Source organism: Lactuca saligna, chromosome 8 (assembly GCF_052625555.1).
Source record: "Lactuca saligna cultivar CGN05327 chromosome 8, ASM5262555v1, whole genome shotgun sequence".
NCBI classification, from domain to species: Eukaryota; Viridiplantae; Streptophyta; class Magnoliopsida; order Asterales; family Asteraceae; genus Lactuca; species Lactuca saligna.
In genome coordinates this window covers 65885892-65956412 of record NC_136424.1, presented here as the reverse complement: position 1 = coordinate 65956412, position 70521 = coordinate 65885892, and the positions used below count along the sequence as shown (strand labels likewise).

The window sequence follows — 70521 nt, the reverse complement described above, 5'->3', positions numbered from 1 at the left end:
AAACAAATCATTTTCCCGTTTCAATCATTACATCTCCTTACAGACTGATATATTACATCAATTCCTTGTAATCATCTGCAAAACCAACTCTGAAACGAGGGAGGAATCTAAACATGGTAGAAACAAGGCGTACCTCATCTTCTTCGAAACGCACACTCTCATCACCATGCTCTTCTCCGCACTCTACAGGCAAAAGATCTAAGGTATTGTTAATGGCCGTTATAATCCAAATCTGAAGACCTAGGGTTAACAAAACCCTTGTTATTGTCGAATTGTGTTTGGAATTGGTTCAATTTTCTTACGATTGGTGGTGGCAGGCTGCGGAAGGGGTATCGTCGTCTACTACAAGCTTACTTGAAGAGCCAATTGATGCAGTGGCGAAGGAATCAGGCGTGTGTGCGTCTCAAGAACATGAGGTCCGGTCGGCTGATCCGACTAAGAAAGAGATCGAGGCCGGTGACGTTGTGCTTGCTAATATTCTAGATGAAAAGTCTCCAGTCATGCAAGTGGATGGCGAACCGTTGGTGTCACCTATGTCTCTAGGTGCTTTGAAGTTTTCATCTTTAAATTCCTCTTTGCATGTCTTATAAAATCTTTGTTACTGCTCCTACCTTTTATTCTATATGCTTTGTAGGGGATTCTGTGATCGATTCAGAGATGACCGAGACCAATGGTGGTTCAACTGTGTTGAATCGCTCCAAGAAAAGACAGTCAAAACCTAATGTTGGGGTTGCATGGGGGAAGCTTCTTTCGCAATCCTCTCAGGTTATATTTCTAAACTTATCTTGCAATTCCGAGTTTCTAACTCCACTCTCAGTATTTTTTATCAAGACAAGAGTAAACGATTAGACATATTAGGGGTTATACAGTGCAAATAAAGATAACGTGGGTCATTGTCTTTATTAGAAGTCTCAATCATTCTTGATCTTCTATAACTTCAGAAAACCCATACCCTTAATCAAGTTCTAGTTTCTACTGCGTTTAGATTTTTCCTTGAACTTGTGAAATAAGATTTTCACCATTATGTCTTTGTGCTAGTATTATGATTTTTGATTTTTTTTCCATGGTACATATCACAATGTTTAGGTCTCTACTTATTCACCTTGTGAAGAAACATGCAAGGTTCGCTTCTTGTCCAAAAGTCGACTTCTTTCATGTCACATGACAATGAAGAGAGTTGATAAGATTTTGCATGGTAGATTAACGAGACATTAGGATTTCATTAGATGTTGCATCTTCTGTTAAAAGAGCCACATTGAAATATTCACATAGCTTGTAATTTTGGGTCATGCTACTCTTTTGCACTTTTCAAGTGAAGTTCATTTTTAATACCATATAATTTGTCCATCTATGACCTTTGTAACACCCTAATTTACAAAGTACACCCAATTTGTTCTTTCTAAAATTTACCGAATCTTATAGCACAAGTTAATAGATATTATAAAAAGTGCTTTTATGATGTCCAGATTCCTCATATCGTTATGAATCGTTCTCTATTCACCGTTGGTCAAGGGCGTCAATGTGACTTATGCATTGGTGATCCATCCATCAGTAAATCATTATGTAGCCTTCGACACATAGAGTCAGAGGTAATCTTACTTTTCTTTCTCGTTTTTTGCAATTAGCTTATATAACATTATTATTCTGTTTGTTTATTCTACACAGCGAGGAGGTTCATCCATTACTTTACTTGAAATCACGGGTGACAAAGGCGCTGTCAAAGTCAATGGCAAAATTTATCCTAAAAAGTCAACCGTTCCACTTAAAGCAGGAGACGAGGTGATCTTCAGCTCATCAGGAAGGCATGCTTATGTATCCTAAACACCATGTTCATACTTCATGGTTTCTTATGCTCTTTTTTTTTCAGTTATATTCTCACTGTGCATCATTACATTGGAAGGAAACAACTTCCTTAACATAGTATCAGATATTTCAGAAGCAATTGGATGATGCTGTGCCTTCAAGTGTGACACCTTCACTGAGTATTCTAGAAGCACACAACAGTTCACTCAAGGGACTGCAGCTTGAGGAAAGATCTAGAGACCCATCTGCTGTTGCAGGAGCATCAGTATTAGCATCTTTGTCAAGCATCCAGAAAGAGGTGTCACATCTCCCGCCACTTGGCAAGGGTTCGCCATCTGGAATGCCACCTGTACCATCTCCTGATGGGAGAGGTAGTGCATTTAGGGAGAAAGCTGTTGTGCATGATCCGGTTGATGCAGAAGTGGGAAAGGTCCCTGAGGCAGGTCATGAGTTAAGGCCATTACTGAGGATGCTTGCAGGATCATCGGGTCGTGAGATTGAAATTTCAAAACTTGTTGATGCGCAAAGGGAAATCAGAGAACTTTTTAAGGATATTCATATTCCAATCTCATTAGCATCACGTCGTCGAGCGTTTAAGGACAGATTAAGACAACGTGTTATTGATCCTAATACGATTGGAGTTTCGTTTGACAATTTTCCGTATTACCTAAGGTGCAAACTCTAAATCAGTTTTGGATAATTCCGTTCCGTCAATTCACCTAATAGCAACAAACTTTGCATTTTTTTTTTACCAAAATAGGCAATCTACTTCACTTTTTAATCATAATATCAACCAATTTGCAATTTTTTTAATGATTTTAATCATAATATCTCTGGCCACCACCTTTATTTTTTCGGATAACAATTAAAACAAAACCAAATCTGAATCTTATTATGTTTCTAAGTTATATATTGTCGAAATGGTTAGAAAAATAAAAGTTGGTTGCTATTATGGGTACAAAATAAAGCATGTTGCCTATTTTGATAAAAAAGTGTAAAGTTTTGTTGCTATATGTCTTATTTTGCGCTATATTTTGTACTGCGTGTCCAACATTTTTTAAAAAAAAAATATTGCTTGATCTTTCTTTAGAGCTAGATTTTTCGGTTATAATTTCATTATCCACAAATAAATTAGATATCAGAAAACAGTCACTTCTTTATTTTATTTTTTATTTTCAACTTTGGTGGGCATTTTTGTAACATAGTGTCTTCCTTCAATGTTTTAGTTTGCATATATTTCATTTCATTCATCCTTTGTTCAATCTGATCATACTAATCTTTTTGTCTAAACTCTCTTGCTGACAAACTGGAAGTTTCATACTTGATGGTAGTTTGTTATGTAAAAATGAAAAGTTTCTTTGTTTTATGTGCATGGTGTCCTGATTATTATGTATAGACATTGCTAGTAATGTTGCTATTTGATTAAATTCTACAGTGAAACTACAAAAAGTGTGTTGATTGCTTCAACATATATACATTTGAAGTGTAATCAGTTTGTGAAGTACGCCTCAAATTTGCCTACTGTATGCCCCAGAATACTATTATCTGGCCCAGCTGGTACTCCTTCAACCGTTTGTTCAAATTATCATTTCTTGTTTTTTTTTTACTTGAAATTATAATTTGTATGGTTTTACACAGGTTCAGAGATATACCAAGAAACATTAACAAAGGCTCTAGCCAAACATTTTGGTGCTAGATTGCTCTTAGTTGATTCTCTTTCATTACCTGGTGTAAGCTCTTCATAAAATTTGCAGTTTACTCTTTGATATTACTTAACCATCCTTAATGGACTTGTATTGTTTTATTATATCAGGGATTATCAGCAGCTAAGGAAACTGACACGCCAATGAAAGAGAGCACAAGGGCAGAAAGGGCAAGTTTTTTCACAAAAAGAGTTACACGTGCAGGTGCTATGCATTCTAAAAAACAAACATCAAGTGTTGAAGGTGATATGCTAGGTGGATCCACTACAGGTTCTCTTGCTCTGCCAAAGCAAGAGGCATCCACTGCAACATCAAAAAGTTACACTTTTAAAGAAGGTATATATATAATCCTTGTGTTCTAAATGGTCTATGCTGCTGATGTCACTATATAATCTGGACAGCTATACATGGTTGTTCTTTTTTGACTTAATCTGGACACCATGACTTAATGACATAAGCTAAAAAACATGGCTTAATGTATTCAGACACTGACCCTTTACTTATTTGCCTTTCTTTTTCTTCCTAACTCATCTCACAATTGATAAAATTGATGAGTGTTCTGAATTTTTTTTTTCTTTTTGGAATGTAAGGATAGAGTTATCATTTAGCTTATTTAAGGTGCTTATTAGCTCCCTAAAAACCATATGTATTGTACCCTTGTTTTCTTTTTTCATGACCGGCGATAGATACCAATTTTACCCTTTTACCCCTAATCCCTTTTGGTCATTTTACATGTATAAGCAGAACTTGCCAACCACTAAAAACCAACTTATCTGTTTTAAATAAGCAATCCTAATTCCTAAACAACCCCTTAATAGGAGAAAAAACAACAACCTGTATGTAATGGAAAATTTCATTTTACATTTGGCAGGTGATAGAGTTAAATATGTGGGGCCCTTGGCATCTGGATTTTCTCCTCTACAAGCTCCCATGAGGTACATCTTCACTTCTACATCCTATGAGTTCTTTGTTTTTGTTTAAACTCAAGAAGAAATGCATTGGTTTCTTAAAAAGTATTGCTTGTTAAATGTGTGTATATATATATTTACTTATTTATTTATTTCATAGGGGTCCTGCATATGGTTATAAGGGAAAAGTGCTGCTTGCATTTATTGAAAATGGGCATTCCAAGATTGGTGTTAGATTTGATAAAAAAATTCCAGAAGGCAATGATCTTGGAGGTGTTTGTGAAGAAGATCATGGTTTTTTCTGTGCTGGTAATAATCCAAACATTTAAGCAATCCATACTTTTTTAATACCTTTCGTTGTTAGTTACAGTGTGGATTAATAAATAAATAAAAAAACTTCTTTTTTGGTATCATATGCAGCTGAATTTCTTCGCCTTGATTCTGCAAGTTCAGATGACATTGAGAGGCTTGCAATTAATGAACTTATTGAGGTAGTTTTGAACCTGCTTTTCTTTAAAAAAAAAAGTATACTGTATTCATTGAAACAATTACAGAAAATGTTGTATTTACTATTTATCTATGCAGGTTGCTACAAAAGAAAGTAGAATCAGTCCATTCATAATATTTGTAAAAGATATAGAAAAGTCAATGCTTGGAAACCCTGATGTCTATGCTTCTTTTAAAAGTAAGCTTGAGAAATTGCCTGGGAATGTGGTTATCATTGCTTCACATGTTCAAATGGACACCCTGAAAGAGAAAGTAAGAATTTAAATCATAACATCAAATTTTATATGCCAATCATTTACACTTATATTAAACTAATTTAATTTTTTAGCAGTCTCATTCTGGTGGATTAGTGTTTACAAAATTTGGGAACAATCAGACTACATTACTTGACCTGGCTTTCCCGGTAATTTCTACTAATTTTTATTTTTGAAACAAATGTACTTCAAATAAACATCAATTAAAGATGTGATGTGATGTGATTAATTTCAGGATAGTTTTGGTAGACTAAATGATAAAAGCAAAGAAAGCCCTAAAGCCATGAAGCAAGTCACTCGTCTTTTTCCAAACAAAGTCACCATACAGACGCCTCAGGTAAAATAAATCCCATTTTAGGATTTTGTATGTGTTTGAGGATATTAATTAATGTTTTTAAATTTTATAACCATGTCCATGGCAGGATGAAACATTACTTTCAGACTGGAAGCAACAGTTAGACCGAGATATAGAGACCTTGAAATCACAGTCAAATATTATCAGCATTCAAACAGTGAGTATACTGTTATGATTTTTTTAATCACAATTTTAAATTTGTAGCATTATTTTTTTAATCACTCAATGTCATGATTTCAGGTTCTGAATCGAGTAGGTCTTGGTTGCTCAGATCTTCAAGCAACCTGCATAAAAGATCAAGCCTTGACAAATGAAAGTTAGTTCCATTTTTTCTTCAATTATTTTCATTTTATTTTATAGTTTCTAAGTAATTGCTCTTATTATTTGTTATAATAGATGCTGAAAAGGTTGTTGGATGGGCGCTTAGTCATCACTGTATGACAAGTTTTAAATCTTTTGCTAAAGACACCGAACTTGTGATTTCTAGTGAAAGGTATCAGTAAAAAAGAATAAAAAACAAGAGCAATCCATTATTCTTCATGCTTACTTTGTGTTTTATGGTATATATTGTAGCATCAAGTATGGGCTTGACATATTGCAAGGTACTCTTAACGAGAGTAAAAGTTCAAAGAAGACACTAAAGGTAAAAAAAAAAAAGTAAAAGCTGTTTCTTTCCATTATGACACCAAGTAAACGAGACACATGTTCATATACAAGTAGAAAAATTAAATTATGAGATAATGAGATAATGAGTTGAGATTGATTGCAGGATGTGGCTACTGAAAATGAATTTGAGAAGAGACTCCTATCTGAAGTTATTCCTCCAAATGATATTGGTGTTAGTTTTGATGATATTGGAGCTTTAGAAACAGTGAAGGATACTTTAAAAGAATTGGTGATGCTACCTCTCCAAAGGCCTGAATTATTTTGTAAAGGACAATTAACAAAGGTAAAAAATTATATAAATATTTTTTCTTTTTTGTAACGGGTGTAAGTAAAGTTTTTGTTGAATTCCAGCCTTGCAAAGGAATTTTGCTTTTTGGGCCACCTGGCACTGGTAAAACAATGCTAGCAAAAGCTATTGCAACTGAGGCAGGTGCAAATTTTATCAACATATCAATGTCGAGCATTTCTTCAAAGGTATTCTCACCGAAAATAAAAAATATGATTTTTGATTGGTAGAAGAAATGAATATAATTAACATGTTGATGTTGATGGTTGTTTGTTTGTAGTGGTTTGGTGAAGGAGAGAAGTATGTGAAAGCAGTTTTCAGTCTTGCAAGTAAAATAGCTCCCAGTATTGTGTTTGTGGATGAGGTTGGTACAATTACAAAGCTTGTATCAATTAATTATTTATCAAATTTTCTTAATAGATTTTTTGTGATTTAAAAAAAAAATGTAATAGGTGGATAGCATGTTGGGTAGACGTGAAAATCCAGGCGAACATGAAGCAATGCGGAAAATGAAAAATGAGTTTATGATGAATTGGGATGGATTGCGTACAAAGGATAGAGAGCGTGTACTTGTACTTGGTGCCACCAACAGGCCTTTTGATCTTGATGAGGCTGTAATTAGGAGACTACCTAGGAGGTTTTGCTAATTCTTTTTTCTTTTTCCTTTTTTCTTCTTTTTCGGTAATAATATAATATAAGAAAATATGGTGTGTTATTTGCAGGTTGATGGTGAATTTACCGGATGCCACAAACAGAGAGAAGATTCTGAGAGTGATTTTGGCAAAAGAGGAATTGGGACCAGATGTTGATCTTCAAGCTGTGGCAAATATGACAGATGGCTACTCGGGGAGTGATTTGAAGGTTTTTATCGTCTTTTTCTCTCTCTCTCTCTCTCTCTCTCTCTCTCTGTGTGTGTGTGTAGATTTGGGGTATTTTTTTTTTTTACTTTGTGTGTAGTGTTTGGTTACTGATAGAGTTGTGTTGGAATTTCAGAATCTTTGTGTGGCGGCTGCACATTATCCAATAAGAGAAATTTTGGAAAAGGAAAAGAAGGTTTGTCTAGCTTTTTAGTTTTTAAAAAGATGTTGGCATCCAATTAATTATATATGCAGCTTGACAGACTATTGTTATTTAAATGTTTATGTTGATTTATGAGATTGTTTGTGTGCACAGGAGAAGGCTGCGGCATTGGCAGAAAACAGAATGCTACCTCCTTTGCATGGTAGTGCAGATGTTCGGCCTATAAATTTGGATGATTTTAAAAGTGCTCATCAACAGGTCCGTAACACAAAATATATGTGCATCATTTTTTTGACTTGGTGTTGCTCTTTCATTTATAATGAGAAAAAACATGTCGTAAATAGAATGTTGTTATGTGCAGGTATGTGCAAGTGTATCCTCGGAGTCGGCAAATATGAATGAGCTGCTACAATGGAACGAACTGTATGGGGAAGGTGGATCCAGGAAGAAGAAACTCCTCAGCTATTTCATGTGAAGCCAAACCCAAACGAGTGTATAGCAACCGAATCGTCTTTACTTTGTTTGACCAAGAGTTTTTTTTTTTTTTTTTTTTTTTTTAATAACCAGTGTTAGGCAAACTGTATAGAGTAAGACTCGTTAATTCGACTCATCCCATCTCCTCATGTTTTCAGATTATCAAGTACCATTAACTTTAACTTTGTAGGTCAATTTCAATTTGTGTTGTGTTTCGGGAGTATGTACCATTAATACTTGTTAAGGTTATGTGTGGATTGAAAGCTGAAAAATGTCGGTAAGGATTTTGAAATTCTAACAAATCAAAAACTCAGCGAACGTAATTAATTTTATTAAAAAATATTCTGCGAGTTGAAAGGCTTCGTACTGGTCTAGTTGAATGCATCTTTTTGTACCTCTATTTCACAGTTTGAATGATGGGTTGAATCATTAACAAAAGTAATTAATTTTCTAAAACTTTTTGATTTCAAAGATTTGCATAAAATAACGAAAGTACACTTCGGACAATCGATCTTCCATCGAATTAGTATACTTCTTTAGATCAACATGTTCCAAACTGGATGTGGATGTAGAGAAATTAGGTGAAAAAAAGTTGGCAGTAATTCTTTAGTTTTAAAAAAAAGTAACTTTGGCTTCGCCCGGGTTCGAACCGGAGACCTTCAGTGTGTTAGACTGACGTGATAACCAACTACACCACGAAACCTTGTTGATATCTTTCCCAGAAGACTAATAATTTAATGATGTGATGCCGGTTAGTGTTTCAAGTATGCACCTTCTTATGTAATGTTATTTACTTATATCAATCTGTATTTATCCACCCTTTGTTACGAACAAATAAAACAATTATATTTTACTAAAACAAACACTAATTTGTTAGAATAATCTAAAATGAGCATATTCATAATAGTTACAAGTATCAATTTCCAATTCACGAATTTGGTTGCTATTATAGAGCCAAGCTAGTAAAAGTCAATAAATTCATCTAAAATCTACATATGAAACATATCTTCCACATTGAACAAAACAAAAAAACATCATAATTCGTAACATCCTCCTAGACATTTACTCCTAGACATTTACTGGTATTTGTTTCTATGGTTTCCCAAAATCTGAGATATAATCTCTAACTTTAAAAAAACTCATAGAAGGTATGTGGTTTTTAATTTCTATTGTGGTTGGTCTATCACCCATTTAAAATGTACTTTGCCAAATACACCTTCAGATGCTCCAAGTACTCTTCAAATCCTAACTTTGTTGTCACCGTTGATTGTCTTCCTCTTCTCCCTTCTATGAGTTAAAGTTAGGGACTATATCCAAAATTTTGGAAAACCACAGGACCATTTATGAAGTTTTGTTTAATATTAAATTACTAACATAGTAATATACCTTTGCAATATATTAAACAAATCAATCATTTTTAAACTGTTAATAATTCTACCTGCTCATTAACAAGACTAAGACGTGATGGAAAAAAGCATTGATACACGTTTTCAACAAGAATGAACTGATTTTTTGTTACACAACGAGAGAGTAAACAACTCCACACTACAAATCATAGAACTTGACATGGTAGTGAAAAGAAATTATAAAAAAAAAAGTAAATAAAGAAAAGCAAAACAGGAAGTATTGCACAACATCAAAATACACATCACTTGCAGTCACTCTAATAAGGTTGATGCCTCTTTTTCTTGCGATTTTTGGGGTGTTTTTCAACCAATGAAGTCGATATCCAAGATTGATTTATGTCAGACGAATTGTCAGACAACCAGCAACACAATCGTCCGTCTTCGCCACCTGTCCACCCAAATATCCCCTCTGTTTGGTTCTGGTTCTGGTTCTGCTTTTTGTTGTTCATCACACTTCTCATGGTGGGGGAAGGCAGCACACTCCTAACAACAACACCATGACCACCATGGAGAACCGCTTCTGGTGACAAAATTGATCTCATACCTTCTGCATACCCTACCGGGAAGTATCCCAAACTGCCGCCATTTGTGCCGCCTATAACCCATAATCGCTCATCCACCGCCGAGTAGTGACAGTCAACAAAATAGTCAACCTGAAAATGGGAACGTACAACCAAGTTTAATGAAAGTAGAAGGTGGTTGTAAATTGTAATACACAAATAAATAATTTAGAAAAAGCAAATAACCCACATGATCTAGAGACCAGCTATTAGAGGCCAAGGAGCGAGCATCCTCAAAATTGGCATCAACTCTAGACTCTTTCAAATCCCAAATACTGAATCAAGACACATAAACCAACAACAAGGTATTTATTTATTTGATTAAAAGTTCTTTTAGCATACATTCATATTCAAATGAATTTATAAGTACCTTAAAGTTTCAATGTGAGTCAAACACCATAGCTTCTCATATGTCCCTCCAAAAAGCCCCACTTTTCCGATAGATGTCCCCACATTAATCACCTCCATTACATCGATCATGTCAGTAAAATCATATCAAAAAAACAAATAAAAAATCTGGTGATTCCACACTTACTGATTCCAGATGATCATCATCATTGATTTCTCCACTGGTGTCATAAGTACAAATTAGTCCATCAATAGAGGCAGATATAAGCTTATTTTTCTCATTCGGTACAAAATGAACCTGTCACCAATCGTAATTTATCAATAAGTTGTTTTCTTTATATGATCAAGTTGTAAATCAAAATTGAAAAAATAACATAAACATGATAAGAAACATAGCATAAGAACAAACCTGTGTCACATCATCCATATGAGACTCCTCCAAGCAGGCAACCTGCTTCTTGTTTCTCCAATCCCAGAAAAGTATCTACTTGCAATATTATATCAGGAACATTAATGTTATATCAACTCATAATTGTTTGGGATGAATGAACATCAATGTGAAGAAACCAGCTGTGCTAATTGAATATGTTTTTAATCATCCAAGATACATCTTATGCACATGGAATGTCACATATAGAACTGGAATCGTGCACAAAAGTGAAAAAAATAAGATGTAAAGAATAAAGATGCAACTGCATTACCTGAGATTTACAACCTGCAGCAAGAAGATTATCACCAGATCCGCCGAATGAAAAACTAAATATTTCTTGAGAAGGACCAGCATTTAGGCAAGACACCTGCATTTCATGTGCAATTTATACACATAGTGAACATCATAGCTTCATCCAATAACCTATGCATATAATTGCACTGTAGACTGAGATAAAAATGCTACCACTTCACAAAGTTGGAATTCGAAATATCAAAATCAGGAATCAAATTGTTTGAAACACAGGAAGGGAGAAACCTGTTGGTAAGAGCGAGTATCCCAAGCCCTGAGAGTGCCATCTGACGAGCAAGAGTGCAATATATTACCCGAAAATAAAATGTGGTTAATACTATCAGAATGCTGTCCTCTGCAGCATTCTCCGACGAACTGACCGGTAACCGGTGAATACAGCTTCACGGAATTGGACGACAGAGACACAGCCATCGTTGTCCAGTCTTCCCTAAAATCGAATTCACACAAACACACGAATCAATCAATTATATTCTAATTCTACAAGTAAAGCCGACATGTTAGAGATTATGGATAGGGTTAACATACTTGGGGACGATTTGGAAAACGTAATCATCACCGAAGTTGGTTTGAATGGAATTTTTTAATGCAAATCGCTTCGATGAGCTGCTGGTATCGGGAATGATGCGGTTGTGTTGTTCATTTACTTCTACGTCCATATCTGTCGCGTCCATTTGTGGCGACTGGCGAGGCAACTGGCAACCAAGCAATTGGGAGGCGGAAGGTATACAACTCCCGGTGTGCCGCCGAGGGCCGAGGGTTTAGGCTCTTTCTTTTTCCCTTAGGAAGCCATATTATTTAAATATTTCTTATTAATTTTGACAAAATTGAAAAAAATATGGGTAAATAACACAAAAAAAATATTTTTTTATACAGAAATTCGATTTTGATACTGTATTTTTTTTTTGTCAATTTTGACACTGTGTTTTTCTATTTGTTACAATTCTGAACACTTAACTGATTAACCAGGTTACATGCTGACGTGACATGATTATGTGTCAGTTTTGATGACGTGACATGCTGACATGATATGCTGATGTGTCAAATTGATTTTTTTCCACAAAAAACACTAAGTTTTCACATTTTTTCGATTTTAACACTATGTTTAATTTTTTATTTTAATTTTGACACTATTTTAATTTTTTATTCCAATCGAACATCATTTATCAAATTTTATTCAATTTTGTCTATTTTCCATTTGAAACCGTATAAATATATTTTTTTATTACATTTTAAATTGTATAAACATATTTTTTCGTTTAAAAACCACATTTTTATTTAAATACAAGGTATTTTTTTTCTTACATATCTATTTAACAAACAAGCTTAATATAATAAAAATTACTTTTATTAGAACATTGAATTAAATGTAAGAAAAAAAAAAAACACCTTGTATTTAAATAAAAATGTGGTTTTTAAACGAAAAAATATGTTTATACGGTTTAAAATGTAATTATATATATATATATATATATATATATATATATATATATATTATATGGTTTCAAATGGAAAATAGATAAAATTGAACAAAATTTGATAAATGATGTTTGATTGGAACAAAAAAAAACATAGTATCAAAATTGAAATAAAAAATTAAACTTAGTGTCAAAATCGAAAAAATGTGAAAATTTAGTGTTTTTTGTGGAAAAAAAATCAATTATGACACGTCAGCATATCATGTCAGCATCTCACGTCATTAAAACTGACAAGTTATCATGCCACGTCAGCATGTAACCTGGTTAACCGATCAAGTGGTCAGAATTGTAACAAATTAGAAAAGCACAATGTCAAAATTGACACAAAAGAAAACACGGTGTCAAAATCGAATTTCTGTGTAAAAAGAGTGTTTTTTGTGCCATTTACCCATAAAATATCCTTAAAATGATGTATTTTTTCTAAAAAAAATATTTGGTGGTTTATTAGTGATCTAATTTTAAAAATATTGTGTCTTTATTAAAAATACTAGTTGTGAGAACTTTGAAAATTAATTTAAATGTCTAAATATAAATGGATTAATTTAAAAATAAAAATAAATATAATTGTCTAAATATTTGAGAGCTTTGAATTTATAAGAAAATAATAAAAATAATATATTATTATAATGGAAATATTTTTTTATATTTTAAATTTAAATAAATAAATAAAACTAATAAGCTTTAATTTTGAAAAATTTGAAATTAAGTTCATTAATGACAGTGATATCCATTTATTATTACATTTATTGTAATTAATACATTAAATGTTATGTGGAATTTAAAAAATTATAAAAACTTATAAAATGACATGTGGAAAAAAAAAATTCAAATTATCCACAAAATAACAATTGACGAGTTAAAATGTGACAAGTGGCAAAAAAAATATTTATTTATAAGAGTAGATTAATTAATTTTAACAGTTTCATTGTTAACATTTTAAAAATAATCTTTATGGACAACTTCTACAAACAAACTATAATGATTATTTATGTATATATATTTTTAAATTTTATTCAATTAAAATACCCTATTTAGATTTTTAATTTTTTATTCGATCAATTTTTTAATTGTATTATTATTTATTAATAAATATTATTTTTAATATATTTTATTTATATATTGATAAATATTATTTATTGGATTATTAATTTTTTTAAATAGTTTTTTTAATTTATTTTTTATTTGATTGATTCTTTATTATTGGATTATTATATATTAATAAATATTATTGTTAATATATTATATTTACATATTAATAAAATATTAATTTTATTGGATTACTATAAGGAGTAAGTGTATCTCAAGAAGAAGACTGGCATAGATGAAAATTGACACGCATTCAAAGTAAAACTTGTTGCTAAGGGATTCACTAAATTCCAAGGGGTTGATTATGATGAAACCTTTTCACCAGTTGTTATGATTAAATCTATTAAGATACTACTTGTCATAGTTACATATTATGACTATGAGATATGACAAATGGATGTCAAAACTACTTTTCTAAATGGACACTTTGAAGAAGATGTCTATATGGTTTAGCATGAAGGTTTTGTCGACCAAAAGCATCATAATAAAGTGTGTAAACTCAAGAGATGCATTTACGGGTTAAAGCAAGCATCTCAAAATTGGAGTCATCCTTTTAATCATGAAATCAAAAAGCATGGTTTTGTTAGAAACAAAGATGAATCTTATGTTTACCTAAAAACTATCAGGAGCTCAGTGACCTTCTTGGTCATGTATGTGGATGACATACTTATTTACAAGGTGTAAAGGCTTGCTAGGAAAGTCCTTCTCAATGGAGGATCTTGGTGAGGATCAATATATTCTTGGAATCAAAATCTATATAGATAGATCAAAACGATTAATAAGTTTAAGCCAAATTACATATATTGATAAAGTCTTGAAACGGTTTAATATGGAAAACTTTAAGAGAGGATCTGTACCTATGACATATGGCACTATGTTGAGTTCATCTCAATGTCCTAGTACAAAGGCCGAGCTAGAGAAAATGAAGGATGTTTCATATGCTCTGGCAGTTGGATCCATCATATATGCCATGAATTATAATATACTTGATATTGCTTATGCTATGAGCATAACGAGCAAATACCAACAAAATCCAGGGAAGAGTCATTAGATAGTTGTGAAGAACATCCTTAAGTATCTTCAAGAAGAAGACTGACATAGATGAAAATTGACACGCATTCAAAGTAAAACTTGTTGCTAAGGGATTCACTAAATTCCAAGGGGTTGATTATGATGAAACCTTTTCACCAGTTGTTATGATTAAATCTATTAAGATACTACTTGTCATAGTTACATATTATGACTATGAGATATGACAAATGGATGTCAAAACTACTTTTCTAAATGGACACTTTGAAGAAGATGTCTATATGGTTTAGCATGAAGGTTTTGTCGACCAAAAGCATCATAATAAAGTGTGTAAACTCAAGAGATGCATTTACGGGTTAAAGCAAGCATCTCAAAATTGGAGTCATCCTTTTAATCATGAAATCAAAAAGCATGGTTTTGTTAGAAACAAAGATGAATCTTATGTTTACCTAAAAACTATCAGGAGCTCAGTGACCTTCTTGGTCATGTATGTGGATGACATACTTATTTACAAGGTGTAAAGGCTTGCTAGGAAAGTGCTTCTCAATGGAGGATCTTGGTGAGGATCACTATATTCTTGGAATCAAAATCTATATAGATAGATCAAAATGATTAATAAGTTTGAGCCAAATTACATATATTGATAAACTCTTGAAACGGTTTAAGATGGAAAACTTTAAGAGATTATTTGTACCTATGACATATGACACTATGTTGAGTTCATCTCAATGTCCTAGTACAAAGGCCGAGCTAGACAAAATGAAGGATGTTTCATATGCTCTAGCAGTTGGATCCATCATGTATGTCATGAATTGTAAAATACATGATACTACTTATGATATGAGCATAGTGAGCAAATACCAACAAAATCCAAGGAAGAGTCATTAGATAGTTGTGAAGAACACCCTTAAGTATCTTCAAGAAGAAGACTGACATAAATGAAAATTAACACACATTCAAAGTAAAAATTGTTGCTAAAGGATTCACTCAAATCCAATGGGTTGATTATGATGAAATCTTTTCACTGGTTGTTATGATTAAATCTATTAGGATACTACTTGTCATAGTTACATATTATGACTATGAGATATGAAAAATGGATGTCAAAACTGATTTTCTAAACGGGCACTTTGAAGAAGATGTCTATATGGTTTAACATGAAGGTTTTGTCGACCAAAAGCATCCTAATAAAGTGTGTAAACTCAAGAGATGCATTTACGGGTTAAAGCAAGCATCTCAAAATTGGAGTCATCCTTTTAATCATGAAATCAAAAAGCATGGTTTTGTTAGAAACAAAGATGAATCTTATGTTTACCTAAAAACTATCAGGAGCTCAGTGACCTTCTTGGTCATGTATGTGGATGACATACTTATTTACAAGGTGTAAAGGTTTGCTTGGAAAGTCCTTCTCAATGGAGGATCTTGGTGAGGATCAATATATTCTTGGAATCAAAATCTATATAGATAGATCAAAACGATTAATAAGTTTAAGCCAAATTACATATATTGATAAAGTCTTGAAACGGTTTAAGATGGAAAACTTTAAGAGAGGATTTGTACCTATGACATATGGCACTATGTTGAGTTCATCTCAATGTCCTAGTACAAAGGCTGAGCTAGAGAAAATGAAGGATGCTTCATATGCTCTGGCAGTTGGATCCATCATATATGCCATGAATTATAATATACTTGATATTGCTTATGCTATGAGCATAACGAGAAAATACCAACAAAATCCAGGGAAGAGTCATTAGATAGTTGTGAAGAACATCCTTAAGTATCTTCAAGAAGAAGACTGACATAGATGAAAATTGACACACATTCAAAGTAAAACTTGTTGCTAAGGGATTCACTCAAATCCAAGGGGTTGATTATTTTAAAACCTTTTCACTGGTTGTTATGATTAAATCTATTAGGATACAACTTGTCATAGTTACATATTATGATTATGAGATATGACAAATGGATGCTGAAACTGCATTTCTAAACGGACACTTTGAAGAAGATGTCTATATGGTTTAGCCTGAAGGTTTTTTCGACCAAAAACATCCTAATAAACTGTGTAAACTCAAGAGATGCATTTACGGGTTAAAGCAAGAATCTCAAAATTAGAGTCATCGTTTTAATCATGAAATCACAAAATGTGGTTTTGTTTAGAAACGAAGATGAATCTTATGTTTACCTGAAAACTATCAGGAGTTTAGTAACCTTCTTGGTCATGTATGTGGATGACATACTTATTTACAAGGTGTAAAGGCTTGCTAGGAAAGTACTTCTCAATGGAGGATCTTGGTGAGGATCACTATATTCTTGGAATCAAAATCTATATAGATAGATCAAAACGATTAATAAGTTTGAGCCAAATTACATATATTGATAAACTCTTGAAACGGTTCAAGATGGAAAACTTTAAGAGATTATTTGTACCTATGACATATGACACTATGTTGAGTTCATCTCAATGTCCTCGTACAAAGTTCGAGCTAGACAAAATGAAGGATGTTTCATATGCTCTGGCAGTTGGATCCATCGTGTATGTCATTAATTGTAAAATACATGATACTACTTATGATATGAGCATAGTGAGCAAATACCAACAAAATCCAAGGAAGAGTCATTAGATAGTTGTGAAGAACATCCTTAAGTATCTTCAAGAAGAAGAATGACATAAATGAAAATTGACACACATTCAAAGTAAAAATTGTTGCTAAAGGATTCACTCAAATCCAATGGGTTGATTATGATGAAATCTTTTCACTGGTTGTTATGATTAAATCTATTAGGATACTACTTGTCATAGTTACATATTATGACTATGAGATATGAAAAATGGATGTCAAAACTGATTTTCTAAATGGGCACTTTGAAGAAGATGTCTATATGGTTTAACATGAAGGTTTTGTCGACCAAAAGCATCCTAATAAAGTGTGTAAACTCAAGAGATGCATTTACGGGTTAAAGCAAGCATCTCAAAATTGGAGTCATCCTTTTAATCATGAAATCAAAAAGCATGGTTTTGTTAGAAACAAAGATGAATCTTATGTTTACCTAAAAACTATCAGGAGCTTAGTGACCTTCTTGGTCATGTATGTGGATGACATACTTATTTACAAGGTGTAAAGGCTTGCTAGGAAAGTCCTTCTCAATGGAGGATCTTGGTGAGGATCAATATATTCTTGGAATCAAAATCTATATAGATAGATCAAAACGATTAATAAGTTTAAGCCAAATTACATATATTGATAAAGTCTTGAAACGGTTTAAGATGGAAAACTTTAAGAGAGGATCCGTACCTATGACATATGGCACTATGTTGAGTTCATCTCAATGTCCTAGTACAAAGGTTGTGCTAGACAAAATGAAGGATGTTTCATATGCTCTGGCAGTTGGATCCATCATGTATGCAATGAATTGTAATATACATGATCTTGCTTATGCTATGAGCATAGAGAGAAAATACCAACAAAATCCAAGGAAGAGTCATTAGATAGTTGTGAAGAACATCCTTAAGTAATTACGTAGAGGTAAGGATATATTAATTGTCTATGGAGGCATTGAAGAAAGCTTAAATGTAAATTGCTACACTGATGCTTATTGCACAAAATATCGAGATGATTTCAAGTCGCAAACATGATATGTGTTCATTGTAAATGAGGGTGCAATGTCTTGAAAAAGCTCCAAGCAAAGTGTTGTTGCACAATCCACTACAAAGTCAGAATAAATCGCTGCTTCGAAACCTGCACAAGAGGCTGCTTGGATGAAGAAATTCATTGGAGATCTGTGTGTGATTGCTTCCATTTAGGATCCCCTCGTCATCTTATGTGACAACGAGAGTGCTATTACATTGACAAAAGAATCCAAATCACATAAGAAGACTAGGAACATAAACCGGAGATTCAACTTCATTCGGTATAAAGTTAAAGAAGATGAAATTAGTATTCACAAAGTGCACATTGTTCGAAATTTGGCGGACCTTTTCACAAAGCCCCTTCATCAAGCAAAGTTTGAAGGTCATGCTTAATGAACTGAAATTCAATATTCTATTGATTTGCTGTATTAGTATTGAGTATTAAAACATTATGTAACATCATCTACTGTAATGACTATGATATAATCATTGAGTAAATTTATTCACTCTAAAATCCATAGTGAATTATTATTATGGGAACAATAATGAAACGAGACTAATATGAATTGAAATGGTTGACAAAACGTTGTAACCTGTTTCATAGGTACTTGCTAGAGAGCAAATACCGGATTGACCCATTCAAGATCACTTCATGGATCGCTGTCATGAATGATACTTGATAAAAAGGTAATATTTGTATATCCTTAACACTTGTATGGTACTTGAGTGTAGGGAGGGTTATGCTTTGATGTAGTAAAATGATGTTTATCTTATTCGTTGAGAGTTAAATATCTAAGGCCTGATGTAAATTTGAACACTTATATGAGATTGATTGTAATCCATATCTCGTGTCCAACATGATGTCTGTAGCAAATGGATAATTGATAAACTTACCGTATACACCAACTTCAACTTTGAGCTTTTGGGGAATTTGACGCTGATAGAATGACACAAAGTCGTATGTTTTTCTTTGGGAGGGGGGGGGGGGGAGGTGAAATGTTGCTAGACGTTCGCCAATATTTATATCAATCTAATATGAGTCTTGTGTAAGTAGTAGATTGAAATATCTAGTATGCTTAATAATCATATTAAAATGATATTGCTAGATAACATATGTAACATATGCAGAGCCGGCCCAATACCCGGGCGAGATGGGCAGAGGCCCAAGGCATCAAATAGGAGGGGGCATGAGTTTAGTCCAACTTATCAATGTTATAGGTATTATTCTAGCCCAAAATGAGTTCATCATCGATCTGCCCTTGCCGGTTGTGTTGCTTCGATTATTCAAGTATGGTTATCTTCCTTATTGTAGTCTAGAACGACGGAATGTCGATTCGTTTTCCCAATCATCGATTGGTCAAGTGGCTCTTACTCGGATACGTAATAATTATATAGCCTCTCCCAGTCTCCCGGTTTCTTTCAAGAACACAAGATGAACTGTGATTTTTCTAAACTCTCCTTTCTTGTCTCTCAATTTTTCGATATCCCTTCTCTTTGATTTCTGTGGCTATGTCAATATCTCTATGCGGTTTAAACTCAATAGTAATCGTCTCTCCTAATCTGATTTCTAATTGCTCTAATTTTAGTAGTCTTTATTTTCTGATTTCTCTAAACTCCTGATTTATAGATACATGATTTGTGTTCTGAATTAGGACTCGGGAGGTATTTTTTATTGAATATTTGGAGTTGTTTGATATTAAAAATTTTCATTGTTGCTTGTAGACTGTAGTTTTTAGAAAACTGGATTTTGATTTCTAATTCATTTTTTGATTCAATTTCCAGATCACTTTATTATTTCATGTCAAAATAGAAACATAAAGTTTGGCCAGATTGTAAATCATTCCTTATGTTTTTGCTTAATTGTTTTCTTTACTTTCATCCTTGCCCAAATTCTTGGAGTTCTTGGTCAGCTTAATAAATGGTGTTTTAAGGACTAAGCGATTTTGAAACTTGGAGTTCGTATATTGATAACATGTGGTGATTTTGAAATCTGCAGTACAGTTGGGAACCTGGATATTTGAATTGGAGAATTTTAGCTCATTATTGTTTTGTTTTAGATAAATAAAATAGTGTACCTACAAATCACTTTTCTTATGTAGTGTTAAATGGACTTTTATTAACACATATCACCATGTATATGTAGTGCGGCACTTTAATACTTATTAAGGATTTACATTTGCTTAAGTAATTATTAAAATCATATTTTAGTGTTGGATGAAGGTGCATTGGTAATTTATTTAACTATGAAGGGTATAAATATAAAGCTGTATACGAGTTTAATTAATTAAAATTTTTACTGTATTTTTTTCATAAACATGTTTGTTGTATTTTTTTCATAAACATGTTTGTTGTATTGTTCGGTACAAACACATAAACATATGGGCATCATTTCTTCATCTTGCCCTGGGTATGGAAAACCAATGGCACGACCCTGAACATATGATCATAAGCGTCACACCAACAACAACTTGATACAATTGATTATTTATTAGAAATTGATTTTAATAAATCTTCATAAACTCTGATAATACAATGAGAAAATGTTTATTTCATGGAAATAATTATTTTACAGTAACAAGTAACATATTATTTCATATGGTATGAATTAATACGTCATGTATAACTCTGTGTCTTTTACCTAAAAGTTAGAGTTAATATTTTATAAACTTGGTTTATAAAATATAAGACTTTTGTTTTTCCTCATTAATTCTCCTGCAAGGGGTCGCGATCCCTTTAACACTCTTAGTTTGTCGTATCGAGTTATCATCTGATATTATATATGTGTGCACTCTGCACTCACCAGACATAAAATATAGATTACAAATTAAAAGGACATTAGCTTACATATTATTTCCAATTGCACAAAATGTATGATAATACTAAAATTACCAACACCATAAGTGTCATTGATAATTTATAAAATATGCTTGAAACAAAGATATCAATATAAAGATAAAAAGATGATTTGTCTAAGCGACCAAAATACCTTTATGCGTAAGATATGAGGGATCTTGACAGCAAGGCTAAGGAGAGTAGTAAAACTCCTAGCACTTTGTCACGATAGCTTTTTGAATACAACTTCTTTTTTCTCCCTTTAACACCTAAACTTAATATTAGGTATGGAGTGGTAACACTCCCAACAAATATTAAAGAATCATTTTTTTATTTAATATTAAACAAAATATATATTTTTAATTAAATTACTTTTTTTATATATACAAACATTTTTGTGTAATATTAAACAAAGTTTATATTTTTAACCACAAATAATTAATATAATATAAATTATATTGGGGTAAAAATCATATTTATTAATAAAAAAAAGTTAGTAAAAAGTTGATTTTTTAATTAAATTGTGGTAAAAATTGGATTTATTCCACTTGAATGTTTTTTCACCAATCAGAAACAAGCTCTCTCTCTCTCTTTTTTCACCAATCAGAAACAAGCTCTCTCTCTCTCTCTCTCTCTCTCTCTCTCTCTCTCTCTCTCTCTCTCTCTCTCTCTCTCTCTCTCTCTCTCTCTCTCTCCGAATTGGTCTTAGCATCCCCATGGAATGGTGAGCATTTAGGCTTAGCGTGTTTAGCGAAGGTTCTTAACACGCCACTTCCTTTAGCCTAATAACCAAATGACAATCAATGTGATTGACAAATGATGAAACAAAACTAATAATTACGAAAATTAGGGATCAAAAGTGCAACAAAGAGTGCATTTGCCAAAGATGTAATTTATTCATAAAATCCTCTATAAGAAATGAAGTTTTTTTTTTTTGCCATATATCAATTTCTAATGAGTTTTAACACTTGTTGTTTTATGATATTTTTTAAATAAATAATATCCACATCAATTTATGTTTTTTTTTAAAATTTTTAAAATTAAAAAATCACATAATCTTATACTTTTATATATATATATATATATATATATATATAAAATATCAAATGTAATAAATATTATAATACATTAATATGTTTTCATTCTTTATTTTAATTTTTTTTTTGAAAAAATATTTATTATTTATATTTTAATACTTTATTTTTTTTAATCAATCGTATAATACTAAGCACCTCAAGACTTTCAGCCCCGATTATAAACCCTAGTAAACCCTGCGTACCTCTACCCTATTTGTTCATCTACGCCCTTCACATTCAGCACAACAAAGATGGGGGGTTCAAGAAGAAAGTACAAGAGATCCAGAACCAAGGTACGTGTAGGGTTGCCGAAGAAGAACCCTAACGTTTTCAAACCAGCCTTCTCTATCCCACCAAAGTTTCAATCCATTGTCGATTTGTCGAAAACCAAATGGGACGACCAAGGCAGTGTTCTTGAGAACTACAAGTCTTTCGGTGTTGTTTCGAACCCCAATCTGCTCGGTGTTCGTTCTCGCACTTCGAAAATCATAGAGAGTGAATCGCTTCAACTCCCTCCTCCCAAATTAGATGGCCCAATCTCTGAATTTGAGCCAATGGATTCTGGCAGCGAACTCGAAGAAGACGGTCAGTTGCTTATGTTACTTAGAATGCACTGCATACTTTATGTTTCGTATCTTTTGATTGATTTAGCTCGCAGAGACGTATATCGCATGAAGTTTGATTCCTTTTTTGTTGATATAAAATTATCATCGAATAGGTTTTCGTTTAAGAGTTCATTGAACCAGATGATACGTTTGGTTTTGCAGATGTAAAATCAGCACTTGGGAAAAAGCGCGTAGACGGGAAAAAAGCCCCTTTGCAACCATTAACGACTATGCAAAGGCTTCATATAGGAGCACTAGTAGAGAAATATGGCGATGATTATCAGGTGAGAAACATAGTTTTATGATTTAATTTTTATTTTCTTGTGTTGACTGGCTTCCTGTTTGCAGAGCATGTTCATGGATACCAAGCTTAACAAGCTGCAGCACTCAGTAGCCACTCTTGAGAAGCTGTGCCAGAGATACCACATATGTAAAGATAAGAATCCAATGCTTGTTCCCCTTTAATTTATTACATGTTAGTCCCCGGAATTTGCATTTTACAGCAAACTCACATCTCTTGATCCTAGTTTTGACATTTGTATTGTAATCCTATATGTTTTTCGGGTAATATATGCCAACTATTATGAACTTTTTTAATCTTATGATGTCAAAATTACAAAATACATATACATGTCTGAAAAAGTTAAAATGAAAAAACATCTGTGCACAATGATTAGTACTGAGGCTAGTTATTCAAGGGGTTGTGATGAAAATCCTGCACTTAAATTCCAAGAAATGCACGTGATTGGGATTCCCAGTGCTCCTTTGCTTGGCGGATTCTTTCTACTCTTTCGTTCTTTAGTCTTTCTTCCCAATATTCAGGACAACTGTTACAGTATATAAAAACCCACCCCATAAGTATCTTTTTTTTTTTTTTTTTTTTTACAACCATGGTAAATATTAGCTTAGGGAGAATGGTTAATAAAACACACCTTCTACTTAGTAGAATGTTCAGCTCATCTAAATGAAGAGCTCCTTCATAAACTCCTGTCTGGAAATCAACAAAAACAGCCACGAAAGATCATCAGGGGAATAATGATTTGTAGAAAAAAGAAAAAAGATTGAAAAAATTAGACAAGAAAGACATGCCTCTCGACAAAGAGGACATTTTGATGTTGGCTCTGCTGCTTTTAATCCGTCTACAATTGTTACTGAGCCAGACTTGCAAGCACACATGTAGCAGAAGATGTGCCCACAAGTAAGAGCTACTGAATCAAATACGGTATCCTGTTTAGTTTTCAAATTAAAGGATCAATAAATATGTCAAGAATTTAGATCATATGGAGTAAGATTTAGTAAGTTAAAGCTCTATAATGCAAAATATGTTGGGTTTGTTTTATCAAAGGGATGGTTTTTATATGAAGTCTGGTAGATAAAGGTTTCCCAAAAAGGAGGTATGGTTTGAAATTTGACCTTCTAAGTCAACGTATTCGTTTGTATGTTAATGTTGCTTTTATAACTTATTTAAATCTTCGACGGCTCTTGTTTACTACTAAATCTGTTTTTCTTGAATTTTGGAAAGAATTTTTATATTAGATATGATTGTTGAAAAATAGTTTATTAGGATAAAAGACACTAAAATAACCGAAAGGACATCTTTTGAATGAAGTTGTCTAAAAAGACATCATATTTTTTTCGTATAGACACCTTATTTTCCAAATGGGTGTTTGGAAAACTAAGGTGTTTTTTAGCCAACCTATTTTAAAGCTATATTTGACGTACTAGTTGAAAAATCTAATTGTTAGCTGTTAAATAAAAAAATAGCTGATAGTTGAAATAGTAGTTGATGAAAAATAATGTTTTGTAAAAGGTGTTGCTAAATTGAGATCCTTTAGACATCCTATAAACACTTTTATTAAAAGTCAACATATAATAAACTATTTACAATTTACTTTTTCAAAAAACAATGCAAATTTAACCAATAAAAAAACCTTAAAAATCAAATAGTATGTCCAAATGGAAAATTGGGATGTCTTTTTAGCCAACCTCTTTGTAAAACTAGTTGAAAAGTTTGTTAAAACATATAAAATTACTCAAAAGAGCATATAAAAGAATGTGTTTCTATAATTAATTAATGGTGTATTTGGAAAAAATTTAAAAAGCTTTTAAAAAGTTAATCTAAATTGTTTTTAAAAAACTAGTTTATAAGTAATTTTTTGGCATGACAACACAATAACATAAAAGAACTTGAAAAATAAGCTAACTTATTAGTTAGTTTAGGTGCGTTAAATACAACCTTTTAAAATGATTTATTAGCTTATTGATTTTTTAAAAAATCAATAAGTTAAAAAAATATTTGGTAAACACTAACTTTATTGACAAAAAAATGTTTTTGAAAGTTTTGGTTTTTCCAAAAAATCAATAAAAACTTTGCAAAATCCCAAACAGGCCTTAAGGCTAGTATCAAAAGTGAGCAGAGCAACTAGAAAATGATGTTAAATGTGCTTGATAAGCTATTTGAAACATATATGCAGAAGATTGTTTTTATTATGATTAATAAATAATATATTTGAGTTATTACAACATTTTTAAAAATTTAGCTTATAAGTTATTTATTTATTATTATTATTATCTTTTTTTTATATTTTATTTTATTTACAAACATACACTATAAATAATCATCCATGGTGCAAAATGGATTTCATCAGATACTTTTTGGTTTAATGAGTGCCATTTACATTACAAAAACGTTTTGTTTGCTATTTATTTTTGCATAACATAGGAATTTTCACCAAATAATTGAAAATAGTAGTATTATTTTCATAGAGGGCAATAATTTTGCAAAATTAAAACATTTTCACAAAGATTATTTTACGAGATATATGGTTATTTCGCGGTAGTTGAACCAAAAAAAAAATCATGGTACGGTAGATTCCATATCGGTCAATTTAGTGATTATTTCTTAAAACTGAATATATATTTCTAATAAAACAATTCAAAATGTTTGAAGAGACGTTTTCATAGTAATTATTCCTTAAAACAAATCTATTTTCAATAAGAGCATTAAAAATGTGGTAAGCGACTTTTCTTAATCCATTTGATTTAATTAAAGAACAAAACACGAATGTAAGTGGTGGAAATTGGCATCTGAATTAGCACTAGACAAGTGTCAACCCATCCTTCGTTTTGAGTCGATGAAAAGGAAATACAAGGAGTAGAGTATCCAGCAATTAGAATTTAGAATTTGGTCAATGTTTAGCCTGATTAACAAACAACAAGTGGAACATAAACAATGCACTTCCATTTCCACTAAAGAATGCATGCGTATTGAATAGTGATAGATGAATAAAAGAAGAATGAAAACTTACCAAGCATATAGAACAAGTCAAACCAATCTCAAGTTTCAAGGTATCAGAGAGCTCACATGAAAGTGATGGCTTTCCCTCATTGAACACAAGAGAACAGCCTTCGAATAACTCAGAAGAACGAATACCCTTTCCCTTTCTTTCCCTCAAATTAATATGAAACGCAATAAGTTCACACAACCATGGAGACTGTAAGATATCCATGTGCATGCTTTGTACTTGTGACCTAAACGCTTGTCCATGCTTTGAGTAATGTATCTACATACACATAAAATACAACATTGTATAAATCATGTTTAAAAATATATATATTTGAGAATGGAAAAAATAAATAAACGAGCGCTTAGCAACCTTGTCATATTTCTTGAGAATTTTGCGCATAGCAATGGCATTGATAATTGCGTAACTGACGAGGTCTTTGCCTTCTTTGACCAAAGCACCATGTTTACCCTGCAACTTATCTTTGCACCAAACATAGTACTTGCGAAACCCTGTTGCTAGATGCACATCAAGCAGTTTCTGTGCACGCTTGTTAAAGCATCCAACCACTTCTGACATTTCTTTGAAAAGGGAAGGAAAGAAAGTTCCATCGCACACTAGACAAAGTTGTAAAATCAAATTCAATTTAGATAAGATTGTATCAACCTCATTCCATAGAAAAATCGTAACATCGATCCATATGAATCATTCAAATATGAAAACTAAAAATGATAACATCAGCTGATATAAGCATAGGAAAATCGTTATCTTTCCGGCTTGGAGATTAATAAACTAAGGGGGTTTCGATTTTTGTTCTAAAATTGATCATGAAATTATTGTGGTTTTAGGTTGTGAATCAATTTCCTTGTTGACATTTAATCAAACACCTTCAGGACAGACTCAACGAAATGTGATGATGAAAGTAAAACGCATCCTCTGCACTTGGTTTAAATGTCGAATCAATAAGGATCGATATCTCACATACAATTACAAAACATTTATAGAAAAATGCATAATAAATGGTACCAGCGCAATGATGAGGACAAATTGCAGAGCTGCCGTGAGGAGAATCGTTAAGAGGCGATGGCGATTGTGATCGACGAGAATTCTGTGAAAGAATTGTATCAGTACGGCAGCGCTTCAAGATCTTCTTGAGATTTTTAAAACCCACAGCAGGTAATTTCTTCTGATCTTGCGTTTGCATGTATTCCTGGTATTTCTTGCAGAATTTCATCGTGTTTTTGCAAATTAAATTGGGAATGATCTGCTGCTTCTTATACGTTCCTCTGAATAAATAATTGAAATTTGGCACTTTTCAGGGTCATATGAAGATGATGTCCTGGATAATTCTAAAACATTAAAATTTCATTATATACAATTCCATACCCTTTACTTTGAAAGGTAATTGTTGAATGAATATATAATAACAAATGATTTTTTTAAAATAATGATGTAACTTCTTATACGTTCCTCTAAATAAATATATATATGTTTGAAACGTTTGTCGACTTATTATGGATTAATTTATAGTCTATAAATACATATAGGTAAACAACAACATTTTAGGAATCTCATTGGAATGGGCTAGGGGTGATAGTCTTGTCTCCATCATGGTAGAATGATTTTTTCACATAAAAGACCTCCAACATGTGCAAAATGTAAACCTATAACGAGGAAAACAAAAAGAGAGTAAGTCAGCGTAAGTAATAATGCATAAATAAGTAAATCGTAATACAAGCAAATGAATTTGATAACTTGCAATGGAAGCAAACATAAGGAAGTAAGTCGATGTAAGGACTAATACATAGTGAATAAAATAGAAATACAAGCATATAAACGTAAAGCATGTATCAACAAAAGATATCAAAAAATAAAACATGCAAGACGTAAGCAAGTAACAAAACAAGATTTACAAATGACAAACAAATAAGACATTTAAATAGACCTAGCCTACTCAACTATCAAATATTAAACCTCGACACCCTCATATAGGATGTTGTTTGTGTTCTAGGAATGAGTTAGGTCTTCTATGTTTAGTCATACAATCGATACATCATCCTTCTAGGATTTCCTCTCCCCCTCTTACCATCAACCACCATTGACACAATACTTCTAACCATCCATGATGGTAGTCTCGTTCAGACATGTTTATACCATATAAATTCCATCCTTTAAATTTGGTTGGTCCGTACCGCTCGTCACTCTTAATGAATTTTTGATACCAAAATTCAATATCCCTATCCACTAGCTAGCCCATCATTATCTATGCTACTTCTATATTACTCACACCCCTTCTTGCTTGACTAACCTTAAAATCAATACATATTGTCAAGCGTAACATTTTCTTGAAACGAAAAACATTAATTGAATCCTAACATATTCATAAAAACCACTTATGTCCACAATGAGACTTGAACCCTTAACTTTATGGAGGGATGAAATCACACTATACTGTGACAATCACCAAAATTATCACCAATCGTCGATCGCAAACCCTACGAAGGTCAATATAATAGACTAAATATATAATATTTATCAATCTATGATGAAAATACAAGACTTCGTATTCCGATAAATAAGAAAAATCAGCTAAATCATCCGAAAACTAAAAATATAGGTGACTTGATTTACTTGTTGTACAAATCAAACTTCTAAACCACAATAACATCTTCTGAACAGGTGAGTATACATTTTGTTTAATTTGAAATGAGTTTGAACCACTGTATCAACTTTCAGATGCCATTTGTAAACAAATACGTTGACGAGAATAAGAGAAAGAGAAGAATATATGTGAAATTAGATTCGATCCACACCCTATATTTGAAACTCAATCATGCTATATAAGATTTGACGTGACTTCCACATCACAATATTATAATATCATTTATTTGGTAATCAACTTTATTGATTGTAACTTGTCAATTTTCTAACATTGCAACAAAATTATAAATGTAATAACATAATTGAAAAAAACAAAACACAATGTCAAAATCGAAATTTTACAAAATTTACTGACTTTATTGTAGTTTGGGAAGACTGGTTACTTGGAGAACAAAGAACAAATCATTTGGTTAATATTGCAACAAAATTATAAATATAATGATTTAATTGTGTGTGTGTGAGTGAGAGACAAAATACGATGTCAAAATCAAAATTTTCAGTTAACTTAGTGATTTTGTTATAATTTAACCTTATAGAAATGGCTAAATGCTCAAAGTTTGGAATAAAATCTGCTAGACAAACCAACTTTTATCAAGACCGTTCTCTCTTTCTTCTTACATGAATTTATTGTCATAGGGATGGCAAAAATCCCCATACCCAATGGGGAACCAGAAACCCGCACCCGTTTTGACTAGGGAATCCCCAGGTTGACCGGGGACGGGGACGGGGACGGGGATGGGGAATACTCGAATAAAAAAAGTGGGGATGGGGATGGGGATGGGGATGGGAATACCCTTAATCCCCGACCCTGGACCCGCCCCTGACATATATGTGACAATCGTCAATCTTGAGTCAAGTCAAGTCATCAAGTCAAGCCGGTCAACTCGATTAAACCTTGTGTATTAGGGTTTGTGTTATGTTCATACTGTATAACTTGCTATATTAATGGGAAAACATCACTTGAGAAAAGTCTTGTGTTTAAAAAAAAAAAAAAAATTTCCTAAACCCTAGTGCTAATCAATGAACTAGACTGATAAAAACCATGTTGCATACTCATTGGGAGTGTGTGGGACCCTTAACCATGACTTAACGGGGCTCAAGAAACTTGCTTAGCGGAGCCAAACACTCACAAATGCCACACTTGAAATCTCTCTCAAATATCTCTTTGTATGAGGAATCTCTTCAAGAATGTTAAATCTCTCCCAAATCTCTCCAAGTATGTGAAATCTCTCTCAAATATCTCTCTGTATGAGAAATCTCTCCAAGAATGTCAAATCTCTCCCAAGTCTCTCCAAGTATGTAAAATCTCTCCCAAATCTCTCTCCAAAGTTTCCCGTAACTTTTTAGAATCATTCGGGTCATTCCGACGCTTAACCGTGTAAAAAACGGCTTAAAACGGGGTAAAAACGAGAAAAATAAACATTAGGAACCGAAACCTCTCGAGAAGAGAAAAGCTTCTTAGGACCCGAAGGTCCTCTTAGGGACTGAGAGCAAGGAGGAGCCGAACCCTCCTGAGCCGAACCGAACCCGAAGGTACTGTTCACCACTAACCGAAACCGAACCCTGCTCAAGAGGAACCGAACCGAACCTCGCCCTAGAAGAACCGAACCCGAAGGTACTGTTCACCACTGTTCATTCGGCACCTTTCGGTCGGACGTGTCGCCTCTTATCTCCGGACCGAACCCCCTCTCTCGCCTTCACCTCTCGCTTCCTCGCCCCTTTTCGCTTCCCTCTGTTCGTTTCGTTTCCGGCTACAGCCCCCAGCAAGGACCGAACCTCGGCCTAGGGACCGAGAGGTCTCGCTGGGAATGCCTTTCTTCCCGGTTTTCGCGTAGTTTTGCATTTAAGGCCCGTTTTTAATTATTTTAACGCGGGATTGTCACCCAAAATCATATTTTAACATAATAAACTCTAAATATTCATAAATTAAACATATTTTTTATGAAAATCATTATCTAAATAATAAAGATCTAATGGGGAATTTATTTAAGGTGGAGTGTTGACTTTGCTTTACTTTATGACACAAGCAACCACTCCCACACCCACTCTATGACCAGCCACACCTCCCCACCTTACCTAGGTCACATCAATGTCCTTTCCACTCAATCATCACTCCTCCCCACGTTTTTGGAGAGCTGAATATTCACCCTCTCTCCTCATTTCTCTCATTTCCTCTCTTTTCACCAAAAAGAGCAAACTCTTTTCTCTCTCATTTTCCCTCTCTAGAACTCGAGATTTGAGGGCTGATCTTTGGATTTTCCTCCACATTTGGTAAGAATAATCCATTCTCTTTATGATTATCTCAATTATTTCCACTCGAATCATGGATATCTTAAACAAACTCTCTTATAATTGTGTTAGATCTTCGAATCTTCAAGTGATTCTTCAAGTGTTCTTGGGTTGAACACTTCTCTTCTTCAACACTTACCTACTGAAATCACTTAAGGTGAGTTCATACTCCTACATTTTCATGTTTTCTCAAGTTTTCAGGGGGGGGGGGGGGGGAATACAAGTTAAAACACTAAGAACATAACTAAATTTTTCTAACAGCCTTCATCAGAAAAGTTCAACTCCATTCACAGACTGTTTTGGGCATCTTAAACACTTCTGTTTTCAAAACTGTACAAGGTGCAAATAGTTCAAGTTTGTAGCTTTAAAATGACTACTTGCACATCTCCATACGATTTTTCTACAATTTATAGTGATTTTTACAAAACTGCCTGTCATTTCAAACAACAATCCGGACCAGTCTGTGATTATGGACATTTTCACCCAAGTTGGAGGTCATTAAAAATCGTGATAAAAATTATGAGTAAACTAGACACATTTTGTGAACTCTCAGAATTTACGGATCTAGTTTTTGACTTCGTATGATTTTTCTATGATTTTTCCAAAACAGGGAAGAATTGCTAAAATTAGCCAACAGCATGTAAATATCATAACACTTTGTAATATGCTGAGCAAAGTGTATAATCATAAGTTCTAATATTTGAATGTGTTTCCTTGTTAGTTTATCATTATGAACTGAAACTAAATCATTCATATTAAATATTATTCATTCATTTAGAACACGTATTATGTAACTATAAAAAGTATAGTTGGATAAATTCACAACACTAATACATTTCCATAAAAGAATTCATACATATTATATACATTTTAGATAAACTATAATAGGTATACTTTATGATACATCACTCAACACACTCGTACAAAAAGGGTACATTCATACAAGAAAGATTTATATCCACACACATTTCACGTAAACTTGTTAACCTATGTTGTGAGACTCTCTCTCTCTCCCCGTACGTCCGAGTGCGGGATATAATTCCTGGTAGTTATAATCAGAATCTCCTTGAGGGAGAACGTGATACTTGTATATAGATCTATATTGGGTTTGACACCCCACACCTTGCTGCTAGCTACAGTGGGACCTGCAGGTCTACGGGTGACAAATGTCATTTCATTTTCGCGACGCCTGAGAAACGTTGTGGTAGGTTCACATAGTCATAGTATGATTATAGCGACTCGCCTAGGGAGATAACAATTCATAAAGTTTACGGGGTTTCATAAAACCTAAGTAGGTTTTAGGTTGATAAAGAAATTTACTTTCCATATCATTTTAAACTCACGACATTTCTACTAAGAAATGATGATTTCTTATACATTTTAGTCTTTGGTTATAAGGCTACATTTTTCAGATTTCAAGGAAAATATCGGATTTTTCTGAAACAAACGCGACATTTACATGTGAAAGACTTCTACTAAGTTTATTAATAAAAGTTTATGAACTCACCAACCTTTGTGTTGACACTTTCCGAACAACTTGTATTCTCAGGATAATACTAAACAGGTAAACAAGTGCTTTTGAGGATGGGACGTTAAGGCGTCAAACTTTTCATATTTTGTCAACATATTGTAATTGATTTTGAAACACGTAATTCATACAAGTGATGTAACTTTTTCAATTATATATATGTTGGTTGTGTTTGCTTAAATTACTATTGAAATTGTGGTTATGATACTATACATGAAGTCCTCCACCCCCGGACGTTTCCGCCATCCTTGGTTTGGGGGTGTGACAATATATTAATATATAAAAATTATACAGAACATATATTTATAGTATAGTTTATAATACATAAAATTTGATCTAAGTAACCTAACTTATTAGTAATTACTTGGTTGAAATTATACTTTTTGATTTTTCTTTTATCTAATTTAAACTCATGTATATATATATTTTTCTCTTTTGTTGATCTATTTTACCTTAAATATCAATCTGATAATTTTTTTACTTGATTTTTGATGTATGTATTTAAATTTGGTAGAAAATTTATTTATATTTTTTCTGCAATTTATGGGTACTTATATATTTTATAAAATCTTAAAACTTATGCTGCTAAAATTGAAATATAGAGTTTTTTCGTACGTAAAAGTTTGCATGTTAAAAGAGAAAAAAATCTCCGTTTCCCCGTTGGAGATCCCCAGTCCCCGTTGGGGGTGGGGATGGGGGTTTGTTTATATTCCCCGATGGGGATGGGGATGGGGATGGGGATTGGAATGAGGATTCGGGGATGGGGATGGGGATTGGGGTCCCCTGTGTTCCCCGCCCCCGTTGCCATCTCTATTTATTGACCACAAAAGAAAGAAAGACTTCGGGTGGCGCCTATAGGGAGAGGAGGAAATAGGAATGACAATGGGGCGGGTTCGGGGCGGGGCATGGATTCCCAAACCCGCTCCGATAACTTTCGGGTATCTTATCGGGGCGTCCCATTGGGTTTCGGGTTTCCCCGTCGGGTTTCGGGTATCTTATCGGGTTTACAACAACTGATAACGAAATCTTTATTCTCTTTTAGGGTACCCTAATGTCTTATAAAATATACATGTTCTAGCAACTCTTTTAAATTAAAAACATGATGCATCACTTTAATAAAATAAACTGGACGTTATATAAAAAATTATTTGATTTAAGTTTTGTTTAATACGTTAAAACACATAAAAATGATCATTAACACCAGATTGTTAATAACTAAAAAAATTATCCACGATAAGTATTTTATATTTGAACGTGTACAATTAACAGCAAAATTTTTTGAACATATTATATATATATATATATATATATATATATATATATATATATATATATATATATATATATATAATCGGGGCGGGGCGGGGCGGGGCGAAGATAACCCACTCCCTGCCCCGAACCCGATAAAAAACCCGATAACGACCCGTTACCCGACCCGAAATGATTGGGTTTCGGGTTTCCCCTTCGGGTTCGGGTTTTTTTACCATCCCTAGGAGGAAAGTTGATTAGGTGTTTTTTTGTTATTATTTTTTTATTTTATTTCTAAAATGATGTATCAAACTCCCTTTCTATTAAGAATTGTGTGATTTCCTTAAACCTTTCTTTATCAAGTAACTCAATTAAGCCCAAACCCATAAATTCTTCATTTGTCGATTAATTAAAATTTTAACTATATAAACTATTTTATTTCATTTATAACACATGAACTTCTTTATTTATCTCAAAATCAAATAAAACACTACCATTTTCTTAGGATTGTTTACTTGTGTGTCTATAAAAATATGATGTGGCATAGCTTAGCATGCACTGCCTTTTCCTCTGGCTTTAATCTTATCGTAAAAATATTCTACATATATTTTATATTCAATTTTTTCCCAAACACATTGACCAAAATATATTTACTTTATAAAATTAAATTTATAAAAAAAAAAAAAACCGAGAACCGGAGTATACATGTTGTAATAAATCCGTGGCCGTCGTAATCGGTTCCATTGGCCACGTAATCTGACAGGCCGGATTGAATGAGAAACTTTAGTACAAATCAGATTGTATAATCCGAAATATTTTCCATATTTTCCTCTATTTTTCCCCGAATTTCGTCTCAGATAATCTCCTTATCTCAACGTGTTTTCCGCTGATTCGATTCAATGTAAGAGTTTCGATTTACATCAACAGAAAATTTGTGATAAAGTCATGGTTGCTTCAAAAATCACTGACGTCATCAATGCCGATGTTGCCGATAATGCATCGCCGGCGTTAGGTTGCTCTTCATCGGTTCCTTGCTCGATTTGTTTCGATTTAGTCATCGATGAAGGGGAGAGGTCCACAGCCAAGCTTCAATGCGGCCACAAATTTCATCTTGGTGAGAACCATTTCGATCTTTTATTTCGATTCAAATTGTGAATCGATCGTTCGCAGATTTCAAAACTCGACGTTGGTTCATTAGTTGCTAATTTTGTTTTACTTATTAAGGCAACAACAATCGCTGATTGTACCCAAACTTTGTGACTTGACATTTTGTCGATTCTAAGCGCAGTGACCAAATTTATGTATGCAATGTCGTTTTTTCACTTTGAGAATTGAACTTGTTCAATATATTTCAAACTGCAATCTGGACTCAAAGTGTTGAGGATGCTATAGAAATGTATATTGGCGCATAGGTAATTATAGAACTACTTTAGAATTTATCATCACATCATTCTGGACTACTTGTGGTCACAATTTGGGAGGAAAACAAGATAAGAGTCGGAGAAAGTAGTAGTAGGTTTGGTTTCTTGTTTGAGATGAAGGGTAAAGATTGCTAGAACAGGGTATAACGACACTGAAACTAGATATTATCTCATCATAACCTAATCCCTATCTATGAATGTGTTGCATTCTTTTCTTACTACAGAATGCATGATTTAAGTTATAACCTGATTGTGATATACAGATTGCATAGGATCGGCTTTTAATTCCAAGGGAACAATGCAATGTCCAAATTGTCGAAAGGTTGAGAGTGGCAGATGGCTGTTTGCAGATGCAATTTCTGAGACTAGTGCAAGAGACTGGATGCCAAATGAGGGCCCACATGACTTAAGCTATTCCAGAAGGGTGAGTTACTTAACACTTAACACTTAACATATTCTTTCATCATATTTAATAACTGTTGCTTATGTGTTGTAAACTTTTTTTTCAGCCATTTGGTTTTCACTGGTGTCCTTTCAGTGGATTTACAGTTCATTCATCAATCGAGTAAGCCAAGTCTCCTCTTTATACTTTCAGTTAATCAGATATGGAAATAATGAATTTGATCCTACTATGCAATCTTTAACTGACCTTTATGTATCTGTATTTCAGGGAATCCGAATCTTCATTAAATACATGTAAGCTTTTTCAACATTGATGCTATAAAATAAATAATACTACACCAGTAAATAAAATAATGTTGTGTATGCAGTTTCTAACTTCCAGGGAAACCATCCTATGATTATTGACCACACAGCTTCAGCTCCCTCTTATATTTCATATTTTCAACCAAGTGAACATTCTAATAATTTCCATCATCCCTTGAATTCCATATCTACCCCTCGTGCGACTAACATCCAACACCCAACTTGGGGGTGGAACTGTCATTTCCTTCCTTACAATGCGGACAGAGACCATGGTATTCCTGCCACATTGAGATCCACCTCTTTTCTTCATCCGTTGCACTATAATACCCAACAGTAAGCTCTCCCATTTCTTTTTTCAGTTTCATAAATAATACAACAGAATGGAATGGAGTATTACATTCGATTATCAATATTTTAAAACTTTTTCGTAGCTAAAATTCAACATTTTTAGGAGATTGCGTATGGTGTTGCCAGCTGTCAGCAATCGAGGTGATCATGGTGGTAGGCGTGGGTTCTACATACATGAACATGAACATGAACAAAGTTCCTACAATTCTTATTATCGTACACATGAAAGAGAGTATGACTCATCACATGTTCCCATCATGAACAACCCCCGGGGATCATTTTATCATCGCTTTTCTAGCAACCCGACTCACTGGTCTTAAAAAAAAAAAAATACTTTCACAAATTTTACAAACAAAACCAGTCAACCATTACATATCATTCAGAATATTTTATAAAAGAGATTCCACTTAGATTGAGTCTGGGGAATGGAATCGGGGTGTTTGCCTATTTCTTCTTGGATGACAATATGAACATTTCTATATATACACACACAATTGGTAACCAGTGAGAACTTTGTAATTTTGTATATTTCTATCAGGATATATATAATTTCCTTATATCACAATCACATACATACAAAATTATAAACGAATCTTTGTTGGATGGGTGGCAAAATGATTATTTTGGGCATGATTGGTGACCAGTCAAAACACGCAATTTTTTAGGACTGAACTTTTTTGTCTTGTTTCTTAATTTAATTATATATATAAAGTATGATTACAAAAGCTATTATTAAAATAAGGATTTAAATTTTTTTAATAAAGTTACGTAATAGGTTGTAAACAAACTTTTAAATGTATTTTAGATCACTTTTAGACTGCTCGCTTATAGATAATTTGTCATTTTTTGTTGAAAAAATATAAGGAAAGTTTTGTTAGTTTAGGTAAAATATTAAATAATCAGGATTTTTCTATTTAAAAAAAAAATTGGGATTAAACCGTAAACAGACCCAATATATTTAGATTTCATCGGAGTTTTCCCAATAAAGTAATGACTCAAATTCAACTCTATTTTACACTCTATGAATAAATAAATGAATGTCCCAATTGCATGTTATGCATGATAAAAAAAAAATAAAGAGGAAGTTGGAACAAACTCCCCTGGGATAGTAGGGGCGAGGTTGATCTTCTTCATTAAAAGTTCCGTCTTCAATTGACTTTAGGTATGAGAACAGCTCATCCATGCTTTGGGTGTCAAATCTTGTGTGGTAAGGCTCCAAAATTGCAGGACACTCTCGGAAAAACTTTAGGAATTAATCTTTAAGAATGCAGTCAATTGTCGTGTAAAATATCATCAAATCAGCAGTTTTAGAGGTGGGATGAACAACTCGTCGAGTTAGTAAATCGACTCGTCGAGTTGTGTCGCGAAAACGGCAGAATTCAAGAAATTGCCTTATGACTCGTCGAGTTCAGGATTCGCACTCGGCGAGTTTCACGCTGTTACACTCTAAATTTGGAGTGTAAGTTATACCATCTCTATTTTTACACTTTATTTTTAGAGTGTAAAATAGATTTTAGAGTGGTGGTTGGAGATGATCGACTCTAAACACTATTTTACATTCTAAAAATAGTGAGCTTAAAAATCAAACCGCTCTTACATAATGACCTTTTGACTACGAAAATTGCAAAATAACCGTGGTATTTGAAATTTGACAATTTCGAAGATAAATTTTGGAACTAAACAGATTTCCAAATTGTTTCTACCGACATAAACTACTTTGTAATTAGCCAAATTATAAAAGTTTGAGACATTGACCTTAGTGACCTTAAAAATCAAATTGGTCTTACATAATAACCACTTGACTTCGAAAATCGCAAAATAAGCGCGGTATTTAAATTTTGACTATTTCGAAGTTAATTTTTCGAACCAAACAAATTTCCAAATTGCTTCAATTGACATAAACTACTTTGTAATTTTTGGACATGTGTAAAATTGTCTGAAACTATAAAGGTGACACGATCTTTTCAAATAAGCATATCTACTTCGAAATTTCGAAATTCTGGAACATTTCAATAACCTTACGCTAAGACAACATTTTAGAAAACACTAGCTTAGGAACCAAAAAGACCATAGTGGATCCATCATGCCAAATGTTTAGAGGTCCTCTACATACTTGAAGAACATGGTAAAGAAGAAATGACAGTTATGAAATACACCACATCGGCATGAAGTGAGTATAGTATACATTTGCCAAAAAACATTAATTATGTAGATTGGATTCGAGTTGTTGTTAGCAAAGTTTATGTAACTGAATCACATATAAGGTTATATTCTCAACCTCTTGAATGCATAATGTAATCAAAATAATTTGTTGATCTATATGATTATGTTGATGATATAGACCTAAGTACAAGAAAAACCGTCATTTTTTAGATGTTGCCTTACCCACTGCAACTTTCAAATCCCGTTTTCATAGAGGAACCATCGATCGCTCTCAAACCGACACTTAATATTATAAATATGGTGTTATTGAAAACAAATAAAATCTGAAGATATAGTTGGGTTTGAAATGTGTTCAAGAGGGGTTTGATATAAAAGTGACGAAATCTACGACATACGGGTTTGAGTTAAAATGTTATGAAAACAAAAACCAACCCTTAAGTATTAGGCTATATTAGCTAAAGATGTTAATTTGTTACGAATTTCATATATTACATAATACACACATGCATACAACCCCAACGCATCGTCAAGCAAACAAAAATGTGTTGGACCATTATTAAAGGTGTAACAACTAAAAATAGTAATGAGAGTATTTCGTATCATACGTTATATAAATGTTCAATTCAAAAAAGATATTTTATAGGCTCAAGTTTGTGGTGTGAAATGCGAGTCATTGCAACTACACAAGACTCAATTTTTTTCATTATATATCTTCATTTAAAAATTAAAAATTATAATAAAGATAAGAGTCTTTTTCTTCTTGTTCGTCATGAGCCTCTAAGAATATTTAATTTTTCAGGACCGGCCTTGCCCACTTGAAATGGAATTACGAGTGAATGTTGCTTCTAATGGTAGTCATGGATGGGTAAAACCAAACATTGGTATTGGCCTATGAGGTGGGGAAGGTAGAGGATGGGGAACCGAGTTGTTTTTTTTTTTTTATCAAAATTCCACAGAGTTGTCACATGTCAGTTATTTGGAGGCTTAGTCATCATATCAGATAAAGCTAAATCTATTATTGTAGTCGGACCTTTCGGTGATTATGGCGATCAAGATTCTTCTTCATGAGAGAGAGAGAGAGAGAGAGAGAGAGAGAGACTGATCTGTAGGATTAGGGGTTTCCGTTTGGATTGATCGGTTCGATCCGATCCAATTAAGTATATCCAAATTAATTTCGGTTTTTAAAATATAGATTCAAATGGTCCAGACTAAATTCAAATCCAATTAGATCCGATCAAATTACACTTCGATTGGATCGATTTTTATAATGAGATTTAAAAAAAAAAAAAAAAACAATTTAAAAAACAATATATAATTATAATATTATCTAATTTTTTTAGAAGAAGCAAAAACAAATTATTTAGCTGTGAATTAAAAATTATAAACAATTACTATGAATGTATATTATAGTTTAATATTTAATAGATAAAAGCTTTTGAGAGAAATGCATATTAATTTTTTTTATTAAGTGAAACTTTTTGAACTTACTTGAAAAACTAAATTACAACATTAGTAAATAATTATAGATATATTAAAAATAAATAAACAATATATTCATATTCGGTTTTTTTTGGGACTATTTTGTTCTTATTTTATTAACCAAAACCAATCCAAAATAATAATTTGTTTTTATTGAAAATCAATCCAAAAATCCGTATATTCAAACCAAATAGTTCAATCCAAATTGTTCAATTCAGTATTATCCAAATATTGAGATAGATAGAGAGTGGGTTGGAGTGGGGCCCAATTCTTTTTGAAAATTATAAATAATAATAAATAATATTAGATTAATTGAAAAATAAATATATTAGAGTATTATGGTCATTCAGATATAGCATAGACTAAAACCGTAATAAAATCGGCTTTTAGGGATGAAACGTGAAAGTTTGAACCAAACGAGGTGAGCCAAACTAGATCCTCCTATAACCACGCAGTATATACAAGTTGTATATAACCAATATCAAATAGACATTCAAACAAGTAATCTTACTCCAAAACCACAACCAAACAAGGAACAAGTAGTAGAGTAAAGATCACAAATTTTAAGTCTATAAGATCCAATTATATATAACTCTAGAAGCATACACTTCACAATTATAGACCTGACAACAAGAATTGTCACCTAGTCGAGTAATGGACTCATCGTCTCAAACTGTCAAATGGTCCACCAAAAAAAAACAGCTTGAATAGCTGACGACCCATATAATAAACAGCTGTATTTTTTTTTTTTTTTTCTCAAATTTGAAAAAGTAGCTATTCTGAATGAACCTAGTCGTACAAGGAACCAAAACGAGATCCGTTACATCAACTTTTTTTGTGATATCAAATTGTCGAATTTATTGGGCCATGGGTCGTATTCATATTTTTTCTTCTTAATCGATAAATTATAGATGTGTCAACTTTGTGGACATATATATCTTACTTTGTAATATGAAAAGGTTTAAATGTCATTGCAATGGGGTTTTAAGATGGTATGTCAAGATCAAAAATGGACCGTTTTAGGTGATTGTTTTCATTTTTATTTAAGTTTGAAAACAACAGGAGTGGTTGGGTCTTGATTGAAACAACTATTAAAGCAAGGCATTTAAACAACTATACAATATTGTTGATGGGAGTAACAGTTTTTTGCCATACACAACTATACAATATGTAAAAAAAAAAAGTATGTCATTGTTGTGTATGTTGATAGGAAACTGGATCATGCAATCAATAATGTGTTTCACTAATCAATAAATGAGTTCCAGATCTTCTAAAAAAATAGAGATCATCACCTCCTAGCAAAATTATATCAAGGTTTTGTTATTTTGATTAAAAAAAACATAGTTGATCTTAAGGAATATATCATAGGTGCAATTACAGACTAGAAGTAATTATCAGATAACATAGAATCGAATACATAAAGGAAGAGATATAAGCATGGGATGCTTGAAGCAATTAACAATCTAATTAACAGAGATGAAGTTAAAGAAAATAAAGGCGATACTTATCTTCAAGTGTACAATGGCCAATCTGTCCAGGCACCAGACACATGTCCATTCTCACAGACATAAGCTCGAACAACAGGCTCCCCATCATCATGGAATCCATATGCAGGCCTCAAACAGAAAGCCGACTGCAAATCCCACACCTCATTGCTAGGACAAAATGCACAATTCAGATCAATCTTGCTGCGATTCCCATCGTTAATGGTCCTCCAAACCCTAGATTTCTTGAAGTTCTTAAAAACACCCCTAAACAGCATGTAATTTCGCTTCTCCTCTGTATGAACACAACCAGGCCAATCACAAATGTATAAACAATCGCCTCTAAACCTACTAGCTAACAGCTTGTTCCCTTGCTCCCGGCTGAAATTCCAACCCTCAGATGCTAAATGAGACGTAAAAGATCTACACATCTTTCTCCTCTTACAAACAGAAAAATCACAAGCTGTGTTAACAACAGCCGAAGCTTTTGTGTCTTCTTCTTCGCATACCTCAGTCTCACCTTGATCTTTGGATTTGGAAGCGGTGTTATAAACAGTATCCAAGTAGAGATCATCGTACAACGACCACGAACAATCAGATGTAGGAACAGAAACATTAGCCTCTTTCATCTTATCATCATCAACAGTGCTAGAACAGCAAGGATTTGACTGAGACTTACCTATCTGAAACAATTTCGTTTCCTGAAAGTTTTCGTCGGGACCTAGTTCACGCTCCAGTCCGAAATCGGAATTCTCGAGGAGGACACCGGAATGCATGAGTCCAGGACAGCAGACGGCGAGCTTGTGCAGCGACGCCCAGCCGCCTGGAGGAGATACCGTTGAATTGACGGAGGCGTCCGGTGGGAGAAGATTGAAGACGACCGCGGGGATCATTTGATGGCATTTGTTCTTCCAGCAAATCGTGCGCATCAGAAATGAGAATTTGGTGCAAACGCAAGCGAGACGCGACCAGTTACGCGGATCATCAACAAGCTTGAGAAATATGTTAAGAACTACATCATCGGGGAGATACGAAAACACATTTTCAGCTACAGTTTCAGACATTTTCTTATCAAATCACCAGTAAAAACACATCGAACTGGTGTCCGATTCGTTTGCTCTGGATTAACGAATCGGAAAGAAGAAGCGTCAGGTTAGAATTCTCAAGTCTAGGGCTCAAGGTAAAATTGATGATCCGAATTTGGGATTTGATTCGGGTGAGAGGGTTTTGAGTGGGCAAAGCTTTTTAGGGGAATTGACAGCAGAATAAGACGGTGTCAGCCTTAACGGCATCTTGTACGACATAATCTCCATCAACCAATTGTTTGGGAGGACGTGTGTCATATATTTGTTTACCATATAACGTTTAATTCCATGGCTGTAGATGAGCCTCAGTTATTCGAGCTCTTTAAGTAGCATCTTTATCGAATTCAGGCTAGGATATCAATATATAATAATAATAATAATAATAATAATAATAAATTGAAACATACAACCAGTCAACTCAAGATTGTAAGGACTAGATTTGATCTTATCGAGGCTTTGGAATTCATATAATACGTAAGTTGTAAATAAGGCAATGAGCTGGTTAAATACTTAATTGAGAATGGTTAATAATAGTAAATACGGCATTTGGCATATTTTCATACTATGATAAAGAAGGGATAAAACCAATCGAGTCTTATTGGGTGTTTGGGAATTGCTTATTCAACATAATTTAAGTTTTTTTGGTATGTATTAACTTTTATTTTGTGTAAGAAATGTTTGGATTAATTATGTGGTACCCAAAATGTAGCAAATTAATAAGCTGTTTTTGTTTTATTATGTTTGAAATTTTTTATTTATACATATATGAACAAAATAACTTAATAAAAACTTTTTATTTAAGCAATAATCAACGGTGAATTCACTTATCAAAAATACTCTTATATCCAAACACCTAAAATATTTATTACCAATACCAACTTAAGACTCTAAATAAACAAAATATTCTTATATCCAAACACTTAAAATATTTTATTATCAATTCCAACTTAAGACTTTAAATAAACAAACCCCGTAAATCACCTGTCATTACAAAATCTGTTAGATATCTAATACGTACTTTTTTTTAAACTTATATTTTATGATTGAAACTTGTTGCTATAGCGAGATTTTAGGTAATCGTCTTTAGATAAAGAAATTGTCTTTTATTATTTATATATTAGTCAAGTAATCAATTTCGTATCTATTGCAATAAACTTGTTATCAAATAGCAAATAAAATTACCTATTTAGACATTATTTTATTTAACCTAGTGCTTTTTTGGTTTCCGCGTGTGTTCTGTCATGTGATGCATAACAAACAAAGCCTTTGTTACAAAACTTACAGACAAGACAACACCATAAAAGATTATCATAAACGATGCAAAGTTTTTTAAGTACCAAGTGACACATGAAAAACAAAACAAATTGTTTCAAATTAGAGCAGAAACTAACACCAAACCCAGTCACATAACCAAAACAAAGTCACAAATCCATTCTTTCCGAATCTCATGAATAATCATAAAATCATAATCCACCACTATTAATAACTGAAATAGTAAGCAACATCACCATATCACTCATGCTCCTTTTCCACTCCATCCATAATCATCAACCCGCTAACTTATTACCTGGATACATATCATACCCTATATATATTAGAGAGAGAGAGAGAGAGAGAGAGAGAGAGAATGGGGCTAAAAAATTATACCGAGATAAACTGTTGCTCCTGCTTCTGCTTCTGCTGGGGCTCTTGCTAGGGGTGCGTCTTTTTGGGCTTTTACTTATCCGCTTAGGGCGCTGAACTCCAATGTCACACACAACCGTTAACAAATAAATCAAAATCTGTGTTTAGCTGACTATAGCAACAATAAGACCAAACTACAAAAAAAAAGGTTAAAAATTATCAGATTAGATGAAAGTATGGTTTGAGTCTGACTTACAGAAGGTAGGGGAGATCTGGATCTTGAAGGAGATCTGCAAAAGTTCCAGAAACAAGCGAGTTTAATATCCACATGTTCCTCTGATCCAAGAGAGAGAGAAGAGATAGAGTGGGAGAGAGCCTTGATGCCCACTTCCATAATCAATAGTAATAATCAACGCAAAATCCACACATGTTTAGCAGCCCAACAGAGACCAATATACCACATGCAGGATCTAATCAATTAAAAAATAAATTATAATAAATTTTGTTAAGCGCTGTGGCAATCAGATGGTCCAAATTGTTTTTGTACCGTATAGTCCCCTACTTCACATCCCAGCTTTACCATTGCAAATCCATTTCCATCATTCTTCTCCTTTCCCAATATGCTTATTTAAGAACACCACAAGGAATTCCAAAATTCGCATCTACAAACCAAAATACCTCAACAACCAAAACTGTTATAGGCAATTGCACCATATCCCATCATAATCCCCCAAAAAAAAATCTTCCAACTCCCCAGAATTTTCTCAAGTATTTTTTAAACATCATTTATCCAGGCAAGAAAAAGCATCGAAAATGAGATAAGCAACATAGTAACCAAACAGTACTTGTTCATGTCATCATAAAAAAAAATAGAATCTCAACTCAAAATAAGCAAAACAAAAAATATCACAAGGGAGAAAAGAAGCATGCCTTGATTTTGATCCAGAACGAGGTGACACAGATCTTGAAGCTTTAGGTTTTGCTTTTGGGGACTTGCTGCATCAGAATTTGAACTTATGTTTGTTAATTTCAATTTTCATGACATTTCAGATAAACGATGCAATAAGAAAATGTTTCAACCTTATGCTCCTGCTGCGACTCCTGCTGTAGCTCCTGCTTTTGCTTCGACTGCGACTCCGGCTCCTTGAATGGCTTGAATCATATTCCTTCACCTACAAGTCGATTAAACACATACTTTATAACCCATGACTATATATATGCATAGTTTCCATATTAATTAATTGAAACCATACACGAATGTATCCACGAGAGAAGGCGTTTCGAAACTCAGAGTCATCCAATTTCCGTATCTGTAAACAAAATTAAAAAATATAAGCTTCAAATTTTAAACATAGCACTGAAGAGGTGAAAAAGAAAAATGTTTACAGCATATTTCATGTCATCATAGTTTGTGTAGTCCACAATCCCTGTAGTGCCACCACCCTCCCTAAAAACTTGGGAGAAACAAACATCTCCAGCTCTGCGCATGTGATCCTTTAGGTCTTGCCATGATGCAGAAGAGGGTAAGCCAGTCACCATAACTGCATCAAATATAAATCAAAATTATATTTCAGAAATTAGTATTCTTATGTAAACCATGGAATAAAAAGACAGACCTCTGTAATCAGAGCGTCTAGATACTCCACCACTGCGACCACCACCACCACCACCACCACCGCGACCACTGCCATAACTGCCATGACGGTCTGTAGAAGATGAGTTGCCACGACCACCATGGGCGAGTTCCACCTGTTCAAAGTAAGCAAATGTTAATCATACCGATATGATATTAAATGTTTTGACTAATAGAAACATGGTGTATGTGGGACCCACCCTTAATCTGTGCCCATCAAAATCATAGCCATCGCGACCACGGATAGCATCTTCAGCATCACGAGCCTCTTCAAACTAAAAGAAACAATATTACCATGTATCGGGAAAACAATGATAAAAAGGAAAACAGAAGATGTTGAAGCTTACCTCAACAAAAGCATAACCTGGAGGCCTTGGTGGAATTTTCAAATCAATATGGGCTATGCGACCATACTGCAACCAAATAAATAAACATATATAAACTTTATTACTACAACCTTTTGATTAATCTAGCAAATGCACTTAAATGGCTACTTAAAACCCTAGAAAAATGTTTGGAACCAAGTTTTGGAATGCAGAGTTCAATTTGAAACCATGTTGTGATGTGTAAGGAATCGATTTTGAAAACCAAAATTAGAGACCAATGTGAAACTCAGTTTGAAACCAGGCGTTGTAAAATACGAGTTCAAATTTGGATGCGAATCTGAAACCGGATGTAATTACCTTGTAAAACAAATCTTCCACTTCTCGCTCGCGAATATCCCCAGGGAGATTGCCAACGTATAGAGTTCTGCTAGAGCGACTCATGTTCCTGGTGGCACGAAAACTTAGAAAGGTTAAAAAAAAGAAAAACATAACAATATCAGAAAAATAAAGAGACACAATGTTCCTGGTGACATGAAAACTGCGAGAATTTAAAACTCAATTTACTCAGAGAAATTAAATAATTCAATAAATAAGAAGCGCAACCCAAAACATTCTAAAATAACATAAATTATAAATCAAATTACTGATTTACACAAAGAACTGCAAAAATCGACTGCATAACCTTGCGAATGACCAGCCCGATTGAATAATAAAAAAAATCGAACATTAAAGCTAACCAATTTTGAATTCAGGGATGAACACGTGCATGCATATGCGAGAGTAAGCGGAATCTGAGTACGGAAAAACGAAAAAATGATCTACTGAAGGTGGATGTTGGTGTACCTTGATGATGAGAAAATCTGACAGTGAGGGCGATTTAGTAGAAGAGAATTTCGACAATTAGGGTTTTGAGAGAGGGACGATCACTATAGCCGTTGAAAGAGATCCATTATCACATGTGGTATCGCGTAGGTAGGATCTTTGATAAAATATCAAATCTAGCGGTGGATATTTGCCTGCCGAATCCGGTCATAAAAAACTTAGGCTGGCCCAATGCTAATGGACTTTTTAAACTTTCTTACCTAAAACAAAAATGTAATCATGCAAAATACAAGGGCCCGTTTGCTGAGGAGAACAAAGTGGGACAGAACACAACTACAACTTTCAAAAGGGTGTTTGGCATGCCTAGAACCAAAACAAAGTAAAAGTTTGATAAGTCCAATGAAACAATTCACTGGAAAAATAGTCTCACCTAAAAAGGCGGAACTCAACAGAATGTGGTTTAATTCGATACAACGCGGTCTCATACTGCCTCTTAAGGTTAGTTCTATAGTTCGACTTCAAGTTCAAGGCTGTACGAAGGTAGGAGACCATCCTGGCAAGCTCCTCCAGTTCGATTATGATTCTTGACTTGACTTGAAACTTCCCACTTTTTATGTCCTGCGATTCTGCTAGTTTAGAAACTAAGGAGAAGGACAGGGGGCGCGGGATTAGCACGCTTTCGGGAAGAACATAGAATAGTAGAGGATCCAGCATGTGACCAACAGCCATCAGCTGTCGGCTCGTTGGTAAGGTGAGAGCTTCAAGCCCGATTTCTGGTGGCGCACCCCCCACACAAGCACCGCCCACGAATGCGTGAGTTATACCGAGTACTCAGTAAATTATACGCGTATTCTTTTTTTCTCAATCTAACGAAAATATCCCTGGAACGGTTCTCACCTTGCGTCTCCGACTCTCTCGTTATCCACAATTCTTATGAAATTATCCTCTTCTTCAATATCATCGTCTTCCTATATCAATTGCACACATAAATTGATTTTTTCATATTACGGATTTCCGATTTTTTTTCAATATCATCGTCTTCAATTTCATCTCTTTCTTCCAGAATATCTGCACCTTCGACTGTATTATCCCATGTACAATTTTTTTTGTTAAACTTCATATTTTTACTTACCTGATTGACTTTGATTTTTCTTCTACATTTCTTGATTTCTTGATCTGCTCTTTAGTTATCAGTTGATTTCTTGATAATCAATTAACCGAGTTCTGGCGACTTCCTGTTTAAGTGTATAGTTTCTTGATTTCTTAACAAATGATTATGCAACTTCTTCTTTTCTCATTCCCTTATAATTAAATATGAGTAGTTTTGATTTTTAAAAAAATATATTTTTTTCCTCTGATGCTACTCATGTTATCAATCTTAGTAATTTCCATGCAAATGGAATGGTATAATTTGTACCAATGATCACAAGGTAAATTTTAGACGAAAATACCCCTGAATCTTTTACCTCATTGGAAGATAAGACTGTCATATTCATACTTGATGAACTCCTGCAATGGGTTTATTTCAAATCTCCTACCCAATTCATTTTTAGATACTAAATTGTAGAAGAAAATGCCCCTAAATCTATGTACCCGCCACCGAATATTTGTAGATGAAAATGCCCCTGAATATTTGTAGATATTAAATTTTAGTGTTAGTTGACCTCCTTCCTAAATAATTAAAACAAAAATATGAAAAGAAAAAACATAAAGAATTTTATATTATCAACAATAAAAAATAATGCATTATACACCTCAAGTATTTGAATAGAACCATTCTAGCAACTGTAAATCCAATGATAAAAAGAATAGCTCTTAGCTCTTTCGCAAGAATTTATATTGTAAACATTACATTTATAAAATTATATATATATATATATATATATATATATATATATATATATATATATATATATATATATATATATGTCACACCCCAAAACCGGAACGGCGGAAACGTTCTGGGGTGGATGACGTCATGTCAAATATCACAACACATGCATTATAGTAATCAAAGTACAACAAAACATTGCATTAATAGTAATAGTTTTACAAGGTTACATTACAACAATTTAAAGTAATACAAGTAATATAATAAATACAACATGGTACAAAGTTATCTTCATCAACAGCTCCGGGGATGTACCTGTCTAATGCTAACCTGAGAATACAAGTTATTTGAAAAGCGAGTATCAGCATTTTTACAAATGTTGGTGGGTTCATAAGCATTTAGTGACATTTCATTCAAATAACTTAATAAAGTGATAGTTTAAGAGATTTCAGTGTATTAGAGTTCCTTCCAGAAAATCCTATATTTTCTTTAATAAAAGCAGCCTTCTACCAAGACTGGTCAGTGTAATGTGGTAAGAAGAAGTTTCCCTTAATTGCTAATAATATCAAAATACTGAATTTGATTATTAAAGAAAGCAGAGGCATCAGGGAATAACATATGCCTCAGCAGTGAGGACTGCTGACTAAGGCAAAAGAGTCATAGACTCCAGGAAAGTATCGAACTAACGACACGCCTGGTTTAGTCTAACAAATGGAGAAACAGACCCCCGAAGGTACCAAATGAAAGGTACAACTGGTAAGGTCTAAAACAGTGAACGCAGACCGAAGACGATACCAAATGGAAGGTACATCCTGCAAGGTCATAACAATGAAGACAGACCGCAGACGTTACCAAATGAAAGGTACATCTTGTAAGGTCAAACAGAGATAACAGACCCCAGACGGTATCAAATGAAAGATACATCTTGTAAGGTCAAACAGAGATAACAGACCCCAGACGGTATCAAATGAAAGATACATCTTGTAAGGTCAAACAGTGTGACTCTCAAAAACAGTGATATCAGCATACAGTGTAAATCGCTGATGAAATACCGTTACCTTAAAGCCATGAATTATAAGGCAACCCAGGATACTCGTAACCATACTGACTAGAGTACTAGACGCCCTACAAGCATCTATATAATGTGACATTTGTCACCCCTTGGCTTGGTAGGCCGTGGACTGTAGCTAGCAGTCAGGGTGCGGGGTTGTCAATCCCGTATAGGCCTATACACACAATGTCCGCTAGAATTTTCTTATGAAGTTTGATGCTATTTTGGGTGATTAAAACCAACATTTGAGGGGGTTTTGGGGAGTTTACGGCCTAGATATATGCTTGGGCCGTAAACTCCAAGAAATCCCTCATTTTCCTTGTGTTTAAGCCCTTAAATACCATAGGGGTATTTAGAAGATTCACACTAATCCCAGAATGACATTCAGAAGATGAGAAAACAAACAAAAATTAAAATACCATAGGGGTATTTAGAATACATAGATAACCTGGTGTGAGAACTAAAAGATCCTTATTGATATACCTACAGCTACAGAGGGTACACTTCCAAGGTTATATATAATAAGGATCCCATAGGCTAAGAATGTGTGGTTTCGCTCTATTTCCTTTTCCTTGTTAGGATGTGGTTCTAGAGTAGTATCACATATTCGAAGGCCTATCGGATCTAAGCTATATATGATTTGTATACCCTGTGTAATCGTAGCAGGACTCGATGTGGATCATCCAGCGAAATGTTAATAATCTATTAGGATTCTTTAGACATTTCCATTCTCGCACGAACCCTGTAGAAAACCCTACCCACTTCAGTGCATAACATAAGAGTTGATTCCGACCCCGAAGAAGTTCATTCAGAAGATTTCCGTTCGGAAATAAGTGAACTGGGTCGAGACTATTGAAAGCACCAAGTGCCCATATTCTTTTAGGGACTTCGGTGGGGAATTCTCCTAAACTTCGGAGATTCCCAGTCATCCATCGTGAAGTGATGACACCCATAGTCGGAGTCAGAAGGAAAGCGGAGTAGAAATTCAATATGTCCATACGAGAAGAGAACCCTAGGAAACTACCCGAAGGAAACCAACGCCGATTCCAGTCAAAGGTACGAGGCAGACCGAGGGAGCCAGTACGTGGAACCCGAAAAGTGTCTTTTCCTCGTGTTCCTCACGCTAATACACCCATAAAATAATACAATTTAGTGAGTTAGTGATTACACTGCTCACGCTATGTGTTAGGTAAATCACCTTGTTCCCGTTGCCAGTAATGCGCTTAGAGCGGATCCTCACACTTCTGTGAGGTTGTTTAGCCATAAGCCCTCATGAGCCTCTCTTCCCGCAGCTTCGTTCCGAACTATTCTCAAATCTCTCCAGGCCGGAGAGTGAAACCTTTCTCAGTATAAAGGTAACTTAGTAGGAACGACTCGCATCTTATGGCGTTTTAATAGATACTCATACACCCACTTCGATTTCCAGGACTACATCATAGGGATGTAGGTCGACACTCAGACAACCAATACCCGAGGCATGGGAAAAATATTATGCCTAATACGTTCAGGACAGAAACGTCCAGGGTTAACCATCGTCTCTCATTACCTTGTATTCCTTTCCGTGTAGGAAAAACCATGCCACCGAAGAAGCGTAACCAATCCACAAGCAAGAAACCTACTCTCCTATTTGATGAAGCTACGTTCCAAGCTGCAGTTTCAGCAGCCGTAGCAGCTGTCATGGCTCACCTGAATGCTAACACCGCCGATGTTAGCAAGGGTCCTGTCGGGATTTCCCATCCTGGCGATGGACAGCATCAACCCACACTTCCATACTCAGTCACCCAAGAACCTCAACCGAACCCACTAAAGAGGAAACTCAAGATAGAAAAGGGAAGTACCTCGGCTCAAGGACCTTCCGATGGACAACGAGCTGAGGCAGTCTATACCCCTGCCAACCCTTCCCTCCCGACTCCAAGAAGACCGTATCTAGGAGACTTTCCCCACTGCAGCAGGTGCAGCTACCATCATCATGGTGCTTGCCGAGAACTCTATTGTGCTAGGTGCCGCATGAAGGGGCATACTGCTCGTGTATGCAGAACTCCGGTGGAACGTATTGCATCAATCGCCAATGCGGCGGCCACACAGGTTTGCCGCCTATGTGGCGAGTTCGGACACTTCAAGAAGGATTGCCCAACCGAAGGAAAAGACAAAGACACAGAAGGAGCCTGACACTACTGCTTAGGGAGAAACGTCAAGGAACTCGGTAGATTTTTGGTACGACTCTCGATCTCAGATAACAAAGCTAAATACATTAAAAGACTAATTCAATGTAAATTCTTTCCAGCAAGGCGAAAGTCGCAGCACTGTTATAAAATTTAAAAATTTATTAGGTAAAATTATAGTGGCTAAACATATACGTTACGACCATGTATATTTAAGATGGACAAACCTAGAGTGAGCGAATGCCGCCTCATCTCCTGTTCCTCATTTGGTTGTGGATTTAGGGCGGGGTCGCTCAGTCAATAGTCCTCCCCACCTTAAATATACATGACTAGTATATGTGAGGCGATTATAAAAAAATGCCTCGTGAGAATCCGTTCATGAAAAGATACTCTATTCGGAAACACTTAGAACTCTCTATAGTTCCGCGTCGAATCTATCGGTCCAAGTATCCGTGGTAGTGATACGTAGGATGAAACCCGAGACGCCTCGAACTTGTGTGCCTGTTCGGCACATGACTCTATCGATCTTCACTTTATATCATGTCGGAGTGTGCCAACTTCGACGACTCTATTAATTATGGTTTGATTTCGTGCAACCATGTGTACCTTCTTAGTGCTGTGAGCTTTCTCCATAGCCATATCGGCAAATGAAGGTTCTTTCGAACCTGAACCTAACATAAATGATCAAACTTAATGCGATCCGTCAATCGTCCCTCTTATCTCAAAACTTCTGAAGTACCCAAGGGAGGGTACCCTGCACTGTGGACTGACCCCTCGTAACCGAAGCGAAACACACTACAAGATACTCCAGAAGACAACAACCGACCGAAGCATACTCCGTATAATTTCCCCGAGAGACCCTTCGCACCTTGCACATTAGGTTCATGAACCTAGAGAATAGAACTCATGAGACTGACCGCTATAACCAGGTATATGCATAAGGGTGGCATATAAATGAGATCAAAAAGATTTAAGGTGTGTGTTTCCTCCCTATTCCCTGTTCCTCGTTGGGTTGTGGGTTTGGGGTGGAGTCGCACAGCTGAACGTCCCACCGACCTCAATTGTATGTTGCTCGCATACACGCGGTATTTGCGGTTAGGCTTAGTATGAGCTCTACCACGGACCTCTTAGCAAAACACCTTCACCATATTCCATAACATAGGAGCCGAAGTCAAGAAAATCACTACGGGTTGAACTCTTAAAAGTTCCTAGTGAGAAGACTCTATACTCACTAGATTTAACCTAGACCGAGAAAACCCAGAATCTCCGGATGAGTAGTTGCAGTATATGCCCGCACTACTCCGGCACTTCGTCCACCTCGTTATAGACAAGTGGTGCCTATCATCCTCTACCCTATTGCATGGAGGAAATCGTCGTCGCCCTGTAGACGATGGAATACATTCTCCGAAGAGGACACTAGAATGCCGAGAACCACAGGATAACCTTCGCAGCCAAGAATACTTGGTAAAGTGCGAACGTAATTGCGTTAAGCCTCGTGACCCTGATCCCGAAGAGATTATAGACTTGACACCAGCCCTGGTGTTAGTCGAAGGGTTATGCAAGAGCACGCACTTTCCACGCTAGAATAAACCACAATCTTGGAGATTCATTGGATTGTTAGGTGTTCCACGAATACTATCTCACGCAGGGATAGTAGAACCACCTCCCGAGATAGTCCAACGTTCATCTAGTGAAACCCTAACTCCTCGATCCTCAGGGTTTCCGTATCTCAAGCTTCGTTGGTGCAGGTTCATTTTGCACAAGCGCGAGATAGACACTCTATAGCAAACCGATAACCATAGTCACGCAACCCACTCGAGGATCTAGAAAGCCTCTATCATCCAGTTGAAAGAAAACACGAAACCGAAGATCACCTGAGCTTCCAAAGAACTAACCTGAAGGACTACACATCCAGTACAAGCGAGAACGTTAGGAACTTCGTAATGGCGATCACGCCAGTGTTGATCTTGCCATAGAAGTACACTATGTTCTTAGTACTGAAAAGCTCTACTCCTTTCCGAGAACTTAGGACCATCCGAGAATCCTCATGGAAATATGGTCCAACCCTTTTCAGGCCGCTACTACTTTTGGATATACCACAAAGTTCACATTCGATCAACTCACTTCTTAGACTTGATACGTGAATTCCCGACAGCACTCTTCGTGCTTCACTCATCTAGATAGAATCCATCGAGAACCCTAACCTTGTAGATACACCAGTTGGAACCCACTAGCTACACGAGAAGGAATCCGCATCCCGTACGCGAGAGTCTGTTGAAATGACAAACACATACCAGAGATCACTTGGGGATGCAAGGACAACCACATAGGAAGTACTCTCTTACCTCTACTTGGCCATTCATACCTACTTCCTTGCCTAGATTTGAATTTCGGGACGAAATTCCCTCTAACGGGGGGATGATGTGACAACCCAAGTTGTCCCGTTACATTTCTCTGTTACCGTTAACGGAATTTTCCACTGTTCAAAAGTTCCGTTAATAAGAAGCCATCAAATTTGATAAACATTTCAATTGTGTATGTTTTCATGTCGTTAAGTCGTGAAAAAGGAAATAAAACACAGGACACACATTTTCATTCATTTGGAAAATGTCAAGTTTTATTATTACGACCACTAAATCGGGTGCGACCAAAAGCCCCGTTTAACGGCAGTATCGGGTAGAATTCCACTGTGCCCCGACTCAAAACCCTATATAAGGGTGAGTGGAGTCTATTGGAGACTTTTTACACTCTCTCTCTATACTCTCTCTCTAGACCCGTTTTCGCCCCGAATCCGCAACCAAACGCTTCCAAATTGTAAGTCCGCTTACCCTAGCTTATTCTAAACATATTGAATTGAGTTTATAGCCCAAAAATCGGACTTGGAAGCAATGAAAAAGGAGTTTACGGCCTAAGAACCTCCTTAGGCCGTAAACACCCAAAAAGAGGCCAAAATGACCCAAACTTGTCCCTATAGGCTTGGAAATAAATTAAGGGGATTGCCTAGGAGTGTTTAAACATCAAAACACAATGATTTGGGGGACAAAAGAGAGTTTACGGCCCAAGCACAAGCTTAGGCTGTAAACTCCCCAAACATGCCCAAAATGTTGGTTTTTATTCCCCAAATGGCCTTAGACTATTTCTATAAAATGCTAGAAAGGATTTAAGGGCTTAAACACAAGGAAAATGAGGGATTTCTTGGAGTTTACGGCCCAAGCATATATCTAGGCCGTAAACTCCCCAAAACCCCCTCAAATGTTGGTTTTAATCACCCAAAATAGCATCAAACTTCATAAGAAAATTCCAGGAAGGCAATAGGGGCTTAAAACTTCACTAAACTCAAAGGTTGAGAGTTTACGGCCGTAAACTCCCTTGGGAGAGTTCCTAGGCCGTAAACTCTTGTTTAGTACCCTTAGAGGCCTCAAACCCACACATACCTTTTAGGAAAAGTGCTTGGAATAATTCTATGAACAAGATAGAAGCATCAAACACCCAAGAATAGGACCTTGGGAGTTTACGGCCGTAAACTCCCTTAGGTTGGGCCGTAAACTCCTTGTTTGGTCCATGTTGGTGTTTTAAATCCATTTACACACTTGATAGGTGAGTATAGCAAAGTCCCACAACTGATAAGAGACCCTTAGCACCCGTAAACGCTACCCGGGACCCCAAACACTCAACCAAAAGTGTTTTCCACTCCTTTGAGTGTGTATAATTGTTTAATTAGTATATTATATGCTAATTGTATGTGAACATATGTTACCATATGTTAAAATAGGTCCTTGTGGGTGTTCAAGTCCTTGCGTGACCCCGAACGCCCAATCGGCACTTTCGTCAGACCTACTTACACCAGGTGAGTTCATACCCCTGAATGAACCTTTTAAATGCTTTTAAATGTTTTATAGGGGGGAATACAAGTTAAACATGCCAGTTATCATGTCAATCGCATATGATTGATAACCCGCATGCACAAGATTTTACCACTTTTACACTGTTTTACCGAGTAGGACACTAAAATGACTTTTACCTGTTTCATAACTTTTACTTATACTGATTTATTCAAATTAATCCTAAATTGGTTTATGAAAGATCCTCTAAGGTTTTAAACGTATTTTACAAAGGAATACAATTTGTGATTTTCTCTGTACATAAAGGCTTTTCATTAAAGATTTCCCTTTTTGACGTATACTTTTACTTGTTAAACACTGCTGCTTCACTTATACTTATTTTATACTCTGACTCGGTAACACTTTCACTTATACCTATAGTCGCTTATACTTGATGACGCTTATACTTATTCACGCTCTTACTTAGTGATACGATTTCTCCTTCACTTATACATGATAACGACTTTACTCCACTTATACTTGATAGATGTTCTTACATCACTTATTGTCGTTTCGGCTTCGTGATACACTTATACTTGGTACGCTTATACTTCATGGTTCGATTATCCCACACTGTACACGTATACTTCACGACTCGGATGTTCCACTGTACTCTTATACTTCACGACTCAGATGTTCCACTGTACTCTTATACTTCACGACTCAGATGTTCCACTGTACACTTATACTTCACGACTCAGATGTTCCACTGTACACTTATACTTCACGACTCAGATGTTCCACTGTACACTTATACTTCACTGTATGATACACACTCAAGCGTAGTTAGATGTATGTTTATGCTTGTATAGATGCATATAAATAATGATTGAAGGACTTAGGAAGGCTTGTCCGCCCTATTTCCTTTTCTTCGTTGAGATGTGGTCTGGTGGGATCGGATGTCCATCTGAAGTTCGTTCGATTCATTAGTTATATATTATGTATACGAGCATAGATATACGAGTTTCTTCAGTCAATTCAGTTAAGAATCTATACCTCTAGTCTACACTTACATAAGAAACCCACTCCCTCCTAGTAACACACTATCCTCTATTTGGGATGCATCTTCGGGACGCGGCCTTCTCCGTCGTCTAGTTGGTAACCAGAGTCTCCTGTAGGGAGAGTGGACATTGTGTGTATAGGCCTATACGGGATTGACAACCCTGCACCCTGACTGCTAGCTACAGTCCACGGCCTACCAAGCCAAGGGGTGACAAATGTCACATTATATAGATGCTTGTAGGGCGTCTAGTACTCTAGTCAGTATGGTTACGAGTATCCTGGGTTGCCTTATAATTCATGGCTTTAAGGTAACGGTATTTCGTCAGCGATTTACACTATATGCTGATATCACTGTTTTTCAGAGTCACACTGTTTGACCTTACAAGATGTATCTTTCATTTGATACCGTCTGGGGCCTGTTATCTTTGTTTGACCTTACAAGATGTATCTTTCATTTGATACCGTCTGGGGTCTGTTATCTCTGTTTGACCTTACAAGATGTATCTTTCATTTGATACCGTCTGGGGTCTGTTATCTTTGTTTGACCTTACAAGATGTACCTTTCATTTGGTAACGTCTGCGGTCTGTCTTCATTGTTATGACCTTGCAGGATGTACCTTCCATTTGGTATCGTCTTCGGTCTGCGTTCACTGTTTTAGACCTTACCAGTTGTACCTTTCATTTGGTACCTTCGGGGGTCTGTTTCTCCATTTGTTAGACTAAACCAGGCGTGTCGTTAGTTCGATACTTTCCTGGAGTCTATGACTCTTTTGCCTTAGTCAGCAGTCCTCACTGCTAAGGCATATGTTATTCCCTGATGCCTCTGCTTTCTTTAATAATCAAATTCAGTATTTTGATATTATTAGCAATTAAGGGAAACTTCTTCTTACCACATTACACTGACCAGTCTTGGTAGAAGGCTGCTTTTATTAAAGAAAATATAGGATTTTCTGGAAGGAACTCTAATACACTGAAATCTCTTAAACTATCACTTTATTAAGTTATTTGAATGAAATGTCACTAAATGCTTATGAACCCACCAGCATTTGTAAAAATGCTGATACTCGCTTTTCAAATAACTTGTATTCTCAGGTTAGCATTAGACAGGTGCATCCCCGGAGCTGTTGATGAAGATAGCTTTGTACCATGTTGTATTTATTATATTACTTGTATTACTTTAAATTGTTGTAATGCAACCTTGTAAAACTATTACTATTAATGCAATGTTTTGTTGTACTTTGATTACTATAATGCATTTGTTGTGATATTTGACATGACGTCATCCACCCCAGAACGTTTCCGCCATTCCGGTTTTGGGGTGTGACAATATATATATATATATATATATATATATATATATATATATATATATATATATATATATATATATATATATATATATATATATATATATAGGGTTGAGATCGGTTGAGAACTCATAGTTTCCCGAGAACCTAAGAACTAAAGGTGGAGCGTTGGATCAAAATCAAATCATTAAGGGCATGATCGTAATCATACCAATCCCACTTAATTTTTTGTATTATTGAAAATATTAATAAAAATATCTCAAATTAACATTATAAAACAAAATTTTGGATTTTTATATAAAAAAATAATTTTCATTTTTTTTAAACTGTAGATTTTTTAAACTTTTTTGGAAAGCATAAATTTTTAAAAATTTTGATTTTTTTTTTAAAACTGCAATTTTTTTGGAAAAAAATGCATTTAAAAAACAACAATTTTTTTAATAAAACAATAATTTAAAAAAAAAACTATAATTTTTTCAAAAAAACTACATTTTTTTTAAATACTGCAATTTAAAAAAAAAAAAAAAAACTGCAACTTAAAAAAAAAAAAAACTGCAATTTTTTTAATAAAGGTATATTTTTTTAAAAATATATATATTTTTTAAAAATCAGTAAATTTATTTAAAAAAATAGGATATTCAAAAAAAAAACTCTAATTTTTTTAACAAAAAAATTCAACATTTTAGGTGCATATATTCATATGTTTTTCAAATAAATACATGCATATTTCTTATATTATAATATTCGTAACTAAATCATAAAAAATCTCATTTTTATTAATCAATCTATAAACATAATAGTACCAGTATTTTATTCTATAAAAAATAAAACATAAAAAATAAAAATGCTATGAAGATTCACAATGTTATCATTTCGTCATATTAAGATTTTCATATTTTCTTCAATTTATCACTTTTCATCTCTTCAATCTTTTCTACAAATTCTTCAAAATCTATAAGAAAATTAAAAAAATTTGATTAATGCAAGAACACTCACAAAAATACACATGCATATATCATATAAGTTTTACATGTGATTCTAATGTGAATTACATGTGATTTACATGTGAGTTACATGTTATTTACATGTGAATCACATGTAATTCTTATGTGATTCACTTGTGATCTACATGTGAATTTTATTTTATTTTATTTATTTTATTTCCTTATTTTTATTAGTTTATTTTAGATTTTTAGATCTTTTTATCATTAATGCATTTTATTTTATTTATTTTTCTTTAGTATGGATCGTATCGGGTGCTTGTTATGTTGCATGAGATATTTTGTAGGTTTTTCGGTGCTTGTTGCGGTTGCGGGTTGATTGGAGACGGACTTAGTGGGCTCCCGAGGCATTATTGGGCTTGGCGGAATCAAAGAGGAAGAATTGGGCTTTGAAAGTTATTAGCTTAGATTATTTGGGTTTGTGAAGATGGATCATAAAATTCAAAATTTGGGCTTGGAGCATCCATTTGGTGGCTAAATGATGATTGATGCATTTTAAATTACATAGACAAGGAGGGGGGACCAAAGGAATCTTTGGTAGTGGAAGGGTGGAGTGGCTTGGTGGACCAATAGCATTACAACAACATTTGCACGAGTGTAATTTTCGTCGCGCGGGTACCCGCACAACTGCCCAGTTTGGGCATTTTGGTCATTTGGCTTGCCATAACCCTTGGGGATCAGATCTAGAAGCTCATTCACGATTTTCCACCATTGGAGACCTGCAAGAGGCGATTTTGGGAGCTAGAAACCATTTCCTTTCATCTTTCCAAATCTTAGGTAGTTTCTTTATGCAATTAGATTATTGTTCTTGTTACTTTGTTGCCATGAGTGGCTAATACTCTTATTTGGTTGACTTTGGCTGAAAACCAATGAATGTTTGTGGGTTTTGAAGGATTTATGTTGATTATTAATTTATTCCATGTTTATGATTCTAGTTTGCAATTCTTATGCTTATTTGATACTTTGATCATGAGCTTAGTATTTGATTGAGCAATAGTTGATTTATTTCATTGATTTTGCATTGGATCATTGAATTTATCTAGAACAAAGGCTTTATGATGGTAGAAATCATCTCTAGCTTATGAATCATATCTCCTTTATGGATGTGTAAGCATTTGACATCCTCTAGGAATTGGGGATTCCTTCATTCTTAAGGCTAATTGATTTCTTGGGATTAATTGCTTCAATTGACCCTTGATCTTAATTAAGAAGGTATGTTGTGGGCTTCCCCAACCTCCATACTACCTATGAGGAATCTTGGCATATCATGCTTCATGATTGCTATAACCAATTTGGGATGAAGGATAAGCTTTGTATTAGATCCTAATGATAAACACACAAATGTTCATTGTGTTGAATTGCCTTAGTTAACCAATTATTCACAATCTTTGAGCATCTCATCAACTTGCTTAATTACAAGGTTTTTAGTTATTCAAGTATTTTAGTTTTCAAGTAATCAAACACCCCCCTTTTATTTTAATTGTAGTTAGTTAGTTTAATTTCACTAGTTCTATTGAATTGCATTGGTGATTAAATACAACCATTTCCCCGAGGATCGATACCCCTTTTTACCATTATATTACTTTTATTTAGCAATTAAAGGGTGTAATTTGCTTGGTGAGCTTGACATCCCCATCATTTATGCTCCAAACTTACTTTTTTTCGAGTTCTCTGGTTACACATTGCTTAGTCTCGTATTTCCAGTCTCGTCTCTCGACCAAATCACACCTTCACTCTCACACATAAATCTCCCAGCTGTTAATGCTAACTTTTTTCTTAAGATGAGGGAAGCACTCACGTTATCACACATCTGCTACCTTCATATAGCAACTGCCAATTACTTCTAAGCTGTCATGGGACATCAACATCAATGATCTAAGAAAAAGGCTTCTGCTTCCTCCTGCCAGAAACATGCCACAACTGTCATTTAAAACGATAGGGGATGAATGCCTGTGGGAATGTCCTCTATTTTTTGATGCATTCTTTGAGATTTGCCATCCCGAGCACGTATTAGCAAACCCAGACATGCACAACAGCCACAACAATCACTTTTGCAGACTCATGCTCAGGGAGTTCTTGGAGAAGAAGAAGAAGACCAGAACCGCGTATTGGCCTCATTACCTCAAACATGTTCAAATAAGATTGGATCCTCACCAAGAATGGAAAACCCTAAATTCTCACACAAACTTTCTCGACGGGTCGGCACCTCATGTCTACCTCCAGTTCAAACTAAAGTGGCTTTAACGATCATCTCCGGCATGGGTCATTTGTTTAACTATTACATCTTCTAGTTTTCGTTTTGGTGTGTTTCAAACATATTTAATTAACCATATAATTATGAATGGTATATATAGAATTTTGTTTTTAACAACATATGCTAAACTACCAGGTCGCTATTATTGATTTGGTATAGATAAAGAAATATGATAATTATGTTTTGCCTTTGAATTTTATGAACTACCCTCTACTTTTCAAAATTTATGTTTTCGTTTGTTTAACTTTATTATTTCAGTTGAGCTTACTTAAAAGATTCGACTCCCAATTTAGCTTAACATATCACGTATATTTAGAATAATTAATTTTAGCTTAACATATCACGTATATTTAGAATATTTTTTTTTTTGGAAAGGCAAATTCTATTATGCTACATTACTCCTAAATCACCACCTATGTCCCTCAGGGGTAGAGGTGGCAATCGTGTAGTGTCGTGTCGGGTTCATGTCGTGTCGAAACACTAAACGGGTTGAAAGTGCATGATCCTAACCCGATCCATTTAATTAACGTGTCGTGTCGTGTCAACCCGTTTATTTTCGTGTCGAGTTCGTGTCGGGTTTCGAGTTAGGGCTATACCTTGAAATATGTCGTGTCATGCGAGGTTAAAAGATTGAGCATGTTGAAAGAGTAGGAGTTAGGTAGGCGGAAAGAAAAACTAATAATTTGAAGGTAGAATAGATGAAGTCATAGCAGGTTCAGATGACAAAACTAAAAGAGTAAGAGTTGGGGAGGCGGATGACAAGGCCATGAGGATGTGAGAGTGGTGAAAGAGACTGGGTAGTTTGGGAGAGAATGGAAAAACTGAAATGAAGTCTTGACCTAGACGGCTAAGTCATTTCAACATTACAAAACAATTCAATTCGAAGGTTTTCTTTTGCTTATGGTTTTGGTTTTGTATCTTTCTAGATTATTTAAATGATTCAAAAAACGTGCATATAAATAAACGGGTCATTTTCGAGTCATATTCGAGTTGAAATTCTCAACCTTAACCTTACCTATTTAATTTTCGTGTCGTGTCGTATCAACCCGTTTATTTAAACGAGTTGAAATATCTTATCCAAACCCGTTTATTTTGTGTCGGGTTTCGTGTCGTGTCAATTTTTGCCACCTCTACTCACGGACTTGAACTCTCGACCTCAAGGAGAAAGGGCAACACCGGATACCGCTGGGTTAGAACACTAGCATTAAATGTGGTGTAATTAAGGATCGAAATGTAAAGAGTATGGTCTGGGATTTTGTTAACAGACTCTTGATACTTTAAAATTTTATATTAGAGAGTAAATTACAAAAAAGGTCATGTGTATGTCCCAATTCTGTAGGTACATCTGTTAACAAAAGTTATTACAAAATTAGCGCCTAACCATTGTACCTTTCGACAAAAAATTGTCCCTTATTCTACCAACTATAAAAAAAACCTGGTAAAAAAAGCTTGGCAGATCAGAATGAACTTATAACACCAACATGACTAGCTGTAAAAAAAATATATATATATATTGTTATTTTTAATATATAGGTCCATCCTACATTAAAAAATAGCTTTAAAGAAAGTATATTTACTTTTAAAGAAAATATATTGTTACTTTTAATATTTAGGTCCATCCTACATTAAAAAATAGCTTTAAAGAAACTATATTGTTATTTTTAATATTTAGGTTCATCTTACTTAAAAAGTAACTTGTTATTTCTAGCATTTAGGTCTTTTTTTTTTACTTTACTTGTTTGATTGAATACCTATGTTACGTAGAAGTTCAAATGGCAGCAACATATTATTTTATTACTTGCACAACAAAAATGGACGACAATTTTGAAACTACTCGATTGGGAAATTACCTTTTACTAACAAAAGAAGTTATACTATTTACCAACTTACCAATTTATGCACTCAATAAGTCAATCTCATACCAATTTATTCAACCAAGTTAATTAATAAAAAAGAGTAAAATTTAAACATAATTCTAGTAGACTAAAATTCCAAATACTTGATCTTTGTAAGAAGTGTTTGTCAATAAGATCGTTGGAGCAGGCACCGGAGTAAATGGTACAGAACAATGTAATTTTGGATAATGCTTTGAATACCCTTGGTGTCTAGCGATGCTTTCTTGAATTTGGGATCAACAGTATAATGTGAAATTCCACGCTCTTCGATGAATAACAACCTAAAGACATGGGAAAGCAATACATCAAAGTAGCATAAAATTTTGAAAATATAGACACTGTGATTTCTTCAAATTATAAAATTTTTAAGACGATTAACCAATACATAAATCACATAGAATGAAGGAGGTGAAATTTTGAACAACAATAAAAGCTTACAGTTTATGCACCTACAATATTGTGAGGATCCCTAGCCATTTCCTCGTCATTATTGCAATAAGGAACTGGAGTTAGTCATTGTCAGTTTTATTTTTGCTTTTGTAAATGTATGGAATTGCAATGATTGGGATCAACTTAATAATCAAAATCTTGTGTACAAATTTGTTATATAATCATTCACCTGTGCATAACTATTTTCATAAATTTTTTAATAAGCAACCATTTTTCTAAATTTTTAATAAACCAACATCAGTGTTTGCATTGTGTAAATTGACGTCAAATACATTATTTCTTTAGCCTTTTAATATTTAAGTGATAGCTTATTTTATTTCCTTATTTTTATTAGTTTATTTTAGATTTTTAGATCTTTTTATCATTAATGCATTGTATTTTATTTATTTTTCTTTAGTATGGATCGTATCGGGTGCTTGTTATGTTGCATGAGATATTTTGTAGGTTTTTCGGTGCTTGTTGCGGTTGCGGGTTGATTGGAGACGGGCTTAGTGGGCTCCCGAGGCATTATTAGGCTTGGCGGAATCAAAGAGGAAGAATTGGGCTTTGAAAGTTATTGGCTTAGATTATTTGGGCTTGTGAAGATGGATCATAAAATTCAAATTTTGGGCTTGGAGCATCCATTTGGTGGCTAAATGATGATTGGTGCATTTCAAATTACATGGACAAGGAGGGGGGACCCAAAGGAATATTTGGTAGTGGAAGGGTGGAGTGGCTTGGTGGACCAATAGCATTACAGCAACATTTGCACGGGTGGAATTTTCGTCACGCGGGTACCCGCGCAACTGCTCAGTTTGGCATTTTGGTCATTTGGCTTGCCATAACCCTTGGGGATCAGATCTAGAAGCTCATTCACGATTTTCCACCATTGGAGACCTGCAAGAGGCGATTTTGGGAGCTAGAAACCATTTCCTTTATCTTTCCAAATCTTAGGTAGTTTCTTTATGCAATTAGATTATTGTCCTTGTTACTTTGTTGCCATGAGTGGCTAATACTCTTATTTGGTTGACTTTGGCTGAAAACCAATGAATGTTTGTGGGTTTTGAAGGATTTATGTTGATTATCAATTTATTCCATGTTTATGATTCTAGTTTGCAATTCTTATGCTTATTTGATACTTTGATCATGAGCTTAGTATTTGATTGAGCAATAGTTGATTTATTTCATTGATTTTGCATTGGATCATTGAATTTATCTAGAACAAGGGCTTTATGATGGTAGAAATCATCTCTAGCTTATGAATCATATCTCCTTTATGGATGTGTAAGCATTTGACATCCTCTAGGAATTGGGGATTCCTTCATTCTTAAGGCTAATTGATTTCTTGGGATTAATTGCTTCAATTGACCCTTGATCTTAATTAAGAAGGTGTGTTGTGGGCTTCCCCAACCTCCATACTACCTATGAGGAATCTTGGCATATCATGCTTCATGATTGCTATAACCAATTTGGGATGAAGGATAAGCTTTGTATTAGATCCTAATTATAAACACACAAATATTCATTGTGTTGAATTGCCTTAGTTAACCAATTATTCCCAACCTTTGAGCATCTCATCAACTTGCTTAATTGCAAGGTTTTTAGTTATTCAAGTATTTTAGTTTTCAAGTAATCAAACACCCCCCCCCCCTTTTATTTTAATTGTAGTTAGTTAGTTTAATTTCACTAGTTCTATTGAATTGCATTGGTGATTGAATACAACCATTTCCCCGAGGATCGATACCCCTTTTTACCATTATATTACGTTTATTTAGCAATCAAAGGGTGTAATTTGCTTGGTGGGCTTGACATCCCAACCAAGTTTTGGCGCCGTTGCCGGGGAAATTGGTTTTTTGTTATTTGATTGTTTATGCCTAGGTCTACAAGAACCGGTGAACTACTCTACAATCCGGAAATTGAAAGAGAAGCAAAAAGGTTGAAAAAGTTAGCCAAACAAGCAAAGCAACAACAACTAGTTCAAGCTTCTTCCTCTTCTCCACTAATCAACATAGAAGATCAAGTTCATACTTCAAGTGATACCGACACCGAACCGAGTTCTCCAATTGTTGGTCATTCCTTTGAAGACATTCCATTTGAAAACCACATAGCCATGAATCACACTCCACCTCATAATCCCAACGCAAACCCAATCAATCAAGATGTCAATACCCCACCCCATCAACCAAGACAACAACCACAAGAACCTCTCATTGATATGCCACCTTGGAATCAAGCCCCTCCTCAAAACCAACCCAATTATCAACCACCATCACAACTACAAAACCAACACTTCCACCAAAACAACCAACCTCAAAACAATGCTTTTCCAGTTCAACAAGTACATTACCCAAATCAACCCAATTATCAACCCCCTCCAATGTAGCAAAACCCAATGTACCCTCAACAACAACCTCCTTACAACCAATACCCTAACTACCAACCTTATCCACCACCAATCTACAATCCTCAACAATAACCATATCCACCTTACCAACAACCACCCAATTACTTGCAACAATATCCCAATAACCCCAATCCACCCAATCCTCCTCAAGAGTTGACACTTAGACAAACGATGGAAACAGATGTTACTCATACACCTCTTGCTATCGTTATACCGCAAACCGCCGAGGGATTGAATTGAAGTCAAGTTTCATCCATCAACTTACCAAGTTCCATGGGTTGGATAGAGAAGATCCTCAAAAGCATTTGAAGTCCTTTCATATGATACGTGTTAGCATGTTGCCCGACAATGTGACATTGGATGATTTCAAGTTAACCGCATTCCCGCTCACCTTGGAAGACAAAGCTAGAGAGTGGTTATTCAACTTACCACCGGGATCTATTCACACATGGGAAGAGTTACTCAAGGCCTTCAATAGCAAATTCTATCCTACCTCCCGGATATCAAGCCAACGAAGTGACATTTTGGGGATTCGTCAAGGGGAAAATGAAACATTTCATGATTTTTGGGAGCTCTTCAATAATTTGTGTACAAGTTGTCCTCAACACAATATACCCGAACAACTACTTCTTCAACAATTTTATGAGGGTATGAATGAAAAAAATCGGAGGATGATTGATGCTTCAAGTGGTGGTGACATCTTCAACAAAACCCCTCACGAGATCCAATTACTTTTTGGTACCATTTCTCAAAATCAAAGGAATTTTGGGACTCGAAATGACATGAAGAGAATTTCTACACAAGTGGTTGGTGAAGTTAGCAACACTCAACATTTGGAATCAAAGCTCTTGGATTTGACTAATGTGTTAAGTTAAATGCTGGTGGGAAGTGGTCAACAATTGATGGTATGTGGTATTTGTGCAATGACGGGTCATTATACGGATAAGTGTCCCACAATTGGAAGTGAACCGGAAGATGTGAATGTAATGGGCGGATATCAAGATCAACCAAGACCCATGGGATTTCAAAACAATTTCAATCCAAATTGGAGGAATAACCAAAACAACTCTTATCCACCAAAGCAAAATCCACCAAATCTTTTGATGAGACCTCAACATCCACAATACCCCTCTCAAAAACCTACATCTCCACAAACTTCTTATAACTCTCCAAATTACCAACAACCTCCACAACAAGGCCAATCAAGTGGTAACCATCAAATGAGCCTTCAAGAACTCGTTACTTCTCTTGCTCAAAGCCAAAGCCAGTTTCAATAAGAGACCAAGAATACCTTCTCAAACATTCAAGCACAAATCGAAGACTTGGCCACCGCTCTCAAGAAGATGGAACAAAGGGGAAAACTTCCATCTCAAACCGAGAAGAACCCCAATGTGAATGCAATAACTTTGAGAAGTGGGAAAACACTTGGAGAAAGCAACCCTAAAAGAGTTTCAAGAGAAGAAGAAGATGAAGTCATCATGGTTGAACCTTCAAAAGTTGTAGCTCCCCCAAAGGAACCGGTTGTGCCAAACGTTGATCAACCCGACTCTTCCAACAAACCCATCAAACCATTGGTCATACCACCTCCCTTCCCTTCCCGGTTGGCCTTTTCCAAGAAGATAGAGGTAGAAAATGAATTATTTGAAACTTTTCGCAAGGTCCAAATCAACATTCCACTACTGAATGCTATTAAGCAAATTCCAAGTTATGCAAAATTCCTCAAGGATTTATGCACCAAGAAGAGAAAATTCAAGGCAAATGAAAAGATTCAAGTCAATGCAAATGTGTCTGCGATTATCCAAAATAAGTTACCTCCCAAATGCAAGGATCCGAGAATATTTGCTATCCCTTGTACCATTGGTGATTTGCATGTCGAAAGTGCTATGTTAGATCTTGGAGCCTCGATCAATTTGATGCCATATTCGGTTTTTCAATCTCTCAATGTTGGACCTTTGGAAGAAACTGGAGTAATCATTCAATTAGCAGACAAGTCAAGTCTGTCTCCAAGAGGAGTGTTGGAGGATGTGTTAGTACAAGTTAATCAACTTGTTTTTCCGGCGGATTTTTATGTCATTGATCTTGAAGAGAAGACTCTTTCCAAATCATCTATGATCCTCCTTGGAAGACCTTTCATGCATACCGCTCACACAATCATTGATGTCCATAAAGGAAAGATAACTATGGATTTTGATGGAGAAACCATTCACTTCAACATCTTTGAAGGAATGAGGTACCCTAGTAACATTTCTCCATTGTATCGGGTTGATGTGATTGAGCCAATAAACAGGATAAGCCCTAATGTATGCACAGACAAGATAATCATGGAAGATGATTGTAATCCTAAGAGAGAACCTCAAAGAAGATTAGAGCCTCCAATGATGGAAGTGGTTAAGACCAAGATAATTAAAAGGTTCAAAAGGTGCAAAGAGAAGAAAAAGGCATTTCATGACAAGCACATCACCCAAAAACACTTTATTCCGGGTCAAAAAGTTCTTCTTTATCATTCACGCTTAAAGTTATTCCCAAGAAAATTACGATCTCGATGGCATGGACCTTTTATTGTTATAAAAGTGTTTGATCCTAGTGTGGTTGAAATCAAGAGTTTGGAAACAAACCAAATCTTCAAAGTGAATGGGCACCGTTTGAAACTATTTTATGAAGGCTTTGACACGGGAGAATTCGATAACGTAACAATGGAAACACCGATTTACGATGGTTGACAGAAGCGGGGCTATGTCTTGGCAAAGACGTTAAATAAATGCATTGTGAATAAATAATCTCCGCTTGAAGTTTTGGGTGTTTCTAAACTTAAAGTTGGCCTAAAAATAAGCATATAGAAGTCTTCCAGTGATTTTGGTGAAGTTTGAAAAATTCCAAAAATTTGACTTTCGCGCGGGTGCCCGAGCAGACTTTGCGCGACCGACCCCAACCGCGCAGGTCCCGAGTTCCAAATTACACCAACATGGGGTGCTCTCTGATTGCTGTGCGCGGGAACCCACGCAGCCGTTGCACGACCGGCCCCCAGCTGTGCAGATTCCGAGTTCCAAATTACCCCAACATGGGATGTATTCTGACATGTGCGCGCGGCTACCCCCCACCCGCGTAAAGTTTGCGAGGGTACACGCGCAAATATGTCATTTCATAAGAAAGTTTCGAGCCATTTCATATGCGTCCTTTGCGCGACCAAGATTTCATCCATGTGTATTTAGGCGGCCAAGAACTCCATCCAAGCATCATTATGCGATCCATGTGTTGCTTCCATATCATCCTCGCGGGCCTCCTCTATCTTGATCCCGGTATGATCCTTCCTTACTCTCATCCTAAGCATTGAGAACAATGCTTAATTTTAAGCTTGGGGTGAGGTAATCTAATCTTTTATTTGTATTGAATTTAGGTTGTATATAGTTGCATTTAGAGTTAGTCATTTAGGGTATTCATAAATATCGCATAAAAAATTCAAAAATATTGCATATTTTCTTTCTTTCTTTTCTAATTTTCATACTTTTTAGATGCATTCTAATTTAAGTTCATGCATTTTTGTTCTCTCTTGTCTTCTCATCCCTACAGGTACCATAGCGTCGAGTCATAAGTATTGAATCATAGATTGGTCCTGGGTCTTGATATTGAATTCCTTATATTTGATGAATGGGGCACGTTTTGAGCCTCACAGACCATTTTGAGACCGCTTGTGTGGGGGTCAGATGCAAGTAGCTTGATTGGGTCTAGGCGTGGAGGGATGTGGTTAGTCATGCCAATGTGTGCGAGCAAAGACTATCCCGGTAAGGTATTTTGAAGACATTGAAGATATTGAAGACTCGCATCTTGGTTTTGGAGGGAGTACCCCTTAGTACTCCCGAGTCTCGTCCGAGCCTTGTTTAGTTAGATTCTCACCGCCTTTTTAGGATAGGTTATCATTTTTCTAGGGGTCTAGAGTAGATAGTTAGATAGATTTTGTTTATCACACCTTGCATTGAGGTGCTTAATGAACTTTGAAGTGGGTCCCCGAATTCACATCTTTTGGGACCAAGTCTTTTCGGTAACACCCATTTTTTAGTCATTCCCCACCCTTTTTAGTTAATCTTGGCACATTGTCAATGATCATTAGGTGTTCATATTAGCCTCCATCTATCACTCAATTTTCACTATTGGAGTCCTATGTTACTTGGTGAAAATCCTTAGACCTTGCAAGAAGCAACACAAAGAATGAAGAAATTTGAAAAAGTGAAGAAAATAAGAGCCTATTAAAGATGATTCAAGAAAAGCAACAAAAACAAAGAAGAAAAAAATGAAGAAGAAGAGCAACACAAAAAGAAGAACAAGATTCCAAGTTCAAAACTTATGTTATATATCTATTTTGCAAAAAAAAAAAAAAAAACAAAACAAAAAACTGGATGTCAAGCAGCAAATGTGATTGAAGACCCAATAACAGAAGTTCAAGATTG

The 70521-nt window shown here is 34.8% G+C and overlaps 8 protein-coding genes and 1 non-coding gene across 15 annotated transcripts in view; 4 read left to right on the top strand and 5 right to left on the bottom strand.

Annotated features, from left to right (window-relative positions):
• The window catches only part of LOC145008160 (uncharacterized), an 8281-nt gene extending 90 nt beyond the window's left edge, over window positions 1–8191 (top strand). Inside the window, exons 1-27 of one of the 2 annotated variants that reach the window (XM_078966782.1) lie at window positions 1–203; window positions 318–543; window positions 635–765; window positions 1467–1589; window positions 1666–1812; window positions 1928–2475; window positions 3239–3360; window positions 3442–3533; window positions 3617–3842; window positions 4378–4441; window positions 4575–4723; window positions 4835–4905; window positions 5000–5173; window positions 5253–5324; window positions 5411–5512; window positions 5598–5687; window positions 5771–5846; window positions 5927–6023; window positions 6104–6173; window positions 6300–6479; window positions 6548–6670; window positions 6763–6846; window positions 6935–7119; window positions 7205–7343; window positions 7476–7535; window positions 7656–7760; window positions 7864–8191. The exon at window positions 1–203 is cut by the window's left edge and continues 90 nt beyond it. In XM_078966782.1, coding sequence (XP_078822908.1) covers window positions 114–203; window positions 318–543; window positions 635–765; window positions 1467–1589; window positions 1666–1812; window positions 1928–2475; window positions 3239–3360; window positions 3442–3533; window positions 3617–3842; window positions 4378–4441; window positions 4575–4723; window positions 4835–4905; window positions 5000–5173; window positions 5253–5324; window positions 5411–5512; window positions 5598–5687; window positions 5771–5846; window positions 5927–6023; window positions 6104–6173; window positions 6300–6479; window positions 6548–6670; window positions 6763–6846; window positions 6935–7119; window positions 7205–7343; window positions 7476–7535; window positions 7656–7760; window positions 7864–7977 — 3660 coding nt within the window. In that variant the 5' untranslated portion in view covers window positions 1–113 and the 3' untranslated portion in view covers window positions 7978–8191. Of the gene's footprint in view, window positions 204–317; window positions 544–634; window positions 766–1466; window positions 1590–1665; window positions 1813–1927; window positions 2476–3238; window positions 3361–3441; window positions 3534–3616; window positions 3843–4377; window positions 4442–4574; window positions 4724–4834; window positions 4906–4999; window positions 5174–5249; window positions 5325–5410; window positions 5513–5597; window positions 5688–5770; window positions 5847–5926; window positions 6024–6103; window positions 6174–6299; window positions 6480–6547; window positions 6671–6762; window positions 6847–6934; window positions 7120–7204; window positions 7344–7475; window positions 7536–7655; window positions 7761–7863 lie in introns of both variants that reach the window. The other variant, XM_078966781.1, reaches the window with a different exon arrangement.
• A 414-nt stretch (window positions 8192–8605) lies between these two features.
• On the bottom strand, window positions 8606–8679 carry TRNAV-AAC (transfer RNA valine (anticodon AAC)). The gene has a single exon. It is a non-coding gene; the product is annotated as a tRNA-Val (tRNA).
• Window positions 8680–9438: 759 nt separating this feature from the next.
• On the bottom strand, window positions 9439–11817 carry LOC145012973 (Transducin/WD40 repeat-like superfamily protein). Its single transcript, XM_078971759.1, has 8 exons — window positions 11558–11817; window positions 11258–11459; window positions 10992–11087; window positions 10700–10774; window positions 10478–10588; window positions 10313–10404; window positions 10133–10217; window positions 9439–10035 (listed from the first exon to the last, which is right to left on the bottom strand). The coding sequence occupies exons 1-8, from the start codon at window positions 11701–11703 to the stop codon at window positions 9640–9642; spliced, it is 1203 nt and encodes a 400-aa protein (XP_078827885.1). The 5' UTR covers window positions 11704–11817; the 3' UTR covers window positions 9439–9639.
• Window positions 11818–22331: 10514 nt separating this feature from the next.
• LOC145011897 (nucleolar-like protein) lies at window positions 22332–23360 on the top strand. Its single transcript, XM_078970648.1, has 3 exons — window positions 22332–22743; window positions 22926–23047; window positions 23112–23360. The coding sequence occupies exons 1-3, from the start codon at window positions 22410–22412 to the stop codon at window positions 23226–23228; spliced, it is 573 nt and encodes a 190-aa protein (XP_078826774.1). The 5' UTR covers window positions 22332–22409; the 3' UTR covers window positions 23229–23360.
• Window positions 23334–27466, bottom strand: LOC145011895 (putative E3 ubiquitin-protein ligase BAH1-like 1). 3 transcript variants are annotated; one of them, XM_078970646.1, is made up of 6 exons: window positions 27074–27464; window positions 26420–26664; window positions 26072–26326; window positions 23849–23990; window positions 23696–23750; window positions 23334–23590 (listed from the first exon to the last, which is right to left on the bottom strand). In XM_078970646.1, coding segments are annotated over exons 1-5 (852 nt in total). In that variant the 5' UTR covers window positions 27282–27464; the 3' UTR covers window positions 23334–23590; window positions 23696–23748. The 3 variants fall into 3 exon arrangements, with proteins under 3 accessions (XP_078826772.1, XP_078826771.1, XP_078826773.1); XM_078970645.1 differs by having other exon boundaries at window positions 23696–23990; window positions 27074–27466; XM_078970647.1 differs by lacking the exons at window positions 23334–23590; window positions 23696–23750; window positions 23849–23990 and adding an exon at window positions 25573–25963 and having other exon boundaries at window positions 27074–27465.
• A 7067-nt stretch (window positions 27467–34533) lies between these two features.
• Window positions 34534–36812, top strand: LOC145013328 (E3 ubiquitin-protein ligase RFI2-like). Its single transcript, XM_078972125.1, has 6 exons — window positions 34534–34887; window positions 35458–35618; window positions 35704–35759; window positions 35865–35890; window positions 35965–36232; window positions 36351–36812. Exons 1-6 carry the CDS (start codon window positions 34719–34721, stop codon window positions 36565–36567), a joined length of 897 nt encoding a protein of 298 aa, XP_078828251.1. The 5' UTR covers window positions 34534–34718; the 3' UTR covers window positions 36568–36812.
• Window positions 36813–41233: 4421 nt separating this feature from the next.
• LOC145011530 (phytochrome A-associated F-box protein-like) lies at window positions 41234–42579 on the bottom strand. Of its 2 annotated transcripts, XM_078970261.1 has the most exons (2): window positions 42053–42579; window positions 41234–41899 (listed from the first exon to the last, which is right to left on the bottom strand). In XM_078970261.1, exons 1-2 carry the CDS (start codon window positions 42435–42437, stop codon window positions 41400–41402), a joined length of 885 nt encoding a protein of 294 aa, XP_078826387.1. In that variant the 5' UTR covers window positions 42438–42579; the 3' UTR covers window positions 41234–41399. The 2 variants fall into 2 exon arrangements, with proteins under 2 accessions (XP_078826387.1, XP_078826386.1); XM_078970260.1 differs by having other exon boundaries at window positions 41234–42579.
• Window positions 42580–43806: 1227 nt separating this feature from the next.
• SR34 (RNA-binding (RRM/RBD/RNP motifs) family protein) lies at window positions 43807–47035 on the bottom strand. Of its 3 annotated transcripts, none has more exons than XM_078967877.1 (12): window positions 46884–47035; window positions 46398–46485; window positions 46062–46127; window positions 45915–45989; window positions 45698–45830; window positions 45468–45622; window positions 45335–45391; window positions 45162–45253; window positions 45012–45077; window positions 44338–44371; window positions 44106–44194; window positions 43807–44025 (listed from the first exon to the last, which is right to left on the bottom strand). In XM_078967877.1, exons 2-12 carry the CDS (start codon window positions 46479–46481, stop codon window positions 44022–44024), a joined length of 855 nt encoding a protein of 284 aa, XP_078824003.1. In that variant the 5' UTR covers window positions 46482–46485; window positions 46884–47035; the 3' UTR covers window positions 43807–44021. The 3 variants fall into 3 exon arrangements, with proteins under 3 accessions (XP_078824003.1, XP_078824002.1, XP_078824004.1); XM_078967876.1 differs by having other exon boundaries at window positions 46807–47016; XM_078967878.1 differs by having other exon boundaries at window positions 46778–46895.
• A 20387-nt stretch (window positions 47036–67422) lies between these two features.
• On the top strand, window positions 67423–68799 carry LOC145009712 (uncharacterized). The gene has a single exon (XM_078968353.1). It carries the CDS (start codon window positions 67423–67425, stop codon window positions 68797–68799), a length of 1377 nt encoding a protein of 458 aa, XP_078824479.1.
• Window positions 68800–70521: the final 1722 nt, after the last annotated feature.

Bases quoted from the DNA above. Each gene is read 5' to 3' on its own strand.
- LOC145012973 (XM_078971759.1), bottom strand. From the start codon at position 11,703: ATGGACGCGACAGATATGGACGTAGAAGTAAATGAACAACACAACCGC. The intron at 11,460-11,557 runs GTATGTTAACCC...ATTCGATTTTAG, and splicing joins GTTTTCCAAATCGTCCCCAA to GGAAGACTGGACAACGATGG. The intron at 11,088-11,257 runs GTTTCTCCCTTC...CATGAAATGCAG, and splicing joins ATACTCGCTCTTACCAACAG to GTGTCTTGCCTAAATGCTGG.
- LOC145011897 (XM_078970648.1), top strand. From the start codon at position 22,410: ATGGGGGGTTCAAGAAGAAAGTACAAGAGATCCAGAACCAAGGTACGT. The intron at 22,744-22,925 runs GTCAGTTGCTTA...TTGGTTTTGCAG, and splicing joins CAGCGAACTCGAAGAAGACG to ATGTAAAATCAGCACTTGGG. The intron at 23,048-23,111 runs GTGAGAAACATA...TCCTGTTTGCAG, and splicing joins AATATGGCGATGATTATCAG to AGCATGTTCATGGATACCAA.
- LOC145011895 (XM_078970645.1), bottom strand. From the start codon at position 27,281: ATGAAATTCTGCAAGAAATACCAGGAATACATGCAAACGCAAGATCAG. The intron at 26,665-27,073 runs GTACCATTTATT...AACTTTGTCTAG, and splicing joins TTGTCCTCATCATTGCGCTG to TGTGCGATGGAACTTTCTTT. The intron at 26,327-26,419 runs GTTGCTAAGCGC...ATGTGTATGTAG, and splicing joins TTCTCAAGAAATATGACAAG to ATACATTACTCAAAGCATGG.
- LOC145011530 (XM_078970260.1), bottom strand. From the start codon at position 42,437: ATGTCTGAAACTGTAGCTGAAAATGTGTTTTCGTATCTCCCCGATGAT.
- LOC145009712 (XM_078968353.1), top strand. From the start codon at position 67,423: ATGGAACAAAGGGGAAAACTTCCATCTCAAACCGAGAAGAACCCCAAT.
- SR34 (XM_078967876.1), bottom strand. The intron at 45,623-45,697 runs GTCTGTCTTTTT...TATTTGATGCAG, and splicing joins TAGACGCTCTGATTACAGAG to TTATGGTGACTGGCTTACCC. The intron at 45,078-45,161 runs GTTGAAACATTT...ATTCTGATGCAG, and splicing joins AGTCGCAGCAGGAGCATAAG to CAAGTCCCCAAAAGCAAAAC.
- LOC145013328 (XM_078972125.1), top strand. From the start codon at position 34,719: ATGGTTGCTTCAAAAATCACTGACGTCATCAATGCCGATGTTGCCGAT. The intron at 35,760-35,864 runs GTAAGCCAAGTC...TCTGTATTTCAG, and splicing joins ACAGTTCATTCATCAATCGA to GGAATCCGAATCTTCATTAA. The intron at 36,233-36,350 runs GTAAGCTCTCCC...CAACATTTTTAG, and splicing joins TTGCACTATAATACCCAACA to GAGATTGCGTATGGTGTTGC.